We start from the raw sequence: 72,089 nt of genomic DNA, 5'->3' as shown, positions 1-72,089 counted from the left end.
TATGGACCCAATAACTGAAGGAGGAGAGCACTTGTCCTTTGCTAGAATTAGCATTGAAGTGCATCCTAAGAGTGTCCTACCAATGAAAATGGTAGTTGTTGATAGAAAAGGAAAGCACAATATCACGGAGATCTCTTATTAATGGAAACCAAAAAAGGTGTACTTTCTGTAACACTTTTTTGCACAATAAATGTGATGAAGCTAAAGAAGAAGAGTAGAAAAGCCAGGAAATAGAAAAGAAAATGAAAGAAATAGAGGAGACTAAACTCAAAGATCAAACATTTGTAGAGGAAAGCAAGAAGGATTCTGAGAAAATGGAAAAGCAAAAGAAAGAAAGTAAAGGGAATCAAGGTTAAGAGGAAAATAAAATTTTCTGAATGCAAAGGATTAAGCTTAAAATGGAAGATGAATCTCAAGTTGTTGTTGAGGAAATTCAAGATGAAAACACCCAGAATTTCAAAGCTGAAACAGAGAATTCTAATTTGATAAAGAAGATTCCAAAACTGATGTGGAGTCTAAAGCTGAAGCCGAAGATAAGGAAGACAATAATACATAAATTAAAGTTGAAAATAACAAAGGTAAAAGTCCTAAAAATCTCATAAACAATTATTTCTATCAAGTTATAACGGGCTCGTACAAAGAGAGAATTCAAAATGAGAAAATAACAACACTCATCATCCTCTTCAATACAATTTCCTTTTATCGTTAGAGGAAGAAGAATAGGTAGAGGAAGATGAAGGGAATGGGAAGAAGGCCTCTCAATGAAGATAGATGACATGCAAAAATCCCAGGTTGGGGTGATTAAGTTTGAACGTAGTCTTTTCTATTTGTAATCTCTACTTTTTAGAATGTATGAATGCTACTAATCAGTTTTTTTAGGGTCTTTTGATTGTCATCCTTAATCATAACTAAGGTTTGTCTAGCTTTGATTTCTGACCCTCCCACTTTTGAGATTTTAATTAAATGGTTTTAACCGTTCCCTCAAAAAAATATAGAAATGAAATTCATAAAAATAAAAAGGGGTGCATTATGAACGAGTGTTAGGCTAATTCTTCTTAATTAATAAAAATCAAATTCATACAAACTTGTTTTGTTTGAATTTATTAATAATTAAATAATAAAATTATTTGAAAAAAAAATATTTAGAGATATAAAGAAGAAGTACTCACAAACAAAAAGTATGAAAATCTATATAAATCTTTTAACCTCCATGATGCAAAACACAATACAACTCTTGTGAAACTATATAATAAGAGCATGCTTTTATATGTATAAATAAATAAATATTATGTATATTTCAATAATCTAACTTTAATTTAATGGAGTCTCTACTGATAAAGTCATTCTTGTTATTTCTGGGAAAAGAAAAGTAAAATAAATAAATAAAGTCATTCTTGTTATTTCTGGGAAAAGAAAAGTAAAATAAATAAATATATATATAGGGTTGTAAATGAATCAAATACTTTTGATTCGATTCGGTATTCTTATTCGAATTTTGATATTCGTATTTATAATTTTGTGATAATCTATTTTTAAATCAAATAATTATTGAAAACATTTATCATTTAAATATGGTTTCAAAATTATTAAAATATGTTTTATCATTTAAAAAATTCTTAAAAAATGTACACAAAAATATTAGATTTAAATAATATTATTTGGAAAATTCAGAAAAATTTAAAGTATTGATGATGCAAACAATATTTGAATTGAGTATAATAAATGATAAATTTGAAATATAAGACAAATAATACATCATTCTGGAGCAATTATTTATTGCAAAAAAAATAGCCTAAATCTAATTCATGATAATTTAATTCTTAGATCTAGGTACCATCAAGATTAAGTTGGAAAAATTATAACTTCAAATACAAACCAATTTATTTCATATTTTGGCTCAAATTTAAACTAAAACTTATATCACTTTGAGATATATATGAAACAAATAATAAAAAAAAACCAAAAAAAAATATTTTAAAAAATATGTAACAATTATCGGCTTCACTCAAAAAAACATCACGAAGATAGTCTTATATGTATGGTCAAATTTCTTGTATTTCAAAATTGGATTCCAACATTTTTTATGTGTTAATTATAATTATTATTTCCTTTCAACTTGCATGATTTTTTTTTTTAAATTGTCCATAGTCCATTCTAGCTCTTCATTATTAATATAGAGATATTATGCTGTTATTTTGATGATATTTTTATATATTTAATTAATTATTTTGAGTTCATTTCATAAAATTGTCAAATAAAATTATGAACATGCAAATTTTGTATGAAATTTATTAACTTATTAAATCAACCTAATAGTTAGAGTTTCGGTTCTTTTGAAACGAAGTCAAACTCGTATTAAAGTCGAATTTAAATTTATAAAATAGTCGATCTAACTCGATTGATGTTCACCTTGTTTCGTTCATACAAATTAAAATTCCAAGTGATAAGATATAAGATGGTGATTATATATACTTTATACTTTAACAATATTGAAGTTTAATTTTATTATTAAGACGCTGTTAAATAATTACACAGGTCTAATTAACATACCGCATGGCAATCATTGAAGTTGGCATAACATTTGTCCACATATGGATTTGCGAAATCTTTACAAACAAAACATCCATTAGGAAATCTAAGATAATTTGGACATGGAAATTCATCAACGCATTGTGATTCCTTTCGAATCCTTTTCTCTCCACTCAAATCTGAAAAATAAAATCCAACATTTAAACCTTATGATATGGATTTTTAATTATTTAGAACACAATTTGTCTTTTTTATAAGATTAATTAAAAAATATATAAAATAATGATAAAGTTAATTATATATTGTATATATTTAATACCTTTCATGTCATCAGATTGGATTTCAGTAATACATGTAATCACTGCAAATTTAAGAAATTATTTAATAAAATTAAAAAACATAAAATCATCTCTAATCAAATTTTAAATTGGTGCAAATTTAATATTTTAGAACTAAAAATCACTCTCGAAATCCCATACTTCACATTAATGTTGATTGAACCAATCTTGAATTTTTTTATCAATTTATTTTTATAAATTATTTTTCAATCGTATTAGTTATCATTTTATTTATCAAATTATTTAATTTATTAATTAAAATATTTATATTTTATTTTTATTAAATTTTAAATAAAAACTGAAATAACATAATTTTATTTTTATATAAATGAATAATTTTTAGAAAAATATGAAAAGAATCCAAAAGAATCATGATTAAAAAACTCTTAATACTCTATATAATATAGAAATGAAATTCATAAAAATAAAAAGGGTGCATTATGGACGAGTGTTAGGCTAGTTCTTCTTAATTAATAAAAATGAAATTCATACCAACTTGTTTTATTTGAAATTATTTATAATTAAATAAAAAATATTTAGGAATATAGAGAGGAAGTACTCACAAACAAAAAGCAAGAAAATTAATATAAATATTTTAACCTCCATAATTAAAAACACAATACAACTCTTGTGAAACTATAGAATAAGACCATGCTTTTATAGGTATAAATAAATAAATAAATAATTGTGTAGATTTCAATAATCTAACTTTAATTTAATGGAGTCTCTACTGATGAAGTCATTCTAATTATTTCTGGGAAAAGAAAAGTAAAAAAAATATACATATAGATTCATTAAATCTACTTTTAAATTAAACAATTATTTAAAAATAAAATAAAATTTGAATATGGTATTCCCGAGTAAATATATAATGAAATATGTTTTATTAATTTTATTTTTTTTTATAAATGTACACAAAAATAGTAATTATATCATATTATTTTGAAAATTTTAAAAATAATTTAAAGCATTTATAATGCAAACAATACTTGAATTGAGTATAATAAATAGTAAATATATTGATGATATAACCAGAAATACAATACACTGGGAATTTATTGCACAACTATTAAGAATATATACTATTAGATTTCTTTAATTCATTTTATCTGAAAATATTATTAGATTAGGTGGGGATATGATTGTGGGGTCTAATTATATATATATATATATATATATATATATATATATATTTCATTATTATTACATTTATTATGTTAACATTATCCTTAGAATTCATATTCTAAGAATTTGTGATGAACAAAATTTTGTTTACATAAGATGTTAGATTATGATTGTATCATGATAAATAATAAAAATAATATTTAAGTTTAATTATTGAGCTTATTTGATTTTGGAGGTGATAATCAAAATAGTGAAAAGTTACTATTAAATATCTAAACTTTGTTCATTAGATTTGAATAATACGAATTGAACCCAATGATTTAAAATATCAAAAAAAAATCCATAAAATAATATCTATAGGAAAAATTGCATTTTCTTTTTAAAAAGAAAAACTAACCATATTGTGTAAATTAGCCCCTATACCAAATAGGTATTTTTTATCAATTAAAAGGAGAAGGAAAAAAAAAAGATGAAGATGATAAAATGAATATATTTTTAATTTAATTAACAAAATTTAATTGAACTCTATTTTACTCACTAATTAAATCTATTTTTAAATCAAATAATTATTGAAAACATTTATCATTTAAATATGGTTTCAAAATTATTAAAATATGTTTTATCATTTAAAAAATTCTTAGTAAATGTACACAAAAATATTATATTTACATAATATTATTTGGAAAATTCAGAAAAATTTAAAGTATTGATGATGCAAACAATATTTGAATCGGTATAATAAATGATAAATTTGAAATATAAGACAAATAATACATCATTCAAGAGCAATTATTTATTGCAAAGCAAAATAGCCTAAATCTAATTCATGATAATTTAATTCTTAGATCTAGGTACCATCAAAATTAAGTTGGAAAAATTATAACTTCAAATACAAACCAATTTATTTCATATTTTGACTCAAATTTAAACTAAAACTTATATCACTTTGAGATATATTTGAAACAAACAAGAAAAAAAAACAATTTTTTTTTTTTCAAAATTTGTAACAATTATCGGCTTCACTCAAAAGCATCACGAAACTATATGTACGGTCAAATTTCTTGTATTTCAAAATCGGATTCCAACATTTTTTATGTGTTAATTATAATTATTATTTCCTTTCAACTTGCATGATTTTTTTTTTTTGTGATTTAGTTAGTTTATGCTTTTTTTCTCATATTGCAAAAGTGATTTTTTTTAAAATTTGTCCAGTCCATTCTAGCTCTCCATTACTAATATATAGATATTATGTTATTATTTGGATGATATTTTTATATATTTAATTAATTATTTTGAGTTCATTTTACAAAATTGTCAATTAAAATTATGAACGCTCAAATTTTGTATGAAATTTAATAACTTATTAGACCAACCTAATAGTTAGAGTTTTGGTTCTTTTGAAACGGAGTCTAACTCGTAATAAAGTTGAATTTAAATTTATAAAATAATCGATCTAACTCGATTGACGTTGACCTTGTTTCGTTCATACAAATTAAAATTCCAAGTTATAAGATGGTGATTATATATACTTTATACTTTAACAATATTGAAGTTTGATTTTATTATTAAGACGCTGTTAAATAATTAAACAGGTCTAATTAACATCTCGCAATACAATCATTGAAGTTGGCATAACATTCGTCCACATATCGACTTGCCAAATCTTTACAAACAAAACATCCATTTTGAAATCTAGGATAATCTGGACATGGAAATTCATCAACACATTGTGATTGCTTCCAAAACATATTCTCTCCACTCAAATCTGAAAAATAAAATCCAACATTTAAACCTTATGATATGGATTTTTAATTATTTAGAACATAATTTATCTTTTTTATAAGATTAATTAGAATATATATAAAATAATAATAAAGTTAATTATATATATATATATATATATATATATATTACCTTTCATGTCATCCGATTGCATTTTAGTAATACATGTAATCACTGCAAAATTTAAGAAATTATTTAATAAAATTAAAAAATATAATATCATCTCTAATCAAAATTTTAAATTGTGCAAATTTAATATTTTAGAACTAAAGAATCACACTCGAATCCCAAACCTCACATTATTGTTGATTGAACCATTTCTAAATCTTGAATTTTTTAGTTTTTTATCAATTTATTTGTATAAATTATTTTTCTATCATATTAGTTATCATTTTAATTATCAAATTATTTAATTTATTAATTAAAATATCTTTATTTTATTTTAATTAAAATTTAAATAAAAACTCGAACAACATAATTTTTATTTTTATATAAATGAATAATTTTTAGAAAAATATAAAAAGAATCCAAAAGTATCTAATCAAACAAACTCTTAATACTCTATATAATATAGAAATGAAATTCATAAAAATAAAAAGGGTACATTATGGACGAATGTTAGGCTAATTCTTCTTAATTAATAAAAATGAAATTCATACAAACTTATTTATTTGAAGTTATTTATAATTAAATAATAAATTATTTGAATAATAAATATTTAGGGATATAGAGAAGAAGTACTCACAAACAAAAAGCAAGAAAATCGATATAAATCTTTTAACCTCCATGATTAAAAACACAATACAGCTCTTGTGAAACTATGGAATAAGACCAGGCTTTTATAGGTATAAATAAATAAATAAATAATTATGTAGATTTTAATAATCTAACTTTAATTTAATGAATCCATACTGATGAAGTCATTCTTTTTAAAAGTAAAAAAAAATATACATATATATTCATTAAATTTACTTTTAAATCAAATAATTATTTAAAAATAAAATAAAATTTGAATATGGTATTTCCAAGTAAATATATAATGAAATATTTTTATTATTTTATTTTTTTTATAAATTTACACAAAAATAATAATTTTATAATATTATTTAAAAACATTAAAAAAGAATTTAAATCATTCCTAATGCAAACAATACTTGAATTGAGTATAATAAATAATAAATATATTGATGATGACAAGAAATACAATTCACGACGAATATATAATATTAGATTTCTATAATCAACTTTAACGTATAATACTAATATATATATATATATATATATATATATATATATATATATATATATATATATATAATATATAATATATGACTAAAATCGTCACGGGATTTAATTTTATCTCAAAACGTTTTGAGTTTAAGTGGGGTTATGGTGATGGAGTGCAGTTGTTAGCTATCCTTTATTAATATATATATATATATATATATATATAATTTATTATTATTACATTTATTATGTTAACATTAACCTTAGAATTCATGTTCTAAGAATTTGTGATGAACAAAATTTTGTTTACATAAGAACTTAGATTATGATAGATTATGATTGTATCATGATAAATGATAAAAATAATATTTGGGTTTAATTATTGAGCTTATTTAATTTTGGAGGTGATAACCAAAATAGTGAAAAGTTACTATTTAATATCTAAACTTTGTTCATGTGATTTGGATAATACGAATTGAACCCAATGATTTAAAATATAAAAAACAATTCCATAGAGAATATCTATAGGAAAAATTGCATTTTCTTTTTAAAAAGAAAAACTAACCATATTGTGTAAATTAGCCCCTATACCAAATACATATTTTTTTATCATTTAAAATGAGGATGAAAAAATAAAAGATGAAGATGATAAAATGAATATATATTTTTAATTTAATTAACAAAATTTAATTGAACTCTATTTTACTCACTAATTAAATCTATTTTTAAATCAAATAATTATTGAAAACATTTATCATTTAAATATGGTTTCAAAACTATTAAAATATGTTTTATCATTTAAAAAATTAATAGAAAATGTGTACAAAAATAGTATATTTACATAATATTATTTGGAAAATTCAGGAAGAATTTAAAGTATTGATGATGCAAACAATATTTGAATTGAGTATAATAAATGATAAATTTGAAATATAAGACAAATAATAGAGTAATTATTTATTGCACAACAAATAGCCTAAATCTAATTCATGAGAATTTAATTCTTAGATCTAGGTACCATCAAGATTAAGTTGGAAAAATTATAACTTCAAATACAAACCAATTTATTTCATATTTTGGCTCAAATTTAAAATAAAACTTATATCACTTTGAGATATATACGAAATAAATAATAAAAAAACAACCAAAAAAAACATTTTCAAAAATTTGTAATAATTATCGGCTTCACTTAAAAACATCACGAAAATAGTCTTATATGTATGGTCAAGTTTCTTGTATTTCAATAGATTTCATGATCGGATTCCAACATTTTTTTGTGTTAAATATAATTATTATTTCCTTTCAACTTGAATGATTTTTTTTTGTTGTGATTCAGTTAGTTCATATGCTTTTTTCTCATATTGCAAAAGTGGTTTTTTTTTTTTTTAATTTGTCCATAGTCCATTTTAACTCTTCATTATTAATATATAGATATTATGTTATTTGGATGATATTTTTATATATTTAATTAATTATTTTGAGTTCATTTCACAAAATTGTCAAATAAAATTTTGAATGGGCAAATTTTGTATGAATATAAATAACTTATTAAACCAACCTAAACTAAATATAATAAAGTCTAATTTAAACTTATAAAATAATCGATCTAACATGATTGACGTTCACTTCGTTCATACAAATTAAAATTACAAGTTATAAGTTATAAGATGGAGATTATATATGCTTTAACAATATTGAAATTTGATTTTATTATTAAGCCGTTGTTAAATAATTACACAAGTGTAATTAACATCTCGCATTGCAATAATTGAAGTTGTCATAACATTCGTCCACATATGACTTGCAAGATCTTTACAAACAAAACATCCATTTTGAAACCTAGAATAATCTGGACATGGAAATTCATAAACTCATTGTGATTGCTTCAGATACTTCTTTTCTCCACTCAAATCTGAAAAATAAAATCCAACATTTAAACCTTATAATATGGATTTTTAATTATTTAGAACATAATTTATCTTATAATATGGATTTTTAATTATTTAGAACATAATTTATCATTTTTTATAAGATTAATTAGAATATATATAAAATAATAAAGTTAATTATATATTGTATAATTAATTTCATCAGATTGCATTTCAATCACTGCAAAATTTAAGGAATTATTTAATAAAATTAAAAAACATAAAATCATCTCTAATCAAATTTTAAATTGGTGCAAATTTAATATTTTAGAACTAAAGAATCACTCTGAATCCCATACTTCACATTACTATTGATTGAACCATTTCTAAATCTTGAATTTTTTAGTTTTTTATCAATTTATTTTTATAAATTATTTTTTTATCAGATTATTTATCAAATTATTTAATTTATTAATTAAAATATCTTTATTTTATTTTTATTAAATTTTAAATAAAAACTCGAATAACATAATTTTTATTTTTTTATAAATGAATAATTTTTAAAAAAAATATCGAAAGAATCCAAAAGAATAATGATCAAACAAACTCTTAATACTTTATATAATATAGAAATGAATGTAAAATATTGTGAACATCCTAAAATAGATTGAGAAAAATTAGTGTAATTTCAAAAGGCTCAGGAGATTTTCAGCTAGAATTTTCTGTCAAGATTTTTCAGCGACAGATTTTTAAATTTTTCTCAAAAAACATGCACATCATTCTACTCATTAATAATAACCAATCAGAAATTCAATTGATCACAGGAAAAACAAAAGAAATGTCATTCGTTGATTGAAACACGATCGGCACGATCGACACAAGCAGCATGATCGACATGAGAGGCACGACCAACACGATCGCCACGATCGACATAGCCGCGGAATCTCCTATTTCACAAGCGCTACTAGGGTTTCAATCGTACGGATCGCGCCTTGTTGTAATCGCCGCGACACGAGCGACACGGTCAATACCGCGCAATCGAAGTCAAGATCGGCACGATCGCCACGAACGACAACGATCAATAGTGTCGCGGAAACCCCTATTGGATCATTCATAAGTGCCGCTAGGGTTTCAACCGTTCTAATCATGCATCGCGATAAGCGCCGTTGTTTGTCAATTCTCACACTTATAGCCAACTATGGTCGCACTCTCGGTCGACTGACTATCTCGGTCGACATTAGAAAACAATCTCGATTTTCTATTGTGCATGAATTCATTATTCTGAAGAATATTACCTATACCGATTTCTTGTTTGTTGCTTTGCTAATTAGGAATTCGTCTGCTTTTGCCACTTCGAATCAACATCAGGAAACATGAAAGCTTCTACAATATGGAATCTTTTTTCTTTGTCAACTTTTGGCTCATGTCTGACCAATTCTCATAAACAGGCACCTAAGGTATCAAATTTCTTCTCCACTCACCCAAAGAAAGTCCAGGATGCAGATAACCAACATGAAGGAAATAGGGGCACATACTCCATTACCTCTCATAAAAATAAAGACACTCTGGCTAAAGAAGGAAAAGATGGCACCCCTGATTTCGTGAGCAAGAGCATCAATATCAACTCTGGAAAAGCTCCAAGTATGCCTTCTTCCACTATAGCTTTCGATAATTCTAAGATGAATGTCAACGAAGATAAGAGCAAAAATTAAATACATACTAATTACCCAAATAAACAAACTTTTTCAAATGAATTTGTTGCTGATACTTTTGGGAATCAAAATCAATCCGATAAAATTGGTAAGTCATAGAGGAAAAAAGGAAAAAAAATAAAACAGAGGCGACCAACAAGAAGAAGGAAAGCATATGGGAACAAAAGGAAAATAGTGTTGATCTGGAAGAAATCAGGGTTGGAAATAAATGTCAGAATAATGCAGTGAACAAGAAATCAGGGGAAACAAGGGAAACCGAAGAGAAGGCAAGAGGCAAATTGAGGGTTGATTTTAATGAGAGGGCAAACCTCAAAGGGCCGAGAAACCAAATTTTAAGGATGTTGATGCAAGCTAAGAATGGAGAAATTATTCTCAACCAAGAAATGGCTCAGCAAATCATTATTCAGCTAAACTTGCACTACCTCCAAGATTGGAACCTTCTAAAAAAAGAGGAGTATGACATTATTGTTAGCCGGTCCGTCAACACAATGAAAGAGTTGACAAAATATATCAAGACAAATGTTTATACTCTGAAGAAGAATCTAAATTGGCAGGTTGATCAAGTCTGGAAGAAGAATCCATACACAAAGCAGGGTCAAAACTTAGCAAAAGAAAGTGAAAACAAAATCTCAGACAAGGGACAAATTTTCCTGGGTGCGTTCAAAGCAAAGGTGGAAAAAGTCGAAAATCCCTTTGAGTTCAAGATACCATAATACGTGGAAGAAAAATGCATTCGATCATGGGAACAAGTGATAGTGGGTAATTATATTGGGAAAGAACCTACCACTTTTGATGCCACCAAGGAAGAACTCATGAAGCAATGGGGAAAAGAAGGTCACCTCTAATAGTCACGGCATGTATTTCCTGAAATTCAATCAAGAGGCTAATCTTGAGAAAATTTTAGAGTTGGGACATATACACGTGGGGAAAGAATGCATGAAGCTCGAAAAATGGAAGGAGGGTACGAGCTGTGACAATATTCCAAAAGAAACAGTGCAAATCTGGTTCAAGTTGCGAAATATCTCTCCCCACATGTACAAAGTGGAAGCCTTAAGCCATTTCGCTATCCTTCTAGGAAACCCGCTATACATGGACAAAATCACTAAGGAAATCGAAAATCTCACATATGCTAGGATGAGCGTTGAAGTTCAACTCATAAGTGTTCTCCCCGACGAAATTACAGTGGTGGATCGAAAGGGAAATGCTACCAAGATGGGCTTACACTATGAATGACGACCGTACATATGCGTGAACTGCAATACCTTTAAACATTCTATAGCGAGATGCTCTAAATTAATGGTCAACCAGAAAGTAAACCAGGAACAACAAATGCAGAATGGAGAAGCCAAGCAACAAAAGGTTCCTAGTACAAATGAAACAGTGGTGGAAAAACAAGAAGCAAAAGAAAACAATGCCAAAGGGAAAGATGTTCAGAATTCGGGTGAAAGAACAAAAGGAAATCAAACTCAAGAAGAGAGAAGTAAGAAAGGAAAAGAAAATTTTGGAAGGGAAAACCAAAAAACCTAAGGAAACAAAAAATGTTGAGAAGAGTAACACGGAAACAGAGTAGATCCCAACAAAGGCAGGAAATAAAGAACCCGTAGGCGAAGGAACTTCCAACTCCTCTTCTAACGAAACGGTTCAAGCACAAACTTAGATGAGAGGAAGGCAACATCCTAGACCTGTAATTATATACAAACCACAAATATGGAGGAAGATTGTAGGGAAAAGGAAATGAAGGAATAAGCACGTTGTCAACCTTTCTTCATGAATATAATGACTTGGAATATTAGGGGGATCAACGACCCCATCAAAAGGAAGGAAGTCAGATGAATGATTGAAAGACATGAGAGTAAGGCACAATCAAATCGATACTGTTAGTAAAGTCTGTTTTGGTAGCGACTTCTATTATATTCACAATTCAGATGGGTGTAAAAGCAGAATATGGGTTGCCTAGAATAATAGCTTAGTTGAGGTCAAGAAGTTATTCGACAGTAAGCAGGTCATCATGGTGGAGATTGTTAGTAGGATAACAAAGGCAAAATTCTATTTTGTTGCTATCTATGTAAGCAATGTAGTAGGAGAAAAAAAATAGTTATTGAGAGAGCTCAAGAGTAAAGTTAACGATGATGAGTCTTGGATCTTAATGGGTGTAGACACCCCATTTTTACACTCAGATACCTAATAAAAAGACCCGGTCCGAAATAATACTCATGTTTGTTTATTGAACCGGAAAAACAAAAATAGAAACACCTTTTGGAAAACCGACTTTAAAAAGCTTGAAAGTCGATGATTCGAGTGACAAGTTGCAAAAGTACTTAAGTCTAAGGTCCCCTCATACTTTTAGAATAATCGACGCGATAAATCATGAATTTCAAGTATAATATTGTTATTGGAGAAAACGTGTCAAAGAGTTATTTCAAAGCCCTTTTATGAGTTGAATCGCCTTTTTTCCTGATTCAATTCCCGGAACCCTTGAAACGTTCATGTTGTACGTTTTGAAAAATCTAGGATTCTGAGTGTAATATTACTGTTTGTAAATTTGTGCAGAAAATGCTCATAAAGGGGAAAGCGAAAAAACGGGCCAACCCAAGTCAACTCGAGTCAACTTGCCAACCAATAAGTCAACCCGGGTCAACAAGGGACCAAACATGTGATAAGTGGAAATGGGAAAGAGTTGACTAGTCTTCTAGAAGAGGGAAAGTCGGATCATTTGGAAAATGGGTTATTTGAAAAGGATTATTTGAAAAAAAACTCAAGAATCCTTAAGTTTGAAGTCCCCATTGAGCTTCCATTGGAACACTATACTTCAGGAATTTATCCCGGCTTCAATACTAGATGAAATTAGATGATCTTGGATGTTTTGAAAATAGAAATTATTCCTCTTTCATATAGTGTATCCCAATATCCCGTTGGTGCTCTATACCTAGAGGAAATCCGGTCATGAGTGGAAGGTGTTCATGAAAGGTTTAAATCAAAATCCTTTCACTTAAAATATCGTAACTTGAGCTGTGATTGATGGTTTTGGGTAATCAAAATTGGGTTGGAAATCTAACTCATGTATATTTTCAATGTAATCGGCCCCAAAACGTAATTTAACCTTCAAGACCCTCTATCGATCTGTGCAAGGGAAGCAATACTACCGACTCAAATCCTGGGAGCTAATTGAAGTTATGCCACACTTCTAAGCATCATAACTTTTGAACCAATGATTCATATTAAGTGTGTGAACTACCATTTGAAATCTCTTTGAATTATCTTTCCAATGATATTAAGTAGCCCCCCCAGTTCATCTCAAAGCTCAGTCCAAGTCGCCCGCTGTGAAGCTGGTACATGAACCGAAAGGATAAATAGATGAAGACTTTGAAAATTTGTAACTTGGTCTAGGAAGGTCCGTTTAGATTTATTCGAAAAAGATATTCACGGTCATGGTGTCCTGAATCTTCCATAAAAATGTCGCGATTTTTGGAGCAAAAACGAGGCCAGGGTGATTTATTTGGGATGATGGTGCAAATGGATAAAAAGAAGTCGAGAATAAAGGAAAAGTAAAAAGATTTTTTTTATTCCCATGCGTACCCTTGATTTTAGGGTGTATTCCAATTTGACCCCTGAAATTGAAAGAGAAGATATAAAAAGGGAAATGATAGTTGAGAGGGGTTGGAAGATCAGTTCTTAAAAAGAATCAGTTGACGATTGAGAGTGAGCGGTTACCAAATCTTAGAGAGCGATTCCATTGGACGAGGCTTGACAAATCTTGTTCTTGGAGAGCTGACCACTCCGTTCCATTAAGGAAGACGAAAGACAATCAACGAAAGAAAGAGGAAAAGCACAGTCGGCGGACTTTAATTTATTACATGTTCTTTCGATTTTTGCGATTCAGATAACCCCTGCAACAATGTAGACCTTTATTCAATGATTGAGGCATCGGTTATGTACACTGATGTCGTTGATTTGTTTAAGAATCCATTTGATTGTTCAATGCATTTGTTGATTGTTATGGTTGCATGTTCTATTTGTTTGGTTAACTTCTTGGTTGATAGATTGTGTTAGGAACGGTTTAGATATCATTTAACTGTTGAAATTAGATTGCAGGTTTGCGTATGAAATTTGTTTAGTTTGATACTGTGTTACTGTGTTTTGAATTAGATTGTTGACTGAATAATCAATTGATAGGTGTTAGTCTGGATTTAGTGTAGTCATAGGATTTGATTAGAGTAGGTTCTATCAAAAGTCGCAGTTTCGTTTTGAGGAAACTGTGAAGGTCCTCGTCGATCGAAGGGAAGGGAAGGCAAACTGTTTTTTTAGTTGCTCTTTCTGTGGCTTTCTTCAATTGAAATCTCGTTTTCAAGCATCGAAAGATGACTCTGATTCGCAGACGAGTTCCCGATGGCTAGGTGAATGGTCACGGCGAGTGCGATTGCGATCTGGAAGAAGAAGAAGATCCGAACGATGTCGATCCGGTATCGCAGTTTGGGGAAACAATGTCGATCCCTTCTTCTCGAGATCGGGATATGTTCGAATCGACCGAATGAGTCACAGAAGAGCATCGTTTTCATGCAATCTTCGGTTGTAGGTGCAAGGTCGCCGGAAATCTCCTTCGCCGGAGACGGGCGAAGAGCTGACATGTTTTTTTTCTAATTCTGTCATATTCATTTCCTCCGACTTCTGTCGAGGTTGCAAAGAGGTCTCTTGGCCTCTTTTATTTTTAAAATAGCCTAAATACTTTAATTTCGAATTAATTATTTAATTCGAAATTAAAGTAGTCCCTGAACTCTTTCCCTCCTTTTAATTGAGCTCTGAGGCTTTCTTTTCCTTTTATTTTGATTTAGAACTTTAAAAAAACTCTAAAGTCCAGTTTGTTTTCCAAATTTAACAAACAGCTTTAAAATAAGGATTCAAGTATCCAAACCACTTTCAATTTTTCTCAAATCTTCTCAAGAATTCAAAAATAAAATTGTCATGGAATATTTAGGGCCCGTTTGGAAATATTTCTATTTTCAATGTATCATGTCGGGAGTTCTATAACTCCGAAAATTCCAAACTCGATTTCTGTGAGCTTTTAATGATATTTTTGGGAATTTGGGGAATTATTTTTGAAAATGACTCGTTTTAACGAGTTACGCTTGGAGTTTTCCTTAACTCTAAAAATTTTAAAATGGAAACACTTGGGACATTGAGTTAGTTCATTCTCTTCTCTCCTTTGTCCAAGAAGAATAAGACTCCCAATATTCAATCTAAATCTGTCATTGGCGTTTGCACTTGTATGTCCTCTCTCGGGAATCGTGACTCTTGTTTTCCTTAAGAATTTTACTCCATGATTTTCAATGCCTTTTAGTGCTTTTTAATACTTTATCCTCGTCAAGCACCACATGAATAGGACTAGCCCCTTGCAAAATTATTAAGATTTTCGCACACAAGCAAAAGAGTTCTAAACTCAGAACGAAAACGTGATAATCCTTTAAACATCATATGGCCAATTACTTAGGAGTAGAGACTGTTTGTAAAGACAGACGTATAGGACATAGCGCCGTAGGCCCTTTCCTAATACGTAACCAAACACCGAACTCTTAAAACGAATCTCTGATTTTCTTTTCTTTAGTTTCTTTGGGAAGTAAACTAAAGTGGCGACTCTCAAGTCAATTAGATTGATACATTCGCGAGTGTATCGATTTAAAACTTGTACGGGCCAATTCAAAAGGAGCCTATGCCGATTAAAAAGGGAATACGCCAGAAAAGGAAGCGGAATGAGAAAAAACGCGTATAATGGGCGACTTCAATGTCACTAGATTCATCCAAGAAAGAGAGCTAGAAACGGGGATCATGCTAGACATGCTGGACTTCAATGAATGCATCAGAGACATCAACTGTATCGAACCTTCTAGTTTAGGTAATCTATTTTCATGGTCAGCTACTAGAGGGTTAGAGGAAATGAGGAAGAGTCGCATTGATCGTGGGTTTATCAACGAGAAATGGGAAGATCTCTACCCAAGAAGCCAGATACAGGTTCTACAGTCAGGAATCTCTGATCATTGCCCGTTGAAATTATTCTGGGAAAGGGAGAAAAGACTAAAGAGGCCTTTAAAATTCTTTAATTTCTGGATGAAAAACGAAGAATTAAAGGAGTACTAATGGAAACTTGGAATACCAGTATATACGGGACAAAGATGTTTAGAGTTTGCGAAAAGCTCAAGATCCTGAAAGGTAAGCTCAATAAGTTTGATATGAAAAATTATAGCGGTATATCAAAAAGGGTAGAGGAAGCACGAGTAAAATTGGAGAATATTCAAAGCAAAAGTTTGAGGATGCAGAACCTACCTAATAATAATGCTGAGGAGAAAGAAGCACTGACAAGTTTTAGAGATCTCTACTCAAAAGAAGAAAGTTTTTTCAAGCAGAAGTCTAAAGAAAGTTGGCTTTCTTTGGGAGACAAAAATATAGCCTCTTCTACAGGAAATGCATGGATCGAAACATCAGGAACCAAGTCCTCATATTGAAATATTGTAATGGGAAATTCTTTAGGGATAGGAAGTAGTTCAAAAGAAAGCTATCAATTATTATAAGGGTCTGATTGGAACAAAACTGAGTAACGAAGGACTCGATGCAAGACTTGGAGTGTTGCAACAGATTGTTCTAAGAAGAATCGACAGTGAGGATGCTGATAAGCTGGTAGCAAGGGTTAGTCAAGAAGAGATCAAGAATGCTTTGTTTACGATGAAAGGAGGTAAAAGTCCAAGGCCAGATGGATACAATGCGAATTTCTTCAAGGAAAACTGGGATATAGTTAAGAAAGATGTAAGTGAAGGGGTCCTAGAATTCTTTCAAAACAGGAAAATGCTTAACAATGGAACGTTACAGTATTGAATTTGATTCCCAAAATCTCACTTCCGGAAAAAATTAGAACTTTCGTCATATTTCATGTTGTAATGTAATCTATAAAATCATCTCTAAAATCTTTTCGCAAAGATTTAAAACTATTATTTCAAAATTAATTAGTTTATGGCAATCAACTTTTATTCTGAATCGCTCTATCTCCCATAACATACTTCTTATGCAGAGTTTATTAAAAAGTTATGGGAAGAAAGTTATATCTCCGAGAGTGACTTTCAAAATTGACATTCAAAAAGCTTTTGACTCAATAAGATGAAAATTTATTCATGAATTCCTTTATGTTATCGATTTCCCTAACATTTTTATCGAGTGGTTAATGTAATGTGTTCGACCCCTCACTTCATTGTTAGCGTGAATGACATACATAGTGGCTTTTTTAAGGGTGAAAGAGGAGTAAGACAAGGCGATCCTCTCTCACCTTACCTCTTCGTTCTTATTATGGATATCCTGGAATGTATCTTTAAAATGCTCTTAAGGAACCATAAATTCAAATTTCACCCGTACTGCAAGGAACAAGCAATAACACATGTTTATTCATTAATGAAGGCAAAAGATATGTTTTCTATGGAGGAGGAGTAAAAGAGAATTTGAAGCAGAATATATTTAATATCATGAGGATGAAAGAAGGAACGCTTCCAGTCAAATATCTTGGAGTCCCCTTATCTGCAAATCAACTTCAAAGCTCACATTTTCACCCACTTATTAAAAAGGTCAGAAATTCTATCTTAGGTTGGGCTACAAAAAACCTGTCTTACGTAGGAAGAATATAGCTTGTGAAAAGAGTGACAATGGGAATCGTTGGCTACTGGGCACAATAAATAGTCATTCCCAAAAAAGTTATGGTTGAACTAGATAAGCTGATGAGAGACTTCATCTGGGATACTCAAGGAAGAGGAGGAAAAAATGTCAAATGAGAAACGGTGTGTACCTCAAAGAAAGAATAAGGGTTTGGCATTAAAAATTGTGTCATATAAAATCGAGCGCTCATAATCAGACATGTATGGGACCTTAAGATGAAGATAGATTCATTATGGGTCAAATGGGTTCATACGAGATTAATGAAAAGAGAAACTAGCATATGGACATGCCAAATCAAAAATAAAATGGCATGGTACTTGAAGAAAATACTAAGAACTAGAGGAGAGGCATATCAGATGATGAAGTTCAGAATCGGAAATAGAAATGGAATATTATTCTGGCACGATCCATGGTTAGAGAATAATCCCATAATTCTTCGGGAGGAATTCCAAACTATTAGAATCAGAATCAGAAGAAAATGTCTCTTGTACTCAATTAGAGATATTCAAAAAGAAAAATGCAGCTCTATTCTTAGGAGTATTTCAGAAAGAGTCAGAATTCTGAATCTGATCAATAATATACAATTCAATGGAAATATTGATACAAAGAGTTGGAATACTGTTATGAATGGAAAGTTTGTGGCAGAAAAAGCATGGGAGATCATTAGAACAAAGGAGGTAGTGTTTGATTGGCACAAAGTAGTCTGGTCTTCAAAGGTTATACCTCGAAACCAATTCATTCTTTGGCTGACATTCAGGAAAAGATTGGTGACAAGAGACAAAATTAAGAAGTATATGAATATTCCATATGTCAATTGCCCAATCTGCACAGAAAAAGAAGAAAGCATTGATCACTTGTTTAGGAATAGCACATTTGTATCCAAGTTGTGGATCAATTTTGCTCAGAGTCTCAGAACATGAATATCACTAAATTTTCAGGTACATGGAACGAAATCATAGAGCTTGTAAATAAAAAAGTGTGCATTATGGACGGAAATTAGGGTAGTTCTCATAATTAATAAAAATGAAATTCATACAAACTTGTTTTATTTGAAGTTATTTATAATTAAATAATAAAATTATTTGAATAAAAAATATTTAGGGATATAGAGAAGAAGTACTTCAAAACAAAACAAGAAAATCAATATAAATCTTTTAACCTCCATTATGAAAAATACAATACATTTTTTGTGAAACTATATAATAAGACAATGCTTTTATAGATATAAATAAATAATATTGTAGATTTCAATAATCTACATTTAATGGAGTCTCTACTGATGAAAAGTCATTCTAGTTATTTTGGGAAAAGAAAAGTAAAAAAAAAATATACATATATATTCATTAAATCTACTTTTAAATCAAACAATTATTTTAAAATAAAATAAAATTTGAATATGGTATTCTCGAGTAAATATATAATGAAATATGTTTTATTATTTTAATTTTTATAAATGTACACAAAAATAGTAATTATATAATATTATTTGAAAAATTTTAAAAGAATTTAAAACATTCATAATACAAACCATACTTGTATTGAGTATAATAAATAATAAATATATTGATGATAAACTTGAAACATAACAAGAAATACAATTCACAAGGAATTTATTGCACAACTATTAAGAATATATACTATTAGATTTCTATAATCAACTTTAACCTATTATACTATTATACTAACTATAAATACTAATTAATATATATATATATATTATATATAATGACGAATCCAAGAATTTTTTTTTACTCTGGGCGGTAAAGATTATAAGAAAAAAAAAATTATGAACTGTAAAATTATATATATTAAACTATTACAGGTAATAAATCAACATATTAATTGAACCGTTTCACGAATACATTTACTAAAATAAAATAGATATACGAAATTTAGAAAGCGATAAGATTCCCTCGATTTAAAAAATAAATTTATACATTTAAAATTATATAGTTAAACAAATTTATGCATTTAAAATTATATTGAATTTATGCATTTAATAATTAAAGTTTGATTTTATTATTAAGTTGTTATATAATTATACTGGTCTAATTAACATATCGCATTGCAATTATTGAAGTTGGCATAACATTCATTAAAAAGCTTTAGAAAGGAGAGAATTTTATAAAAGAAAGTCATTATCTCCAACCTTTTCTATCTATCTTTAGAATAACAAAGAATTAACCTCTCGCATTGCAATCATTGATGATAAACTTGAAATATAACAGGAAATACATTTCACGAGGAATTTATTGTACAACTATTAAAAATATATACTATTAGATTTTTATAATCAACTTTAACATATAATAATATTATATAGATATAGATATAGATATAGATATAGATATAGATATAGATATAGATATAGATATAGATATAGATATAGATATAGATATAGATATAGATATAGATATAGATATAGATATAGATAGATATAGATATAGATATAGATATAGATATAGATATAGATATAGATATAGATATAGATATAGATATAGATATAGATATAGATATAGATATAGATATAGATATAGATATAGATATAGATATAGATATAGATATAGATATAGATATAGATATAGATATAGATATAGATATAGATATAGATATAGATATAGATATAGATATAGATATAGATATAGATATAGATATAGATATAGATATAGATATAGATATAGATATAGATATAGATATAGATATAGATATAGATATAGATATAGATATAGATATAGATATAGATATAGATATAGATATAGATATAGATATAGATATAGATATAGATATAGATATAGATATAGATATAGATATAGATATATTAATATTATATTTTAAAGTTGATTATAGAAATCTAATATTATTCATTCTTAAAAGTTAAATTATTGAAATCTACATAATTTTTTATTTATTTATACCTATAAAAGCATGGTCTTATTATATAGTTTCACAAGAGTTGTATTGTGTTTTTTATCATGAAGGTTAAAAGATTTTTATTGATTTTCTTGCTTTTTGTTTGTGAGTACTTCTTCTCTATATACCTAAATATTTTTTATTCAAATAAAACAAGTTTGTATATGAAGAAGAACTAGCCTAACACCCGTTCATAATGCACCCTTTTTTATTTTTATGAATTTTATTTCTATATTATATAGAGTATTAAGAGTTTGTTTGATCATGATTCTTTTGGATTCATTCATATAAAAATAAAAATTATTTTATTCGAGTTTTTATTTAAAATTTAATAAAAATAAAATAAAGATATTTTAATTAATAAATTAAATAATTTGATAAATAATATGATAGACAAATAAATTATAAAAATAAATTGATAAAAAACTAAAAAAATTCAAGATTTAGAAATGGTTCAATCAACAATCAACACTAACACTAATGTGAAGTAAGGGATTCGAGAGTGATTCTTTAGTTCAAACATATTAAATTTGCACCAATTTAAAATTTGATTAGAGATGATTTTATGTTTTTTAATTTTATTAAATAATTCCTTAAATTTTGCAGTGATTACATGCATTACTGAAATGCAATCTGATGACATGGAAGGTAATTAATATATACAATATATAATTAACTTTATTATTATTTTATATATATTCTATTTAATCTTATAAAAAAGATAAATTATGTTCTAAATAATTAAACATCCATATAATAAGGTTTACATGTTGTATTTTATTTTTCAGATTTGAGTGGAGAGAATAAGTATTGGAAGCAATTACGATGCGTCAATGAATTTCCATGTCCAGATTATCCTATGTTTCAAAATGGATGTTTTGTTTGTAGGGATCTCGCAAGTCGGTATATGAACGAATGTTATGGCAACTTTAATGATTGCAATGCCAGATGTTAATTAGACCTTTTTAATTATTTAACAGCGGCTTAATAATAAAATCAAATTTCAATATTGTTAAAGTATATATAATGGAGACTTGTAATTTTAATTTATATGGACGAAATAAGGTGAACGTCAATCGAGTTAGATAGATTATTTTATAAATTTAAATTCGACTTTATTACATTAAGTTTAGGTTGGTTTAATAAGTTATTTATTTCATACAAAATTTGCCAATTTTTTGAAATGAACTCAAAATAATTAATTAAATATATAAAAATATATTCCAAATAACAACATAATATCTATATATTAATAAAGGAGTGTTAGCAATTACACCCCCACAGTCATAACCCACTTAAACTCAAAACATTTTTCAAATAAAATCGAATCTGTGACGTTTTAGTCTCATATATATTAATATAATAGTATTATATGTTAAAGTTGATTATAGAAATCTAATAGTATATATTCTTAACAGTTTTGCAATAAATTCTTTCTTGTTATGTTTCAAGTTTATCATTAATATATTTATTATTTATTATATTCAATTCAAGTATTGTTTATGAATGCTTTAAATTCTTTTTAAAATTTTCAAATAATATTTTATAATTACTATTTTGTGTACATTTATAAAAAAAAATTAAAATAATAAAACATATTTCATTATATATTTACTCGGAAATACCATATTCAAATTTTATTTTATTTTTAAATAATTGTTTGATTTAAAAGTAGATATAATGAATATATATATATATATATATATATATATATATATATATATATATATATATATATATATATATATATATATATATATATATATTTACTTTTATTTTTCTTGAAATAACTAGGATGACTCCATTAAATTAAAGTTAGATTATTGAAATCTACATAATTATTTATTTATACCTATAAAAGCATGGTCTTATTATATAGTTTCACAAGAATTGTATGGTGTTTTTCATCATGGAAGTTAAAAGATTTATATTGATTTTCTTGCTTTTTGTTTGTGAATACTTCTTCTCTATATCCCTAAATATTTTTTATTCAAATAATTTTATTATTTAATTATAAATAACTTCAAATAAAACAAGTTTGTATGAATTTCATTTTTATTAATTAGCCTAACACCCATCCAAACACCCCTTTTTATTTATATGAGTTTCATTTCTATATTATATAGAGTATTAAGAGTTTATTTGATTATGATTCTTTTGGATTCTTTTATATTTTTTCTAAAAAATTATTCATTTTTATAAAAATAAAAATTATGTTATTCGAGTTTTTATTTAAAATTTAATAAAAATAAAATAAAGATATTTTAATTAATAAATTAAATAATTTGATAATTAAAATGATAAATAATATGATGAAAAATAATTTATAAAAACAAATTGATAAAAAACTAAAATATTCAAGATTTATAAATGGTTTAATCAACAGTAATGTGAAGTATGGGATTCGAGAGTGAAACTTTAGTTCTAAAATATTAAATTTGCATCAATTTAAAATTTGATTAGAGATGATTTTATGTTTTTTAATTTTATTATTTATTATACTCAATTTAAGTATTATTTGTCGAGATTATTCTAAAGTCAGTCTGTTTATTATAATTTTAGAAGAAAAAATTCAGTCTTGATATTTTAAATTGAGTATCTATAAATTAATAATGAAGAGATTAAATAATAATAATAATAACAACGAAGAAAAAAACATAATATCCATAAATTAATAATGAGTTCTAGAAGTTTTTCTTGATATTTTTTTATTATTTGTTTAATTTGTGCTTGTTGATATAATTTTTTTAACTTCATGCCAAAATATGACAGAACTTTGGTTGAATTTAATGTTATAATTTTTTCACTTAATCTTCGTGGTAAAATAGATCTATGAATTAAAATCACATTTTATAAAACAAAAGTTAAATAATATTAAATATTAATTAAAATCGTCAATAAAAGTAAGTAAACAGAATTCGATACTCGATCTCGTATAGACATATAGAATTATGTGAAAAGTCGTATTCGATGAAAGTCATAGTTTTAAGTTAGTTTATATACTGCAAAATTTATTGGTCTATTCCGACATTAATTTATTTCAAATACAACTAATTTTGAGAACAAACTATCAATGCACCTAGTTTCGAGTCAAAATTACTGATAATTGTTGATCAAATTGCTTCAATTACCACAAAATTCAGAAAATGTAATACGCGACAAATAACTGTAACCCTCCTCTAAATATAATTGCTCGTTCCTTCTAAGGAAAGAGGTAGGTAGATATTCCTAAATTCAACAACATAATGATGATGTATTACAATTACCCTCTATTAGTGGGAAATAAAAGTCTTCCTCGATGAACCTTTACAGCTTCAGCGTACCCTAAAGTGATACACATCATTTACTGATCAAGTCCTTAAACTTTATTACATTTATATAATAATATGTGACAAACGTGAGACAAAATGTTTAAAGAATCTTATATCTATTCAATAAGTAGGCAATATTTTTAGAGTTTTTTCAAACTTTCTGTCATAATTGACGACAAGCAAGCAAGTTTTTCTTTTTTGACTTCCAAGTCCAGATCTTTTAACATGTTCCATAAAACAAAAGCTTTTAGATTTCAATAAGATTCTACAAATTATAGTTCTATTATGTTAGTCATTTAGCCTCTATTGATTTCATCTTTGATTTCGGTTTATGAAATTTGTCGACCTATCTAATATGTTGTAAAGCCTTTAACTTCATTCGAAGTTCTCGAATAGGCAAATCACTCTCATACGAATAATTTAATAGTTGTTATTAGACTTTTAATTCATTCTAATAATTTAATAGTTGTTATTCTCACTATTAAGGCTTTTTGATGCAGTTGTTATTAAGTTTTGTTTAATTTTTTATCTAAAAACCAATTTATTTATCTAATCAATATTTTTATCTATTAAAATTATTCTTCATTTATTTTTTTAAAAAAAATTACCCTTTATTGGGATATGTGCAGAGTTACGCGAGTTCAAATCTGATGTTCTAAATGATATAATGATTATGTACTGTCTTCACAAAAATTAAAATAAAAAGTATTGAAAAAAAGAAAAAATCCAAATATTTTGTGAAGGTAGTACAAAATGAAACATAAATTCTGAAACAAATCTAATGTACGAGTAAAAAAAATTAAAAACTAACTTTCTTTTCATTTAGGTCAAACAAGAATTTTTTGGGTCAAATCCCATGTAAAAAACCAAATAACTCATTCCTTGAAGGAGGCCTTAATCTTCTTTTATACTAGTAAAATGAATTACCAACCATACTTTTGTAACAATTTATTTTGTGTTTCAATTTTAGCAACATAATGTTTCATTGCAAAACTTGTTACAAAATTTAAATAATAAATCAGACAGTTGCAATTTATTTCAATTAAATGTTGTAAGCTTTGCAATTGTTTGTCTCAATTAATAATTGATTTAAGTTGCAATAAATTTGGATGATTTGTTAAGATCTGCATCTTCTTCTTTCGTTGCTAAAGCTCAATTTTTTTTTTTGTGTATGGAGGAAAAGAAAAGTAGATCGAGCAAATCCAGAAATCTGTTTTGGTCAAAAATGGTCCTACTTTAAAAACACTCAAGAACAGCAATCCAATCAATATGATAAATAGAAAAAAAAGGAGTCTAGAAATCATGAAAATGGGATCACTTTGATTCACAGTCAAAAGAACATTGTCATGATCATCATGAGAATTAATTAAACCTATCTCTTCAAAAACTATCATTTCAAGATTTAAAAAATAACCCATGTCCCACACTTAACTTAGACCCCCATTAATTTGTTAGAAGCAAAACTCATAAAGTAATTAAAAACAGAATTACATAAAAAGATAGATATTAATAAAACCATACCATACCATACCCCCACATTCTTCATGATGCATTAGCCCATGCAGCAAACAAAGGTCCATGAGGCAAAGATGTCAATGGAGGAGGCCTCATAAGTGAGAAACAATAAGTGCTTCCATTCTGCAACTCATCTTGTTCTTTCTCCATATTACTAACAACCCCTTCCTCTTCTTCTTCTCCTCTTGAACCCTTTCCATTACCAGAACCAGAGGATTGACAAATAATCATCTTCAAATCTGATTCTTCATTAGCCCTTTGTCTCAAATTCACAGGCGGATCCACCACCACCACCACTTCCTTGTTCCGGCGAGCAAGTTCTCCGGCTAGGAGAGTATTGCTCGCCATAATCCTCTCCACATCGTATTTCGATATGTCAAAGTTAGTCACAGCACTAACTCCCCGGAATTTTATCGCAGCCACATCATAAGCCTCCGCAGCCTCCTCTTGTGTACCTTCATATTAACTCATTCATTAACTAACATTCAACCTTAAATTAAATATTTCATTTAGAACATATACAAAAAAACTCACTGAATGTTCCAAGATAAAGATCTTTGTTACCAGCAACTCTACCAATCCTTGCCTGCCACCTTCCATGTTGATGATGTCTGATCGAAATTATAAACTTTAGTCCTCTACAACATTTAATCAAATTGAGACCTTATAAACTTTAGTATTGATTAATAAAAAACCTTGTTACTCCTCTATATATTGAAGCCCCCCTAGAAAATCCACTGCTCTTCCTACAAACAAATATTTTGATTATTTAATATTGGTTTCAAACAAATGTTAATCCAAACATGTTTCTTTCCATACCTTCTCAAATGAGCAACATATTCTTGGCGTGTCATGTTCTTCATTTCCTCGAGTTCCTTCTCGTAGTTTTCCAACTATAAGAACATCAAACAATATATAATTCAACAAATCAAAAACTCAAATAATCTATTTTCTTATCAAAATTACCGCAAAATTGATATGGGTGGCAGGTCCCCAGTATTTTAGAGCTGCCAAATCATAAGCTCTGGCTGCTTTTTCTTCCATGTCATAACCTCCTACATGTTTTACAAGGATTTATTAGGGTTTGGTTTCTTGTCTAAATTAAGAATGATTATGAATTACTTACCCAAGTAAACTGATTGATGATCATTCCCAGCAATCAACAAGTTAATAAAGACATGGACATGGGAGTTAAATTAATCAGATTTTCAATAATAATTCATTGAAAAACAAAATAAAAAGGTGTGTAGCTATTTGGACTAACCTTGCCTTCCTTTCCTACTTTGCCCTTCCTTCTTGCAGCTATTATCCCATAAATGAGCTTCGTACCTACCTGTCCATCTATGCCTAAAAGTAAAAACCCAAAAAAGTTAATTTATGAACAATGAAGAGTAATTTATTGGGAGGGTCAAAACCCTAATTAATTATTACCTAGTGACACCTCTGTACTGAGATGTTCTCTGACCAAATGTATCCAAAGATTTCCTATGAACAATCTGCTTCTGATTATCAACCTTTTCAGCCCCTCTCTTCTTTGATGGCTCCACAATATCCAGACATTGATGATTCACAGTTGGTGATGTGAACATCTGCGAACCTCCACCGGTTACACAGCTCGACTGTGAGCCAGGGCTCATAGAAAGACTCAATGACTGAAAATCATGACCGTATCCCATCGATTGACCTCCTCCTCCTGCACCTCCAGCATTCTGCAACATCATTTGATCAGAACCACCATTGTTTGTACGGAGGGAAACCCAGTTTTGGAGATGGATATTGTTGCAATCGGTAATGTGGGTTTCATTAATCTTGTCCAGGGAATGATTAAAACAATCTTGGGCGTTGGATTCGTGATCAGTTTGATGGGTTTGATGGTTATGATTGTAGTACATGCTCATGTCTAAGCTTAGAGCAATGGGTTCATGATGATGATGATGATGATGGAGACCCATTGTTGGTGTTGAAGTTGTTCCCATCCCTAAAAAATAAAAATAAAACAGAGTAAAATGTCGGAAAAACCCATAAAGACATAAAAACAGGAGTACTGATTGTTGTTTGAATAGTGTAAAGAACCTTGATGAGATTGGGTAGTTGAGAAATCGTCCATGAGATAAAGAGAGCCATCTGATTTGAGGGGCATAACAGTCAAGGGAGGGCAAAAGGTGTTTCCATCGTTTTCTCCATAGCAGATGGGAGGGAAGTTGAAATGAGGATGAGGATGGGGAGGAGGTGGGGAATGTAGAAAGGCGGTTACAGATGATCTGGAATGAGAAGGTTCTGAAGAAACCTCCATGTTGTTGTTGCTGTTGTTGAAATGGGGAGAGGACAGTGAGAAACCTAACCAGTTGTTAGTGATGTTGTGATGATGATGATGTTGTTGGTGGTCAGTTATGGTCTTGTTGGTTTTCTCCATGGATTTGGTTTAAGTGAAGTTTTGTTTTGGTAGATGAGAAAAGAGAAGAAGAAGAAGAAGAAGAAATGGGCAAACTTTCTCAATCATTGGTAAGAAATTAAGTAATGATGCTCATATATGCTATCACTCACTCACTCACTCACTCTGAATTTCATTTTATTTTTTTTAAATAAAAAAATGAAAAGAAAATGAGGGAGAAAATCGTCTTGTCTTGTGTTTTCCCTCCAATTTTGAAACTTGGGTCATTTTTGTTGTGTAGCTGCAGAACTCAAAGCAAAGAAAATCTACCATACCTCTGACCAAGATCCAAGCTTTACTGCATGCCTGAAACTCTCCCCTCCTTTATTTCTCTTTCTCTCTCTATACCAGTCTACCCTAAATTAAGCCTTGTTTGATTTTGTTTTTTCATCGAAAACTTATTTAGAGATTTAAAATAAATTGTTTTTGGATATTTTAATTTATGTTAGTTGGGTTTTTAAATAGTTGAATAAAAATTTGTACTTTAAATTAAGATCTCATCCATTCCATCTTATTTTTTTTAATAATTTAATTATTAAGTTTATCATTCAAAATATTAAAATAATTTTTTATTTTTATTTTTCAATTCCCTCTAGTACTAACAAAAAATGAGAATAATTATAAAAATCTATTTTTTGTTTTTATTTACTTTTTGCTAATTTGAATTTTTGTTTTAATAAGGAAAAGTTAATTAAATTTCTATAATTTATGATCTATAATTATGATTTTTTAGTTAAAATATGTTAAGAAGAATAAGTTTGAGATATTTTAATCTTATTTAATGATTTTAGTTATAAAAAAATTGTGCAGGTAAGACTTCTACTTTCATAATATTTATTCTATTAAGAACCATTTTTATAATTATTTTAGTGGGTACTTTAGTTAAGGTTAATTTATAGTATTTTTTTTTAATTATTATATTAAAAAATAATAAAAATCATTTAAGAACAATGATAAAACTTCACATAAACAATTATATAAAAAGTTACAAAATATTAAATATGAAACAAATACGTTGTACAATAGGTTATCAAGTTAGTATGTTATCGAACTAGTAAATTATCAAGAAAAATAATTAACTCACGGACCGACTCCACCGACTTTCAGAAAAAAATATCTGAAAATGTTATAATAATGACATTATAAATGATACACATCTAACGACTATTATTATTGAAATTTCGACGATTTCTTTTCAAATCAAATAGTTTAATAAAAATAATCGGGATAATAACTCAAATGTGTAGGTTTGTCATATATCAATTCAAACTTTCTATAACTATTTAGGAATTAGGTTATTACCAATTGAATCTCATCATACTTTACAAAAATCTTTAGATACTAATTAAACAACAATGCAAAAGTAAATAAGTTATTTATTTTATTTTAAAATATATATATAATTGAATTGAGATGGATAATTTGATAAAGTGATACAAGTATTGAAATAGGAATATAAGATATGAAATAATACAAGCAAGTGAAAAAGAATGTATGTATAGTGAGACAAATAATAATGCAAAGGGATAAAGCAAGTTCCTTTAAACAATAAACAAAAAGAATGAGGGGATTCCAGCAAGCAAATGCATATCGACTTTGAATTCCATGGGGATCTGTGTTAGAGAAAAAGACCACTTCTCTCTCTATCTATCTATATGCTTTTGCTCGGCTAGCTACCTTCATCCTTTTCTTTTTTCCTTTGCTCTCGTATATTCCTTGACTTTGTTCAATTTAATAAAAAAAATTATAATAAATAGCAAATGTTACTGTAACCAAAACAGACAGAAGTATTCAACAACGACTGCTCATAATTCATTGCCCCACAAGATCATAAATTTTTTTATATATTTCTTTAAACAGGCATGACGTAATTGAGCTTAAATGATCATATTTAAACAGAGGAAGGCTGGTTCTGACGATGATGATCATAATAATAATTAAACAATGATGTCAATAGCATTGGTTAATCAGTTTCCATTTCAACCCTCCTGCAGTCTAGACATTAGAGAGGAGCTCAGTTACTCTGAAATATCACAATAATAATAATAATATATTAATAAATAAATTAAAAGAGATGTACAGAAAAGACAGAGAGACAGACATACAGAAACAGAGTCTATATCTTGTCACTTCAAAGGGTCGTATATTAGCATTTGTGATGGATGTACATCACTTTCCAACTCATTGAGTCTAAACTTTAAGTTCATCCTTTAACTTGTATCATATTACTAAGATAATCCTCAAATATCTTTTTCATTCTAGTGACATTATAAATTGATTTAGTTTATAACTTTTCATATTATCATTAAATTGTTGGATTAGTTCAGATCAATAAGCTGAATCTAAAGCAGAAAAAATAAAGACTTTAGATGAGTACAATAATCAAGAGTTTATTGGGGGTGTTGTACTACGAGTTTATTCGATTTTGATTATTGAAATAAATATTTGTGATACAATAAAGTGTGTACTTTTTTTTTAATAAAATTTCTTAAAATTATATTAATATATAATAAAAATATATCTATAAGATATTTTAGTTAATTAATAAATTAAATAATTTGATTAACGAAAAAATAAATAAAATAATATTTGATTTATCTTAGAATTTTAGAAAAACAAATCGCCCTCAAAAATTGCAAGTATATTAAACAAGTTTGTACACAAATAATTGTATTTTTTTATCACATTATTTATACATTTAAATCATGTTATATATATTACAATAATTTTAATATTAATTATTGAGACATGACCAAATATTATTTCAAATTTATTACACAACAATAACATTACAAAACTAAATCACAATTAATTTTTAAATCATTTATTATTTCAAAAATTATTTGGCTTTATAACTTAATTAAAAGTTTTTTATTCCAATCTTATAAATTGAAGTATGGTCGGGATAAAAAAAATCAATATAAATAAAATAATTATTAGCTATTCACTATTTATTATATAAATTAATTTTTTTAATGATTAATGTATTATAAATAAATTATAATATTTTATAAAAAAAATGTTAACTTTAATTACAAATGATACAACAAAAGAAAAAACAAAAAAATAAATAAATAAACAACATATGTATTTTAAATATAAAAATAAACCAAAAAATTATAATTTTTTAAACACATTACATAACAAATTAAGTATGATAGGACTATATCAATGGTAATATAAGATTATTAAAACAATATATTTTATTATAATTAATATGTCCATGACTTTAAAATTAAATTTAACATAATTTTCAATAAGAGTTGTACATTATGGTCTATATTTGAAACCATCTAAAAGCAATTACATTTTTCTTTTTAAATCTATAAAATAGTTTTCTTTTAAAATCATGATTTAAATTATAATATTATATATAAAATAATGAAGTAAAAAAATTTGTTCTTATTATTTTTCATATAATTTTGATATTTGAGAGATATAAGAATATGATTGCCCTTTCTTGTCTTTGCAAGAATGAATTGTGTTACAAAGTTAAGAATAAATTTGAATGTTTTGTATAAGTTTGAGGAGCTTTTTTAATTCTCTCCAACCTATCTCTATTTTCTGTAGTGCCTGTTAATCACTTGACAGGAACGCCGACACCGTTTCCCCTATAGTTTGACTTTATTTATTTGTAAATATATTTTTTATAATCTCAATAATAATCAGTATTGTTTGATGTCACAAACTATTTTGAATTTCCACATTGAGTTATTTGGGAATTTTATTTGAAACATAACCGTCACATTTTATTTTTATCCACAATTAAATTATTATATTTATTAAACAAATATCAATTACTTTTTATTTAAATATTTTTATTATTTATAAGGATATTTAAGAAATATATATATATATATATATATATATATATATATATATATATATATATATATATATATATATATATATATATATATATATATATATATATATATAATCCCAAATCATATTAAACTTTTTATACAAAAATAAATAAAATTATTTTTATCCCAAAAAACAACGTCAAACAAAATTTCTTGATGCATAAAATGTTAAATTATAAAATAAATATATATTTTTTACAAAAAAAAAAAATTTTTAAATAGTAAAACTTGTAATTAAAGTCTTTTAAAAAACACTTTTACACTTGAGCTACCTTAATAAAGTACTCATAAATAACATATTAATTATTCAAATAATTTATATTAAAACAAGTATTAAAATGATAACCCAATTTCAATGATCTTAAGCTCATAAAAATTGTGATGAAAACAACTAATCTGAATTATTTATTAAAAGTATTGACCGAGTGTTAATTTGAAGAGTGCATCCATATACATTATAAAAAAAAATGAATGGATCATAACAGAGATGAGTAAGAAACGGATCTTGAATCACCTATGTTTGGTATCCTCATTAATACATTTTTTATTACAATTTATATCACTATGAATTTTATATGTTTCTCTTATAACCTCTGATTTTTTATTTTTCCAATTCTCTCCATCATTTATAGGATTCTGTTAGAGACCAGAAATTTATTCCTAGCTGATGAGTGAACCCTTTGATTTTTATTGAATAATGAACTTTCCAACCACTTGTTACTATATATTGGTCATATCCACTTTTAATACTAGCTTATTTGAAATTAATCATTTATTTTGTTGTCCAAAATAAGCTATACATTTAGTTGGAGTAAGATGATTAAGAATGTTAGTATAAATAAATGATTTTAATTAAATCATTCAATAATTTTGATCGTTTTCGTTTTAACTGTGGTTCTAACAATAAATTTGCCCTATGAGAATTGAACTAACAAAATTACAGTAATTTGAGGTTTTCCAAAATTAACAAAATAATTTTTTTTATAATATATTATTTTTATTTTTCTAATTAATTTGTCTTGTATTTAAACTAAATATATTTGTAGATGTGAACATAGTTTTATTTTATTTAATAATTTTTTTTCGTGATTTTATTGACTAAAAAATGTGTAATAACAATAAAAGACGTGAGGAATTCGAAAAGAGATAGATTTAATATTTATTTTTCACATAATTCAAAATAATGTAATTTTGTATATAATTTATCAATTTGGACTTATTTGTATATAAATCTAAATATTTTTTCCGATATATATATATGTCAAATTTGATTTAAATGACTTATAAAATATGTAATGTTTGAAAATATTTGAAGAATTTTTTTTTTATACTTTTTATATAAATATAATAAATTAATTAAGAAAAGAAAAATAATATATTAAAAATAATGATAAACTTACCCTCATTTATAAGAAAATTTGTGATAGTTGGAACTCATTTGCTCAAATTCTATTTTGAAATAACAATTGACCATAATTAATTTTAATTTTCTATGAAGACGAAGTTAATGTAATATAAAATAGATAAGGAAAAAAAATTGAGAAAGAGCACCATTTGTGCTCATTGTTGTTCCAGTATTAGTACAAGAACTATATATATGGACACAAGAATTTGCCATTTATGGTATTAATTCCTTTTATTCTATCCAATCAAAATCCTAACTCCATTTGCTTGTAATTATTTTGTACTACAAATAACAAATTTCCTGGAGACAAATTTTCAAGATGAATAATTTGTCTAGGAGGACTATAATTTATGAGAGAGGAAGATGTATATATTTATTTATATATATAAGGATAAAGGAAAAATAAGATCTCTCATTGTTCTTTGTCTTTTTTTTTGCTCATGAGAAGTTCTTTGCCTTTTGAGTCACCTTGACTCAATGTTGGATTTATTTTTTAACTATTTAGTATTCCATATTTATTTTTGTTGATTTATATTATTATTTTGTTTCTTCTAAAATGATTTCTCATGATAGCTATATCTTTTAGAATAAATGAGAATCAAACAAAAAATAATGTGCCAATGTTCTCAAATTTTGTATTGAACATTTTGTGCAATTTTTTTGTGTCTTTCTATTTTTTTACAACTCGGAGCTTCATCTGGTCTTTAATTATTAGTCGTGCTTGTTTTTTTTTTTTGACATGTAATATTAGTGTTATTATTAGATATAAAAAGATTGTAGTCTATCTATGTAATGAGATTTCAAATAGAAGGAATGATTGAAAGTTTTTGGTTTATTGTATTTAATGTAAATTTGTATGCCCCCAATTCTTTTCAATGTTTGTAGGTTAAAGCTTAGTTCTCATTCACTTCATCTAAAAAAAAATGTGTCATTGAAATTTAATTACTAATTGATCAACCCAAAAAAATCCACAATAGTTGATTTATAATCTTTCCCTAAATGGAGGATGGTATAGGAAATGTGGGGTCCTTTTTTCCTTTCATAGGACAGTTTGTCTCTCCTTTCATTTTCTCTCTGGGGTTTGGGGACAGATGAGAAAAGAGTTTTGTGGGTGGTGTCTTTTTTCTTCCCTTCTTTTCTTTTGTCATAGCTTTAATTAAATTGACCTCTGTCAAAAATAAATATACAATTAATTCAATCAAAAGTTGTATTCTTATATTCCTTATGTTAATGATGTTATATTCATATATATATGGAATGTTATAATTTTGAATGTTTATAAATATTCATAAGTGATCCATATTCCATAAGTTGCATCACAATAGTAACAACAAACACCAACCACATTGATCTAGCAATTGAATAGAATAAAAGAAAAAATTCCAATGTTTAAATAATGAGAAGTGAAATGGTATATTTGACAGATGAAGAAAAGGTAGAATCCAAACAAAATCTAAAGGGGGGCCTATAGTGAGAGCGACCTTAGCAAACGCTATTTCTGTTTAGCCTGCTCTTTTTTTCTGCTTTTTGCATGCGATGCGATGGCGATACGATGCGATCCGATGCAAGAGAGTAAATATTAAATGATTCCTTCAATACTACGAGTAAAAATCCCTGCCCCTCTGTTTTTTTCTTTTTTTAATTTCTCATATAACCTAGCTATGGGTTAAGTTTTCTTTATAGGTAGCTAGATGAATTTAATTGAGATATTGTACATTTCTAAATAACGGGTACATTGCAGATGGATGATTCAGTGATCAGGACATATGTGATATGTCATGTCCTAGTCCATTTAAGATTCTATACTATAAGTTCTACTTGTTATTACTACATCTCTACTTTAATTAGGCTATTTAAGTTGTTTATATTTTGCTATTTTCACTCAAATTAATATATATATATATATTTTTTTTATTGAGTGTCTTTTGAAATTTAAATTAAAGAGTATTTTAGTATTTTAGTTAATAAATTGAGTGATGTGTTAATTTACAATGAGGTAAAATTGTGTAGTTAAGATTGAGTTATTTAAATAATTCAAATGAAGAAGGTTTATAATAATTATTTTAACTTTTATAAATATAAATATGTTAAACTGAAATACAATCATTTTTAAGCTCAAATGTTATTTGAAACTTTAAAATTCCAATTAGGGATCAAACTTTGATATTTGAATTATCAAAATTTTTGTAATTTGAAACTTTTCTGAAATAGACTGATAGGATCGGTGTAATCAATAGAGACGGGGTCTGACTATTGATGACAACTTCTGAAAAACGGTTTGATAGAAATCCTGTTAAGGATTAATATCACTTTCTATTCTTCACAAACCCTTGCAAATTCTTAAAACGATTCAAGTGAGGAAACGTTTGCTCAGGTTTGAAGTTAAGAACCGGTTCGAAAAGAGAAGACATAATGTAAATAACACAGCAGTTTGTTTATGGATGTTCGAAGCAAACTCTCTTACGCCACCCCCTTCTTCCAACCACCGGAATGATTTACTATACTTCTTTAAATCAAATACATTTTATTGGCTAGCTAACTGTTGAACATAACAGACCTTGTTCAACTTACAATATGTTTAAGAATTTCACTCAGCTAGACAGATTTTGATTCTCTCTTGAACTTGAAGATGTACAGATCAAAAAGTGCAAGAGTATAAGATTGATAGCAAGTAAGGCTTATGAAAATCAGTACACTGGTGAAACTTTTTTCTCTGGTGAAAACTCTAGTAAAAACTAGCTAAGCGACCGTTGTCGTTGAGGATTTATATATAGAAGACAATCATCAACGGTCGAATCTTCTAGATGGACACGTGGCAAACGCCTATTGGAAAGCCTCCATAGTACAAGAGTACAACAGGCTCTGTGCACAAGGATCGTGGCCGTACCGAACTGGTAGTACGCCGGATATTTTTCTAGACCTGTCCTGCAAGGAACAAGTAGTGGAAAAAATATTTAATTAAGTGACATTCATTTATTGGATGCAACTAGCTGTCGTACTGATCTGCACAGATCAGTGGAGTAGGAGTAGCATACAGTTAGTTGATCGTGGGTAAACGGATGCTAATTTTAAGCACTGCTGAAGCGAGGCATTAGACATGCTCCATTAGACTGTCAAGTCTAAAGAAGTTAGACGCCCACGTCTAATAGCGAGATCCATTAGACCACCAAGTCTAATGGAGTTAGACTGCACGTCTAACTGCGTTTCACTTCAGACTTGTCTGGAGGAGTTAGACGCCAACGTCTAACTTTCATCTGTTAGACTGCACGTCAAACTACGTATCTGTTAGACTGCACGTCTAACTACGTATCTTTTAAACTACACGTCTAACTGCGTATCTATTAGACTGCACGTCTAACTGCGTATCTGTTAGACTACACGTTTAACTACGTATCTGTTAGACTGCACGTCTAACTGCGTATCTGTTAGACTGTACGTCCCGTGGGTTACAAAAACTAAAACAAAAAATAGAGGAAAATGAAAGAATATATGAAAGGTTTGGTATAATGAAAGAGCAAATCTATTTGGGCTTAAAAATCAAATTACAAAACTATTGATGCATTAAAAAAATTAGAGATTATACTCAACAAAAAGAAAATACAGCAAATAACTGTTCAATTGAATATGCATTATCTTCAAGATTGGAACCTTGAAGAAGGAAAAATACGAAAAGATAGTAAAGTGGTCAGTGGAAACAATAAGAGAGATGACGAAGTCCCCAAAATTAAAGACCTATATTATCAGGAGCAATTCCAGCTAGAAGGTAAATGAAGTATGGAAAAAGAATACAGAAAAGAAAACAAATGATCATGCATACAAATGTCAAATCTATTTGGGTGTGTTAAAAACAAAATTCAAGATTGTTCTAAAAAAAGTTAAGATTTTCAACTCTCCTTTTGAATTTAAATTGCTCACTAAGTGGAGGAGAAATGCGTCAAAGAATGAAAAATATAGTTATTGGGAACTACATTGGAAAGAATCGTATATCTTTCCTAATCACCAAGGAAGCACTGATGAAATAATGGGAGCATAAAGAATAGAAAAGTTTTTGTAAACATCCATGATCTCTATTATCTGCAATTTAATAATGGAACAAACTTTGATGATATTCTAAAAATTGTACATACTTATATTGGATCCAACTATATGAAGCTGGAGAGATGGTCTGAAGAATTTAGCATTCTAAGCAAGCCAAATGAAACAGCCCAAATATGGTTCAAGTTTAGGAACATCCCAACACACATTTATAATGCAGAAGCTCTAAGTCACTTTACTAGTCTATTGGGGAAATAATTATATATGGACTCAATTACAGATGGAGAATAATACATTATTTTTGCTAGAATGATCATTGAAATGCATCCTCAAAGTTTACTGCCAAAAAACATGACAGTTGTTGACAGGAAGGGAAAGTCCACAATCATGAAAATCTCATATGAATGGAGGCCAAACATGTGTGTTTTCTACAATACTTTCCAACATGCTAGTACTAAATGTGTAAAAACAATTGAGAAAAAGTTAAAAACCTGAAAGCCTAAGAAGCGGAAAAGTAGGAAAATGAAATGGAAAAATCAAGAATGGAAGAGCATATTGCAGAAGTCAAGAATAGTGATAAAGAAGACCAAAATGAGGAAATTGAAAAGGAAGAAAACAAGAAAGAATCAGAGGAGAAAGAAAGCAACAAAATTGAAGTAACAAATGATGATGAAGAAGTTCATTCTGAAGATAAGGAAGAGGAACATTCAAAAGAAGAAAACAATAAAATAACATAAGAGAATAATGAGAAGAAAACTAGGGTTGTTGATTCTCAAACCTACAAAACTGAATTAGAGAAAAATATTGATAAATGCCTTGAAATTCTGAAAAGGAATCATTTTTATCAGATCAGTACATGTTCATACAAAAGTAGACTAAACAATGAGAGCACACATGCATCATCATCTGCTACAATTCAATCACCTTTCATTAAGTATGAGCAAAGAAGGGGATGTGAAAGAGAACAACATGGCCTATAAGGTGAATATGGAAATAACAATAAAGATTGAGAACATTAATTGTAATCTTTGTCTGTATTGTTGTTTGATTGCTACTATTTGGAAACTGTAGAGTCGTTTGTTTGTCATCTTATAATCGAAACTAGGGTTTGTCTAGTTTTAATTCTTGACCTTCTCACTTTTTGAGCTTCTTAATTAAATGATGTTAAACCGTTTCCCCCAAAAAAATTACATTTAATTTGTAATAAATTACCGTTCAATTTTAAAACACATTACAGTTCAGTTTAAAAAAAATTACAAATTAATTTTAAAAATATTAAAATTAAGTTTAAATAACATTACATTTTAGTTTAAATAACATTACAGTTTAATTTATAAGACATTATATTTCGATTTAAATAACATTACATTTCAATTTATTAGTTGAAAACACAGTTTAGTTTACAAGACAATATATTTTAATTTAAAAATAATTATAACTCAGTTTATAAAAATATTATATTACAATTCAGTTTTAAAGTTATTACATGTTAACTTATTCAGTATTTGGAATCACTTTATTCACAGTAATCTCATCTTCTTCCAATTTGTTTAGAGAGAGAAATTTAATACTCAATTATGTTCATAGCTATTATTCAATAAGATAATGCTATGATTTAATCAATGGATTTTTTTTCCACGTCACATTTTTTTTTCACGCTAGCTGCCACATGTGGGAGTCTTGCCCTATCATCTTATTTAAAATCCTAAAAGTTTTAAAATTCCATTTATTGAAAAAATAACAAATAGTTTTCCACTAGTATCTCAAAATATTTCATGAGGATTAAAATAGAGGGCCTATAATCATATAAACTTAATTTTATTTATTTTTTATTAATTTATCTAAAGCAAGTGAATGACAATTTTTATCCCATTTTTGTTTCACAAAAAAAACTGATAATTAGTGATTCATTTCATTTGATGGTAAAAGTCTTATTGTAAATATCATTTTTAATTGGGCTAATTTGATTCAGCTTATTTTTAGTTTATTAAAGTAAACTTATTTAGCTTATTCTGAATTCTGAAGTTGAAGTACGTTATTATTTTTTATATTTATAATATTATTTAATAATTAATATTATATATATATATATATATATAGAGGAGTGATAGAGAGAGAATTTGGTGAGGGAATTTTGTGAAGGAATTACTTGACATCACCCTCATTGGTTGGAAAATGTAAAAGTGGAGGAAAGAGAGAAAAAAGAGAAATTATTTGATTTTTTCAACGAATAAGATTATGCCAAGTCATTCTCTCACCAAATTCCCTTACCAAATTCCCTCACCTAATCATTTCTCATATATATATTTATTAATTTAATTTTAAGTATTAATAAATAATTTAAATTAAAAAATAATATATATTTGAAAATAAATTATATTAATATTTATAATAAAAAATTAATATATAATTTTAAATATTAATAAATAACTTAAATTAAAAATTAATATATTTTAATGTAAATAATATGAATAAAGAAAGTAATTTATTATTATATATATATATTTTTTATCTTTCAATCATTTCTCTTATCCCGTAACATGTATTTTTCGATAATTAATTAAGACAATTAATTATTTTTGAAACTATAATTATAAATAAAAAAATTACAATGTATTTATATTTTATATTTTTGTTTAATTATTTTATATATTAAGATACATATATTATAAATAAAAATATATTAAATATATATTTTTTATTATAATAATTTTATATAAATATATAAAAATATTAGAAATATATGAAATAAATAAGATAAAATAAATAAAATGATTAAAAAAAGATTAAATCAATGCGAGAGAATGAATAAAATAATTAGAAAATAAATAAATATATAAGAGACAATTAATTATAATCTTAAACGTTAAGGAGGTAGGTAGAGAGAAAATTGAGTTTAAACGTGTGTTTGATTATAATTTTTTGTCGTAAACTAATTACGCAAAGTCATTCTAGTAGTTAGACCTTAATTAATCCAAACTTCAATATAATTACAAGTTAATCATTAGAGAAATGATTTTATTTGATTTTTTCAACCAATAAATAAGATTATGTTACGTCATTCCCTCACCTAATCATTTATATATATATATATATTCATAACTAATTTTTTATAAATATATTTTATCACTGACCATATACAATATATTATCTCATATATATAATATATATATATATATAATATTATTACAAAGTTATTTAAAAATATATATATTTTTTTAAAAACCAATTATTAATTAATATATATATATAAAAAAATTATATTATTTAGTAATAAAAATAAAAATTAATCAACAATATTAATAAAATAATAATAATAACATTAATAGAGATAAAATATATATTAAACTTTTAATTTATTTTATTTATAAATAAAAGTAATAGTTTAAAATAAATATATTAAAGAGATTTATTTATTTATTTATTTATATATATATATATAACAAACATAATATTAAATCAGATTAATAGATTAAATAGTTATAAAATTATATAATTATAATAAAAAAAATAATACAGTGTTTAAAATTTTAAATATTATATATTTTATAAAATAATATATAATCATTTTTAAATAATATATAAATTTATAAAATAAATATTTACAAATACTAATATTTATAATATAGTATTCTCAAATTTTAATATATATATATATATATATATATATATTAATTTTAATCTTATTTATAATAATTATTTATACATTAATAAGTTATTTATTTCTTAAATTATAAATTAAAATTAGAATTCCTTAAGTTTTGTTTATTATTAATTATATTCTATTGATTTTATTTTTAAATTTTAGTTTATTTATTTATTTATTTTTATAAAAATAATTTATTATTTATTATTGGATACAAATTATTTATTTATTTATGATATTTATAAATTTTATTATTAACATATATTTAAAATAAAATAAAATGTTATTTGTTTAAATATTATAAATATTAAAACTTATATTATATATTAAAACAATATATATTACTAATTATCCAATTATAAATATTATTTAAATATAGTTATATTATATAAAATGATTATAAAAATATTAATAGTATTTAAAAATTGTTTGTTTTTATTAATTTTAAATAATTAAATTAATATTTATATATATTATAGAATAATTAAATATAGATATATTAACATACTTGAATAAAATTAATTATTAATAATTTGTTTGTTATATTTTTTAATATAATATTTATATTAAATTAATTTTGTTCATTATAAATATTAAACTTTTAATACAAATATTTATTTAATTTAAGTTATACATATGATTATACTATTATTTTATTTTATTATATATATTTATTAAATATTATCTATATAATATATTATTTATTAAAAGTATTAATAAAAATATTAATATTATTGAATAATTATGTTTTTAATGTTATATATATATATATATTTAAATTTATATTAATATTTTAAATAAATTTAAAAGTATATTTCATGTTATTATATTTAATATATAGTAATAATTTAAATTAATATATTTCGTTTCAATATTAATTAATTTAATTTAAAATATTTATTATATATAATATATAAATGTTATCATTATTATAAATTATATCTAATTAATCATATTTTATTCCTACCTTCTTCACTTTTGTCAACACCTTTTTTTCTACTTTCTACTATATATATTATATTAATAATTTATTATTTAAAAAATCATCTGTTTTTAGAAACTTAAAAAACATAATTAAAAAAAAACATTTATCTTTTATCATATATTTATTTATTAAATACTATATGATATTATTAATAAATTTTAAAATATATTTTATGTTAATATATCTAATATATAATAATAATTTAAATTAATATATTTTGATTAAATATTAATTTATTTAATTTAAAATATTTATTATATGTAATATTATTAATTGTAAAAAGGTTTTAATATATATTTTTAAATAAATTATAGTAAAATTATTTATATTTATTTCATTATAATTTAAAATCTAAAAACAAATTCTAAATTTATTTGTATGTCATATATTATATATATATTACTAGTTAAATTTTAAAATTAAAGTAAAATTTTGAAATAATATTTTGAAGTTAAATTTTACTTAAAACATTTTTCACCAATTAAACAAAAAAATTAGAATTTTTAAAAATAATAATATAAAAAAGTTATAATTATAAAATTAAATTATTATATATTATAATAGTAAAAATGTAAAAAATAATATAAATATTAATTAAATATATAAATGTATTAAATTGGTTATAAATAATATATTTTATATAATAAAATTTTAAATTATTTTATTTTCTAAATTTAAATATATTAATTAATTACTTAAATAATAATTTAATTATTAAAAAATATATTATAAAATATATTAATTTATGTAATGATTTAGGAAATATTATATTTTAAATAATTTTTATTTTATAAAATTAATTATTATTTTTATAAAAAAATGATTATTTAGAATTCATGAAAACAACATTATTATAATTATATATGTTTATTGATTTTTAATAGTTTTAATTAATCTTTTTTTGTTATTAATTCCTGATTATATATTTTAAAATTATTCTTTGTTTATTGATAAATTAAATAAAATTTCGTTATTTTATTTTATATTAATTAATTTTTTATAATTATTTTAGTAATTGTTTTTAATAAAATAAAAGATAATGAATTATTAATATATGTATTTGAATAAGTTAATTATTTAATAATACACTCTCCAATCTCTATTTTCTCTTAATTTTTGAAGTATTTTAAATATGAGAAGTTGATATTCAATCACTCTTAAAAAAAAATAAAAAATTATATGATTTATTCTTATTAAATAAATATCATTTAAGGTATGAACTTGATTTGAGTCACATGAGATTCCAACTATAATTCTTTTTCTTTATTTAGTAATTTGATGTTTTTTAGTTTAGTTGGTTAATTTTATTTTACAGCATCCTCATTTTATCTAGTCATCTATTCCAATAGAACCTCTTCATTTATTTTTCATCTTATCCAATTACTAACCGTCTCACCGGTATGTCATGGGTAAGGCAACCAATGCAGTTGCCTAGGGCCTCCCATTTTTATAAGGTCCTATTTTTTTATATTTAATAATATTATATTATTAATATTATTTTTTTCTCTTTTTTCTACTTTAATATTAAATATATATTATAAAAATAATTTTTTTAATCTTTTTTTTAGTCTTATATTATAATATATTAATTATTTATATTTTATTTTATTAATTATTTTTTTTTTTAAAAAAAATTATTATTTTAGGGAACCAAAATTTAAATTTGTATAGCCCCAAATTCAGAGAACTTCTTAGGATCAGCCCTACCTCCCACTTACTACTTTGGTATATGTTTCCATAATATTAATTGAGAATGACAACATGATAATATCATAAACTCTAATCAAATGAAGCTTACCGTCAAGCTTAGTAGAATCTTTGACCAAGAAGATCGCGGAGATTAGAACAGTACTTATACCGAAAATCAAAATGAACATACATTTGAAACTGAACTCCTTAATTTAATATTCTCAAGTTACCAAACATGCATTAGATCTGTACAGAATGATGAATTGTAAGCATTTCCAGGTCTCGTCCCATTAGGGACTGCAAAGGAAGTTCTTGTTCTGATTTCTCCATTCTCTGTCTAATCTTCTTAGTAAACAACCATATAAATTTACAGGAAGTTAATCAGGTTAAGGAAAGTTAATTAGGAAGTTAAGGATGAAAGACAAGTGTTAGATTGAACTAAGAGCCCAAAATATTTTGTATATAACGTCAATAACAACTGAAAATATATATAGTTATTGATTGATTTCCTATCACTAAAGAGATTTAGCGAAGATTTTATTTGTTTAATTGATATTATTATCATTTTAGCTTGGATAGATTTTATGAAAAAATCACATTTCTCTTCATGTTTCCGTTGAACAAAGAAAGGAGATGAAGATAGTAAAACTAGGGACAAATATCTTCACACTATAATATTTATGGTGCTCAATCTTCAAATCAATGAGTCAAAATTTTACCTACAAAAATATATATACACATAATTATAAATTTATTTTAGTAATTCAAAAAGTTTAACCAATTGAATTTAAGAGTGATCATTAAAAATACTAAAATGATAATGATGATAATATATTGAGACATGGTATAATTATGATGGTATATTTAGGGTTTATATATATATATATATATATATATATATTTATATTATAATTTATCTTTTATTTATCTATATTTATTTATTTTATTATATATATATATATATATTTATATTTTCTATATTATCATTAATATTTATATTTATATCTATATAAACAAAAAATATATATTATTTATTTATTTTTTAATTATCTGTTTATATAACAAATAATTATATCTATATATATTAATAATTTCAATATAACATAAATATATAACTAAGTTATATTATTAATTAACAGTCGAATTGTTATGTTTGAAAACATAACTAAAAAATTATATAATAGTCGATCAATTTTTTTTTATATTAAAATATTATAAACAATTATCGACAATAATTGTTTTTTTATGTTTAGTCATATTAACATATTTTAACATTGTAACGGACATTATCATTATAATAACTTATAATATTAATTTTATAATTAAATTAACAAAATCAAAACGATGATATTTCTAATCAATAATTAATTAATTTGTATGCTACTTCAGCTAAATTAACAAAACACAATGATGATCTTCCTAACAATTAATTAATTTGATTTTTACATCTTCTATTTACTATACATTCACAACTAAAGAATTATTTTGTGTAATATAATAAAACTTCATTTTTACCTACACCTAAGCATTTATTAATCACTTAGAACTACTTTTCCCCCTTTAAAATCTATAATTAATTTGAGTACATGTAATCATATATTTATTGTGTTAACCTCTTTATCCAAGTAACATGAAACTTACTTATAAGTAATAACGCTCTAATTTAAAATGGTAATGAGTTACACGAATAATGCTAACCATCCCCATGATAAATCACTACAACAAAACATATCTTTGGCGACCTTTATATGCCAACGCATATTAAGCGTGGCTAAAGATTAAAAGAAAATAAACTTTTGCCAACCTTTGTACATGCACCAACCTTTATTAATTTTTTATGTAAATACTTGTTGAGAACTTAATACTTTAACAATTGTAAATTTTAATATTTTTATGTTTTTCTTTTTAATTTTATAAATATTTTATTTCATTATTTTAATTTTTCAAATTAAATTTGATTTATAATTTTATTAATATTAAAAAATTAATTATTTAATTTTTATAGCATAAAATTGTTAAATTTTATTATTAATTTTTTTATAAACATTTGTGCTTTAATTAATTATTATTTAAATTTAATTAAATATAAATGTAAAAAATAATACAAATTAAATATTATATTAAAATTAGAAACCACTAGCCCAATTCCTCTTCTCTCTTAAAACCTAATCAAATCGACCTCCAGACTTCACCGCCAAACAATGGAGCAGTGGAAGCCTGGGCGAATTCACAGAGAGAGAGATGAAAGACTCTAGGCGTCAGATCGTTGTGCTTCCTGTTGTTTTTCTCCTCGATCAATCTACATTTTCTTTCTGGTTCGTTACCTTTCTTAGATTCCCAATCTTCTCCTCTTTCTATAAACCATTTCAACTCAATAAGGAAAAAAGGATAACAAGAAAGGAAAAAGACGGGAACTCACCTACAAACACCGTACGCCGCAACTTCTGCAAGGTGATCACGGGGAAGAGGGAGAGGACGGAACCCTAATGGAAGGGATCGAACTCCTATAAATAAAGTTGAACCCTAAGACGAACGAATCAATTTCTGAGATCTAGAACACCGATCAAAATAATCTCCAACATCTCTCGATTCTAATTCGGAAGAAGAAGCAGAAACAACAGTAACTCCAGGTGAAAACTAACGCCTACTGTATTTTGTTTTTTACCGATCAATGTAACTCCTTGATTCATATATAGCTAGAGATTGGATCATAATTGTTCTGCAATTTTTGTTTGGGTAGCTGTGAAACAATTTCAATGTATTGACTTTATTTTGAAGTTTATGCAAATTTGCTGAAATATTCTGCAATATTATTGTTCTATTCCTGAAAGTTTCAATTAATTGCAATTACAACACTTTATGAATTTAACTAGTTTAAATTTTTTTTAAGTTAAACTTAACTTGTTGCACTTGCATCCTTAATATAATTCACTTAATAAAACTTTATTGAATATGAAAAATAGTCTCTCCAGGCCCATCAGGGATAATTTCAAATGGGCTACCAAACAAAATGGGCTTCCAAACAAAATGGGCCAGAGCTGTAAGACCCAGTTCTAATTTGATTTCATTTCTGGGAAAACTGGACGGTTCAAGATAAATTAACAAGATCAAAACAATATATATTAAAGCTTAATTTCAAACGGTTACAACACCTTGTGCATATTTATGGTTAATTTAAATATGTATGTAAAAATAATGAATATTTGGACTGAATTATAGATTAATCCGTTCATAAATTTAACATAGTTAAAAATAATATTAAAAATACTTTATGTATATTTTAAACTGGTAACATAACAACTTTTAACAAATAATTTAATAATTTATATATATATATATATATATATTATTATAATAACACATTTCTTTATTTTTATTTTAATAATAAATTTAAATAAATAAAATTCAAAATTTATTTAAAATAATAATAAAAAATCAACATTAATAACTTATTCATATATATATATATATATATATATATATATATATATATATATATATATATATATATAATAAACTTTAATAAAAATATTAATAAATTTTAAAAATAAATATTTAATTTAAATATATTAATATAATAAATATTTAATAAGTATTTTAAAAATACAAATATTATTTATATATAAATATTTTTTAATTGTTAATCATATAAATTATATATGCTAATACGTGAAATAAAAACGTTGGTTTATCGAAGTGAGGAGATGGTTGGATGGTTAAAATTTGCGATGAAATTGGTGGGTGGATAAATGACATTCACAAAATTAGAGGTCGATTGGGATGGATGGTTAAAATATGCGATGAAATTGGTGGTTGAGTAAATGGCATTCACGATGGTTGGGTAAATAACATTCACGATATGGAAGGAGATGGTTTGTTGTTTGTTGATTTGATCGAAGTGAAAGTGTAAGGTCACAAGATTAAAGATCAATTGAGGCGGATAAAAATATGGAATGAGATAGTTGGTTAGTCGAAGTGAGTATGTCACACGATGAGAGCTCGAATAGGTCAATTGAGGTGGATAAAAATATGGAATGAGATAGTTAGTTAGTCGAAGTGAGTATACCACACGATGAGAGGTCGACTAGGTCAATTGAGGTGGATAAAAATATGGAATGAGATTGATGATTAGTCGAAGTTCGTATGCCAAACGATAAGAGGTCGATTGGGGATTGGTGTGTCAAAATGAGATTAAAAGAGACTGACAATGTACCAAAGTGAGATTAAAAGGTCACGGTATGAGATGTCCGATTAAGATGGATAAATGTGAAATTAGATGGGTTGGTCAGTCGAATTGAGGATAAGTAAGTCGAGTTATTTGACCAAAATGAAAGTAAAGTCTCGAGATGAGAGGTCAATTGAGATTAGTGGGATAAAAATGTGGAATAAGATGGTTTTGGTTAATTGAAGTAAGTAAGGTCAAGCTATGAGAGGTTGATTGGGGGATTGATGAGTCAAAGTGAGGGTAAAAGAGATTGGTAACATTCGATTTGAATTGATAGATAAATGTGGAAGATGGTTGGTCAGTCTAAGTGCTTTAAGGTCACGAGATGAAATGTCGATTGAGGATGACTAATTCAGTAATTTGAGGGTAAAAAAGATATTGGTAATATTTGAGATTTTTGATTTGACTTTGAAAGTGTAATGTCACGAAATGATAAGTTTCTTGAGAAAAGAATATGTGATAAGATATATGAGAAAATGAGTTAGTTTATCGAAGTGAATAAAGTGTGAAAGAAGAGTGTTTTATTTTTTATTTTAATATATTATTCGTGATTTATTAATAATTTTAAACATATTATTATAATTTTTTTATTAAATTTATTCGGTTTATATTTTTTATACGTGTGAATTATATGAAAAAAATTTTAGTTAAATTAAATTTCTAGAGTTTAAATATTTGTAAACTTGAAAATTTAAAATCTAATAATTTATTAGTTTATTTTAGTAAAATTTAGTTGTACAAGTTTTATTTTATTATTATTAAATGATTTATATATAAAATCAATCATGTTAACCTATAATTTAAATATTTGAAATATTATAAAGAAAAATATATAAAAAAAAAACTTATAATCAACAGAAAATATTGAAATCCATGTTTACCTTAACTTGTCCTTAAGATTAGTTGGGATTAGGAACGAGGGATGTAGGTGGAGAATGTATTTTAAATAAAGTCCCATTTGGAATGACTTTTACTATCATTTTGAGAACTGAAACACCTTTTATATCATATTTGTTTTGAAAAAATATTTTTTTATATAATTTTTTTTAATAAAATATATATATATAGTGTCGAAAAATTATATTTTTATAAAATAAATAATATTAAAACTCTTATAAAATTTAAAAAATAAATAAATATATTAGTGATTTTATATATTTAATTGTATTTTTATTGTTTAAGACAGATTAATTTTGAGATTAGGGACAGAAACACAAATAATCACCCCTGTCACCGATTAACTATTGATCAAAGAAGAAAAACATTCTTAAATAAATAATTCGGAATAGAAACGTGAGCATAATTATTATAATTATATTACAATATATTGGGATGCACATATATTAATGTCTATTTATAATAACTTTTTCATTTTTTTAATAACTCAATTATTTATTATAATTTTTTAAGAAAATTATTAGTTCTTAATTTTATTTTATTAATTATTATAAAATAAAGTTATCAATAGGACTATATCTTATATATCTGAGTATAAAGTATAAACTGATTGTTTTTTTTAACATGACCACGGTATATTATGAACAACTTTTAAATCATTCTAGGATACTAAAAACATTTCAATTTTTAAGAATATACATACTAAAGTTTACAACGAATTGGAATCACTTCTATCAGTTACAAGAAACAACAATGCTATACAACAATGACTTACTCACGCCTCACAAAAATGAAACAAAGAAAGCTCCAAACAAGCTAAAAAAACGAAAAGGGTGATACTTCGATCAGAGTGAGTTTGGGCGCTTTAATCATCAGTTCTTGTTCCTCTCTACCGACCATAAGATCATATTTATAGCAAATGGGAGTTGTCATTCTTCAATGTCTCGAGGGAGGCAGCCCTAGCTAGATGAAGATCTAGCCTAGGAAATCTGTGTGGCGATCTAGGTGCACTCATCCGACACTCTAGGGTCCTTCAAGATGGACATCCCTGATCGCTTATCTAACAATTTGTGTGCTTCCAAAACGGTTTGCAGATTAACAAACCTGGTGAAAGCTATCCGAGCTCAGGCTCCTCCAAATCAAGGGCTTAGATATTGATCATTGGACGAATGGTGTCCGTGTCTTTAGGCCTGGGTTGAAAAATGAACTGAAAAACATATATGACAACAAGTTTTATAATCTAAAATATAAAGTCTTCTATAGCAATGTCATAAAAGAAAAGAAGTGATAGGTTTTTATTTATGGGATGAAGAACTATAAACAGGGGCGGAGCCAGGATGAAAAATTACCTGGAGCGGACTCCAACTTGCATTTCAGATTTAACTTTCTATGCTTTGTTTTTTTTTTCCAATAAAATTTCCACGATTATTAGAAGATAGAGACTCGTCATGCCCTCTCAATGCACACGCTTGCAAAATGAGTCACCGAGTGCTTTCAATAGTTGTTGTAATCTGTAATCTGTTATTTTGTTTTTCATCTGAAAACTATGCATTCAGTACTTTGTCAATATAACAAGAATATTCATTAGATTATCAAGATATTCAACTGCCCTATTATGTGTTAAAATATTACATCATATATGCATAACAAAAGAGCATTTATCCCCATCATTAACTCGCTTTCAATATTTGAATCCATCTATTATAAATGTAGGTTTTGGGGTTGCTTATGTTCAAACAAGAAACATGGGAAACAAAAAAACAGCATCTTTCAAAAGAGAGTATTCTAACTAAGTAAATTTCTTAAACCAATGACTTTGGAACCATCGATTTTGATTTCCAAATTTGTTCGGCGGGTACTCATCCTTAATAGGTTGATATATCTCCATCTTGATATAAGCTCGTCTAATTTCATCCCTTTGATTAAAAAGATATTTCCATATCAGAATACGTAATGCTGGATTAATTTTAAGAGAACTTACATCAACATCAATTCTAGGAGATTTGTTAGGTTCTTGAGCAGGGATATTAAATTCTTTATTTAAATACAGAATCAAACTAATGTAACTATTTTAACTTGTTTATTAATATTAATTTATATTTTCTTATAAAATTTTGAAATAATTTAAAATTAAGAAATATATAACACTATTATTATTTTAATTTTTATATTTTACTCTTATAAATAATTTGTATTATTAATTATATTAAAATAAATAAAAATAATGTATAATTATTATATAAATATAATTTTAAAATAAATAATATTATTATATGATTTACATTATTTTATATATAATTTTTTATACTTTATTTATATAAATAAATCTTATTTATATATTAATTAAAATTGATGTATTATTATAAATATTTGTATATTAGAAAATATTGTTAGTATAAAATAAAATATTAATAATAATTATTTTAATAAAATTATATTTAAAATTAAAATAATTATGAATTAATTTATAGATAAATTATATTTTTAAATTAAAGTGTTAAAATAAAGGTTATTAAATTTTTAATATAATAATTTAATTTATTTATTTATTAAATAATATATAATATTTTAAATAAATTTTAAATAAAATTTATGTTATTATATTTAATATATAATAATACAATTAATATATTTGTTTAAATATTAATATATTTAATTTAAAATATTTATTATATATAATATATAAATGTTAAAAATCAATAAACATATATTTTTATTTTTATTATTAAATATTATTTTATAATAAATATTAATAGATTAAAATAAATTTTAAATATTTTATTATATAAAAAATATTAAAATTATTTATTTATTATTAGAATTAGGATAGGTTTATATTCTAATAAAACAAAAACATTTATTAATAAATTTAATATAACTAATAAAAAAATATAATCAATTATTTACAATTAAACACTATTATAACAGATTTATTATAATTAATTTTATTAAATAAATAAATATTTTGAATAAATATTAATTTTGAAAATAATAACATTATTCAAAATATTTAATTAATATTATTTTATTATTTATATTTTTATCATTTAAATCTAATATTAATTATATTTATATTTTTAATAAATAAAACAATATTTTAATACTAGTTTATTAATATTTTCATATATATATATATATATTAATATATATATATATATATTAATAATCTATTATAACAAATGTTTTTTATTTTATTATGTTATATTTTTATCTATTAATTTAATTTTAACTATTGTTATAAATCTAATTAAATTTATATATATATATATATATAATAAATGAATAAATTGTAAAAAATAAAAACAAAAGACTTGTATTTTTTATAATATTTTTAATTAAATAAAAAAACTTATATAATTACCAAGGTTAAATATATTAAAATAAAAGTTATTGAAAATTTATTATATAATAATTTTATTAATTAAATTTAGTTATTTATTAAATAATATATATTGTTATTAATAAATTTTAGGTTATTATATATAGTTTGTCCAGATATAAATTTATTTAATTTATTATATGTACTATATTATTAATTATAAAAAGGTTTTAATATATATTTTATTATAAAATTTATATATATATATATATATATATATATAAATTTATTTGTATGTCATATATTACAATAACTTCTAAAAAAAATAAAGTTAAATTTTCAAATTATATTATTATAAATTTTTGAAATCAATATTTTACTTAAAAACAATTTTCAGCAATTAAACAAAAAAATTAATTTTAATTAAAAAATAAAATAAAATAAACTTGTTAATAAACTATTTATAATTATAAAATCAAATTATTATATGTTATAAGATTAAAAATATAAAAATGATATAAAAATGATATATATATATATATAAATTTAATAATTTTGTTGTAAATAATATATCTTTAATAATAAAATTTTAAATTATTCATTTTATAAATTAAAATATAATAAATATTTATTTAAAATAAAAATTTATTTTATTTAAAATATAATAATTTATACACTTGATTTAAGAAATATTCTATTTTAAATAATTATTATTCTTATAAAATATTATTATTTAAAATTATAAGCAATAAAATTTTAATTACCCAATTTATAAACGGTAAAATAGTTATTTTAAATAAATAAAAGGTAAAATTATGATTAAATAATTAATTAGAATAATTATTTTATTAATTAAATCTCAATTAATTAATTAGAATAAAGATAAAATAAAACAATTTGAAATAAATGTTATAATCATTTTATTTCAAATTAAATGTTTATAAAGCCCCGTATATAAATAAAATAAAATAAATAAAATAAATAATATAAATATTAAACATATTTTTGTGTGTTTTTTAAATTAAAAACATAGTCAAAAGAAGTGAAGAAAAAATCAATTTTAAACAAACTTTAATGCTGGAAAAAGGATGGTGATCTAATGCAGCCAAAAATAAAATAAACGAATGCATCAGACCACACAGCTATCGGATGAACACCCAAGCTTCATCCCACACATGATAACAATTTGCGTCGCCCGCTGTAACGGAAGAAAGGTGAGCTCGCGTAGTAGCGGATCAACTAACGAGCGCCTCATCGTCGTTAGCCCAAACACACACGGAATGCCCAACACTGACGAAACGTGGACGGTATGCCCAAGCGTCCGTGCTTTGGCCAAAATGATGTAGTTTCAAGACTCCCTTGGCGCTCGAACGCGGAAAAAACAAACAATGCCGTTTTCGTCCCTAGTTTGTCTTCATCCTCCCGACAAATTAGATCAACATCAGCCGAAATCTTTGATTTTCAAAGATGGAACTCGACCGATACTCCACCAAATGACCTAATTCAAAAGCTGAAATGATCATTCTAACCTGGTGATCATTTAACCTACGATCATAGGTTAAATCATCACTTGAAGGATCGAGTGAAATGAAGAACAGACAAAAGTCAGACTTTTGTCTGAAATTCGATTCACTTGATCATTCAACCGACTTAAGGAGGCTATAAATAGCCCTCCTTAGTCAAGACGAAGCAAAGGAATAAAATCATAAACCTCCAATCCACTTCTCACGAAATCCGACATTAAAATTTTGAAGATTTTTTAAAATTTTAAATCCCGTGTAAAGTCTTAGAGCTCCGTTATGGATTAACACAAAAATTTCTAAATAGTTTAGGAGTGTTCTTCAATTCACATTAAACTTCGATTCATGTTGTAATTCAACTTATGAATTAAAATTGAAATTTTTACAATCTAATTCAGCTAGTCTTTAATATTGTTTGATTGTTCAATTTCTTGATTGAAAAACAATCCTTATATTATTTCTAAGCTTTCTGTTGAATCCAGTTCCAACAAACCAATCTAAATAAAAATACTCTAATTTGATTTCAAAATCAATTTTTTGTTCTTGAGTTCTAGCTCTCGAATTACGGTTTAAAAACCTTCCTAACACATTCTAAATGATGTTAAGAATGATTTTAGATCAATTCGAATCAGTTTAAACATGTTTGTTTAAAAACCAAAATTTTAATAATTTTAAATTTTTAAAAAAATCTAGTTCTTGAAATTGATCAAAACTCACAAACAATGTTCACGTTTTTTATCCCATTTAATTCTCTTAAGTATAATCTCCCTAAACCTAATTAGACCATAAAAATTAAAATCTCAATTTTTGCTCAAGAACTATTGATATCGAATGGAACATCATCCCTTATAAATGATCATTGAGGTTAGACGAAGCTCTCAATCCCTTCAAATTGAAGAATGAAGGTTCCAATAGAAATCTCAAAATCTGCCCTTGTTGTTCTTGGCATCCGACTGAGGATTTTTTTAAACGAGTACAGAGGATATAACGTAATTCCCTTTATTGAGTATAACTAAACATCGAACATAACCGAATCTCTAATAAAATTACGTTTGTATATGTATGTAGATCTTTTATTGATTTAAAATTTAAAATTATTTGTCTACTCTTTTCATCAAATAAATAATCCTTTTAATTAATTAATTTAAAATACATATGTCTTTTCTTTTTTGGAAACAACTTAGTGTCATTTTATTAAAAACTCCCCAAAAGGAAAAAAAAGGACATATTTCGTCTTATCATTTTAACAAACCAAGAATGATAAAACAAAGTTCGGAATAAAAATGGAAAACATTCAAAAATTACAAGTTTTGTGACTTATTACAATGAATTAAGCAAATCTATCTATCTCGTTTTAAACATACTAACTTGTTAGATAAATTCATACCGGTTCAAATAAACCTAACTTAAACAAACTTCCTACGCAGGAACAAGGAACCGGACCGGATGAACAAAAGAAAACCAACTGAAGAAACCGAACCGGTCAAAGCTACCAAACCGATCAAGAGTATTCGGTACGTGACCGCACAGAGAAAGGATCGGCCAAAGCTCAAAACCAGAACCATCAAACAACCGATCATCCACAACACAAGAATAACCGGAAGAAGTCCGGTTACTTCACTACCAAAAGATATTCGGCCAAGTCAAGAGGCCGACTAGTACAAGAAGACACTTTGGGTATCTGTTGAGAATGATACCAAAGGAACAGACTGAATACTTCCATATCCATGCAAGTCTGAGGAAAGACTGTAGGCTGCAGAAAACAGTACTACCGGATCCTTCTACTTCGGGATAAGCCAGAAAGGAAATCTTCAAAGTACAGACAACTGTCCAAGCAGACAGTGCCTACATTGAGTAAAAGACAAACCCGGCAGGTCTGAAACAGGATGCCAGGTCTGAGATTGACCGCCAGGTCTGAGATTGACCGTCAGGTCTGAGGAGAAGACCGCAGGTCTGAGACACTGAATCACTGCATCTCTGATCAGCCAATCAGATTCAAGGCTTCGAAATATGATCGTTGGCATATTTCACCTATAAAAGGAGGCAAGTGCAGAAGAGTAAATGCGGGATTTTGAGCAGTCACTAAGAGTTATTAAGTGGGACATTAAGTAAGACAAGTGAAGCGTTGAGAGCATTTACTACAAGTGATAACAGTGTGGTATTCTAAGAAAGCCTAAGTGCTAAATTCTAAGTGTGTGTTACAATTTCGGTGTAAATTGTAAGAGTGTTATCGAGCAGGAAATAAGTCTCGATCGAATTGTATTTGTATTCCTTAGTGAATATCCTTCTCGCGGTTTCGAGAGGAAGGGGTGACGTAGGAGTTTTATCTCCGAACATCCATAAAATCTGTTGTGTTATTTACTTTCTGTTGGCGTCATTACATAACCGACTAATTTATCCATACCGCTCCAAACCGACTCCATACTGACCATACCGAATATCCAGATAACCGAAACCGACCCACCATTCTTCAAATCTCCATCATCCGAAACCGACTCCGCCTATCATACACGTGTACCGCTTCAACTTGAAAGCAAACCTCTTCCGCGCTTGAACCTAGTTCAAGGGTTTGTGACAGGTTGTGTAGTATTGAAACCCCGGTGTTAATCTCTAACCGGATTAACCACCACCCTACGAGTGAGAACCGCCAACCGGTCCAACCCCCGGTCCACCAGCGGCGACCTAGATCCTAACAATTGGTATCAGAGCAGTTAGTTTCAATACTCAAGCAAACATGTATCAGGATAGGCCTCCAATTCTAGAAGGTGATGATTTTGCCAACTGGAAGGCACGCATGCATCTACATCTAGTCACCTTGGATGATGAAATGGAATCCATTCTGACCGAAGGACCGATATTCATTGATAAAGATAGAAAAGAATGGACGGCTGAAGATAGGAGAAGGAACAATCTGGACAACCATGCAAGAAACCGGATCTCCAACAGCGTGGATAGAAATACATACTGCAAGATCAGAGATTGCAAAACCGCGAAGGAGACTTGGAACACGGTCATCCAGATCTTTGAGGGAAATGAAAGAACAAAGGAGAACAAAATAATGGTGGCCACACAGAGGTTTGAAAGCATCAAAATGAAACCAGGGGAAACTATGAAAGAATACAGTGACAGGTTCACTGGTGTATTAGATGAGTTAGCAAATCTGGGCAAGAAGTACGACAACAAAGAGGTCATTATGAAGGTCTTGAGATCTCTTCCGAGTGCTTGGGATATAAAGACGATGGTCATGAGAGAATCAAAGAGCCTACGTAAGATGAAATTATACGATGTATTCGAAGATCTTAAGGCATATGAGTTCGAGATGAATTCCAGAACTGAAGAGGAAGTCTCGGCCTCAACGTCAACCAGAGCACTGTTCACATCTACGGAACCGGCTGCACCTGTTCCTGCTCCTATATCTACATCTGCACCGGTACCGACTCCTGCACCTGCACCGATCAGAACCGCCGAACAGTTTACTGAGGACGCCATGGCAATGCTTGCACAGAAGTTTGGGAGGTTCATGAAAAGGAGCCAACCGACAAACAACTACTATGGTGACAAATCCAATGTAAGATGCTATAACTGTAACTGTATGGGACATTTTAAGTGGGAATGCAGGAAACCAAGGAGAGATACACAGAAACCAGACTACCAAAATAACCGGAACAACTATCAACAAACCGGTGAAGGAAGTGAAGTACCGAAAGCACTGATAGCCGATGATGGAGGAAGCCTATGGGCTCACAGTGACAGTGACGATGACCTCACATGTCTCATGGCAAATGAGGAACAGGTATTTGACTCCCCCTGTGAAGAATTTACTAAAGATGAGTTATATAATGCATTGAATGACATGGTAGAAGAATATAAGAACCTATTGACCATGTTACCTAAGCACCTCAACATCAAAACCGATCCCATAGTACCTATCCCAGTAGAACCAGAGGTACTCATCACAACCGAACCGGAGGTCATGCAATCTGATGATACTCATACCCTAGAAACCGAATTAGACCCTAAGATCGAACAACCTAGTGAGTCGACTAGAGAACTAACCGAGAAAGAGAATGCCAGATTTCAGTATACGATGGCCGCTTATAGGAGATCTAGCGATATAGTAAAGAACCTGAATAAAGAATACAGGCATCCACGTTGTAAGAATGACCTAGGATACACAGAGAACAGATCAAAAAACCGAAAACCCATATGGAAAGCAAAGCTTATAAAAGGAAACCTCCCCTTTATAAAATTCCTTAAGAGCACCTGTACAGCTGAAGAAGAGGAGACCGCGTATTATAGGGAAGAAAAGACAAAGTATGACTATGTTGGCCCAACCGATTCATGGCTTGACCTTGAGAAAAGGAAAGCAGAAATCCTCAAATATAAGAAAGACTTCCCTGAACCACGTAGATCAAACTATAGATCATCAAACCAAAGACCACCATCATTTAGGTCATCTGTAGGGAAACCGAAATACACCAGACCAAGTGTAAGGAGAACAGTTGAAACTTTAGCAAAGAAGACCGTTCGATTTATCAAGGTTTGGGTACCTAAGGGACTAATCGCATGTGGACCCAAGTAAACGTGGGTACCAAATAGTTGTAAATATGTAATTTTTGCAGGATCCAAAGAAACGGCTAGGAAACTCCGAATGGTTCTTGGACAGCGGTTGCTCCAGACACATGACCGGAAATAGCAATCTGCTAACCGACATTAGATCAGTAACCGGTGCTCCTATCACTTTCGGTGACAACTCTAAAGGTAAAACCGTGGGCAAGGGTAAGATTGTCCATGGTAACCTAACTATTGACAATGTACTTCTAGTTGAAAACCTACGTTTTAATCTACTTAGCATTAGTCAGATGTGTGATGCTGGATACACGGTAGAATTCCTTAAACATGCATGCTTAGTTAAGAACTCTCAAGGGATAGTACTACTAACCGGAAATAGGATAGGTAACATCTACAAGGTAGACTGGAAAACTAGAGTAGAACATCCTATATGCATGATAGCTAAGACTGATCAAACCTGGCTATGGCACAAAAGATTAAACCATCTAAACATGAAAACCTTAAACTACATTCGTGGTAAGAAACTAGTTGAAGGCATCCCGGACATAGTATTTAACCAGGATAAGGTTTGTTCAGCATGCCAAATGGGTAAACAAACTAGGTCATCATTTAAGAGCAAAGGAAATCTCCAATCTAGTCGATGTCTAGATCTTCTTCACATGGATTTATTTGGACCAATTCAGGTCATAAGCCTAGGAGGTATGCTTTACACCATGGTAGTTATTGATGATTACTCTAGATATACATGGGTAATATTTTTACCATCTAAACGTGAAACGGTATCAAACCTAATCAACCTCCTTAAGCGTTTGCAAAATGAAAAATCAACTCGTATTAATTGCATTCGAAGCGATAGAGGTACCGAATTTACTAATAGCACATTAACTGCATATCTTGATGAATCCGGCATTAGACACGAGTTGTCTAGTGCTAGGACTCCTCAACAAAACGGCCTGGCCGAGAGAAGAAACCGGACTCTCAAGGAAGCCGCACGGTCCATGATAGCCGACTCCGGCATTGCTCAGAAATATTGGGCTGAAGCTATCAACACTGCATGCCATACACAAAACCGGTCCTTGATTAACAGATTTCACAACAAAACACCATATGAGGTTTATTTTAACAGAGTTCCTAAACTTAAATACCTCAGGATTTTCGGCTGTAAATGTTATATTCATAATAATGGTAAAACCCAACTCACTGCTTTTGATGCAAAGACCGACACCGGCATTATGCTAGGATACTCGTCAGTAAGTAAAGCATATAGAGTATATAACAATAGAACTGCGACCATGGAGGAAACAATTCACGTTGTTTTCGATGAATCGGTTGAAAGCAATACTGCCTCATGCTTTGATCTACACAACAGACTGGAAAATAACGATATTCATTCTGATAGCGAAGATGAGACCCCGGTCTTCAGGGGATTTGTCCATGACCTAATGGGTAATATTGATACCCAGCCGGATCAAGCTGTTCCACAACAGGAAGCTGACACTTCGGTCCAACCCGAGGAAGCCGGTCGGTCTGACAATCTCGGTCAGCCTACCGACATGTCTAGCCTTGATCAAATAAACGGTAACGTGGTAGACACCCCTGAGCTGAATCTCAGAAGAAACAGTAAACATCCTCCTGAGCAAATTATAGGTGACCCTTCAGAACCTGTTCGAACTAGGAGTCAACTTCTGGAAGGATATTTTAACTCTGCTTTTATATCCCAGATTGAACCGAAAAGAATAGATGAAGCATTGTCAGATCCGGATTGGATCTTGGGAATGCAAGAAGAGCTAAACCAGTTCGAGAGTAGTAAAGTCTGGTACTTAGTTCCCAGACCGAAAGATAAATCGGTCATAGGAACAAGATGGGTATTCAGAAACAAACTCAATGAGGACGGTTTGGTCACGAGGAACAAAGCCAGATTAGTGGCTCAAGGCTACAAACAGGAAGAAGGCATTGACTTTGAAGAGTCATTTGCTCCTGTAGCCAGGATTGAAGCCATTAGGATTTTTCTTGCATTTGCTGCTTTCAAAAATTTCAAAGTTTTTCAAATGGATGTTAAAAGTGCATTTCTGAACGGTGATATACGTGAAGAAGTGTACGTTGAACAGCCACCCGGTTTCAAAAATGCTGCATTTCCAAACCATGTATACCGGCTGAACAAAGCTTTATACGGTCTAAAGCAAGCACCAAGAGCCTGGTATGATACGCTAACCGCATTTCTATTAGAGCATGATTTCACCATCGGTTCAGTGGATAAGACCTTGTTCAAATTTGAAAAGAAGGAACATATCCTACTTGTTCAAATCTATGTAGATGATATTATTTTTGGTTCCACCGATCCAAAGCTCTGTGATAAATTTTCAAAAATGATGACTGACAAATTTGAAATGAGTATGATGGGAGAATTAAGTTTCTTCCTAGGTCTTCAGGTTAAGCAACTCAAGGAAGGAACATTCATCAGTCAACCTAAATATACCAAGGAGCTCCTGAAGAAATTCGGTATGGATACCTGCTCCTCGGCGGCCACTCCAATGAGTTCATCCATTAAATTGGACAGAGATGATGAAGGGCAATCAGTAGATCAGATTGCATACCGGGGCATGATCGGTTCCCTGCTGTACCTGACAGCGAGTAGACCGCACATCCTGTTTGCAGTTGGTGTATGTGGGAGATTTCAAGCAAATCCAAAGCAATCCCATTACACAGCCGCAAAGAGGATACTGAAGTATCTAAAAGGCACTCCTGATGTCGGTCTGTGGTATCCAAAGGACTCATCCTTTAATCTAACAAGCTACTCAGACGCAGACTATGCAGGCTGCAAGATTAACAGGAAGAGCACCAGCGGAACATGTCAGTTCCTTGGTGACCGACTGGTATCATGGCATAACAAGAAGCAGACATCGGTGGCTACATCAACCGCAGAGGCTGAATACTTGGCAGCCGGAAGTTGCTGTTCTCAACTTCTCTGGATCCAACAGCAGCTGAAGGATTTCGGTATTACAGCCGAAGAGTCCCCAATTTTCTGTGACAACACAAGTGCCATTGCGATTACATACAACCCGGTTCTCCATTCCAGAACCAAGCACATCGACATAAGGCATCATTTCATTCGAGAGCATGTCACGCTGAAGCATATCCGGCTGGAATACGTACCGACCGACCAACAAGTAGCCGATATCTTCACAAAGCCTCTACAGGAAGCTAAGTTCTCTCAATTTAGACTTACTCTCGGTTTAACCGACATCAGTCAGATCCTTCCTAAGGATACTTAAAAGGAAAACTGGCTTCGACAGATAAAACAGGCAGTTCTTCTTAAGCTGTTGACTTTTGAATTCTCAAGATGCCTATGGAAGAACCGCCCAGTTCATCAGAAAGAGTAAACCGACCGGCTACTTGGTGGAAACGCCAACTAACCGCATCGGGATGAACAACTGATGACTGACCGGTTCGGAAGCAGGTCATCCTAGATTATTTGAATTTCACAGATGTGGAACAACTACCAATGTTTATAGATATCTGTTCTGAAATGTTGCCTTTTTAAAGAAAACTGGTCGCGCCTAAAAAGACGTGAAGATCTTTTGATATCTTTCATGGCTCAGGCCTATGACCGACACCTAGACTGCAAACATACCCATTTTGGTGAAAAGCCTTTTATCCTGCAGATAATACATGTCATTCCATTTAATGCCTGGACAATAGGTTAGCCCCTAAACTAGTATTTAAGAGAGGGTAACACTCACCACAAAACTCACAAGTCACAAGAATACTCTCTCACTAAGGCAAACTAACCATGTCTCAATTCCCAAACATCCTCCAAGTAGATTTTGAATCCTGTACCGGTACCGAACACTATGAGGTGTATCGGATGATTAAGAAATTAGAAGACACCGGTCTCCAGTATTTTCTGGATGATAAGCAAATCATCTACCCTGCATCCGTCATGGAATTCTACTACAATGCCAGGGTATTCCGGGGCACACCCCATTTCGAGACCCACATCCAATCCAAGGTTGGGGGTGTAATTTTCGATTTCACCGAGCAGGACTTTGCTCGGTGTTTCAGTCTGCCTAAGCAAGGGATCACAGATCTCAATCCTCCTACAGACATTAAGGCTGAGGTATCCTTAGCCTTTGCCCGGTCGGATGAACCTGTCAATGATCATGGTTCTAAATCTCTTTTGAGGGCTGAGTACCAGCTCCTCAATGATGTGTTAGGAAGGGGCATCTTTGGAAGAGATGTCACCAATACCTATTGCGTGGCAAGTTTCAATATGATGGCCGCCATCATTACTGGCACACCGGTAAACTGGTCCCGGGTGCTGTTCGACACCTTAGTTTGGATGATTAACGTTCAGTCAGTCGGTCTCATTCCCCAAATGAGCACCCTTTTGGTGGAACTCGGCGTTCCAACTTGTCCTGGCGAAGGCCTGAACCAGGCTCAGGTGCTAACTCGGGAAATGACCGACTCTTTCTACAGTCGGTTTGAAAGAGAATGGAGGAGGAGGAACTTCAACCCCCCTCGTTAAGTCACTTCGTCTGGCATCCGGTCGTTTTGCTGCATGTACCGGATGTATCATTAACCTATTCAACTTTGACCACATCGGCCTCATCCATGACCACTTCGGTTTTATTTGTGCTTTTCTTACCTTTATCATTTCTGTATGTCATTTTCGGTATTGTCTCTACCATTCTCGGTCTCCATCTAATCAATATCGCTTAAATGCATTTAATGTGATAATCCCGATTAATGCAATTAACAAAGATAACTCCCAACCACCCGCATATTTAATTTCCAACTAATCTGGTTGCTTTCCAACGAACACTTACCTCGGGCTTTGCAAACCGCCGCTTCCCCATGCACCTTGAAAAGGAAAAGATTCCTTTCCTTAATAAAACAAAACTGGGAAGAGGCCGGTGAGCGAGAAAATTGTGCTCATCATATTATAGCTCTGGAGGGTCTCACTTCGGAATTAAAGAAGGATTTCGAACGGATTGACCCGACAATTGAACGAGTCTCGGTACTGGAAAAGAAAAACGAAGATCTCGTGGCCGAAGTAAAAGCACTTACTGCACAGATGGCCGAAATCCTGAAAGCTAAGGAAAACGCGGATGCCGCGGCTATAGAGGCCGATGCTCTGGTTGCTAAGAGAGTCCAGGAAAGGCTGGACGCCGAAGTTAGCAAAGACAAAGAGGCGCCGCAAGCGACTCAGCTGACCGAAGAAGAAGTAGAGGCCGAAAGAATAAGAAGGGCCGAGCTTTTATATCCAGGATATGCTGAGCAAATGGCAAGACAAGCTGCGGATGATGCCGCGCGGCTGGAGAGACAAAAACGTGGGCTGGAAGAGTTTTCCGAAGCAAACAAGAAGAAAAAGAAAGTGGCCGCCTCCGCTTCAGCACCGGCCGCCTCGGCCTCAGAACCGAAGAAGAGAAAGAAGCCGGCTCCTAAGAAAGTTCGGATTGTGGAGATGCTCAATACAATTTCTGACCCGGTCGAGACCGGTACTTCGCAGCAAGACGACCAAGTCGAGGATGAATTCGAAGAGCAGCTGCGGTCCCGATCTAAACGACCACGACACTCCACGCAACAGCAACCGCAACAGCAACCGCAACCGCAACCGCCACCGCAACCAAAGAGAAAGAAGAGTGCCTACGAATTCACGGACTCGGAATAGGGACTATCCTTCTTTTTCTTACTTGCCTTAGTATTTTTGCTTAGTCCTTTCCGGTTATCTATAAATATATAAAGTTATTTTTGAATGCCGGCCTTATTTTGCATTTCTACATAATTTTGATAATTTTAAATAAAATAATCAAAAAGGGAGAAATTGTTAGATAAAAGATAAAGACTCTTCCAAAACTTCTCTCCCAAAATTTTTCGAAAATTCTCTCAAGTCAAAATCCGGCCAAACAAAACAACCGGCCTACGGTTGCAAACTTACATAATTTTGATAATTTTAAATAAAATAATCAAAAAGGGAGAAATTGTTAGATAAATTCATACCGGTTCAAATAAACCTAACTTAAACAAACTTCCTACGCAGGAACAAGGAACCGGACCGGATGAACAAAAGAAAACCAACTGAAGAAACCGAACCGGTCAAAGCTACCAAACCGATCAAGAGTATTCGGTACGTGACCGCACAGAGAAAGGATCGGCCAAAGCTCAAAACCAGAACCATCAAACAACCGATCATCCACAACACAAGAATAACCGGAAGAAGTCCGGTTACTTCACTACCAAAAGATATTCGGCCAAGTCAAGAGGCCGACTAGTACAAGAAGACACTTTGGGTATCTGTTGAGAATGATACCAAAGGAACAGACTGAATACTTCCATATCCATGCAAGTCTGAGGAAAGACTGTAGGCTGCAGAAAACAGTACTACCGGATCCTTCTACTTCGGGATAAGCCAGAAAGGAAATCTTCAAAGTACAGACAACTGTCCAAGCAGACAGTGCCTACATTGAGTAAAAGACAAACTCGGCAGGTCTGAAACAGGATGCCAGGTCTGAGATTGACCGCCAGGTCTGAGATTGACCGTCAGGTCTGAGGAGAAGACCGCAGGTCTGAGACACTGAATCACTGCATCTCTGATCAGCCAATCAGATTCAAGGCTTCGAAATATGACCGTTGGCATATTTCACCTATAAAAGGAGGCAGGTGCAGAAGAGTAAATGCGGGATTTTGAGCAGTCACTAAGAGTTATTAAGTGGGACATTAAGTAAGACAAGTGAAGCGTTGAGAGCATTTACTACAAGTGATAACAGTGTGGTATTCTAAGAAAGCCTAAGTGCTAAATTCTAAGTGTGTGTTACAATTTCGGTGTAAATTGTAAGAGTGTTATCGAGCAGGAAATAAGTCTCGATCGAATTGTATTTGTATTCCTTAGTGAATATCCTTCTCGCAGTTTCGAGAGGAAGGGGTGACGTAGGAGTTTTATCTCCGAACATCCATAAAATCTGTTGTGTTATTTACTTTCTGTTGGCGTCATTACATAACCGACTAATTTATCCATACCGCTCCAAACCGACTCCATACTGACCATACCGAATATCCAGATAACCGAAACCGACCCACCATTCTTCAAATCTCCATCATCCGAAACCGACTCCGCCTATCATACACGTGTACCGCTTCAACTTGAAAGCAAACCTCTTCCGCGCTTGAACCTAGTTCAAGGGTTTGTGACAGGTTGTGTAGTATTGAAACCCCGGTGTTAATCTCTAACCGGATTAACCACCACCCTACGAGTGAGAACCGCCAACCGGTCCAATCCCCGGTCCACCAGCGGCGACCTAGATCCTAACATAACTTTTGTGACTTCTGAGTATTTGATACCCCATCTTTTGCATAACTCGTAATTTCTTTCGTCAATCGATCATAGCGTCCTTCCACATTCCATCCGCACTTCTACGAACTCTCTCATAGACTCTTGTGTTCCTTTCACCCAAAATATGGTAGACAACCGATCCAAATCCGCATTTATAAACACTTACTAGAATTTTTTACCTATGACTTTAGTTAGGGCAGTCACCTTGACTTCCTCCCACTCCCCCGGAAAGCTCAATAAACTCATAGCCGATGCAAATTTGTTCCAAACCAATCTAGTAAACGAGCAGCCACCTAATAGATGATCAATAAATTCCTCATTCCCTTCGCATAACATGCAATTATCATACGGAATCTCCATGTACTTCTTTACTCGATCCCTCATGTTCAACCTTCCCCAAAACGCAAGTCAAAGTATGAATTGCTGCATCGGGATAATCTTGGACGACCAAACCAAAGGATCCCACTCTACAACCGCCCCCCTTTCCTAAATAACATTCCATACCTTGTTAGAAATTAATTTCCCATTCTCCTCGGCTTCCCATGAGTGTGAATCGTTCCAAACATGAAATTGAATGGCATTAAGCCGATCAAGAACCCGTTGCCCTTCTAGTATGCGTCGTAGGAGTGAATCCCATTACCCATCCTTAAAATCTCTTATTGTGGCAGCCAAGAAATCCATTCTTATACGCACATTTCAGAACTTTTCTTTAAGAACTATGGGTTGTTTTTCAAACCAGGGGTCGTGCCAAAATAACGTACATCGGCCATCTCCCAAACGTAGGTCAAAAAATGGTGTGACTTTGTCTTTAAGCTTCAATATCTTTTTGAGTGACCATGTCATTTCATCTTTGATTTTACTCGTCCATACACTCGCCTCCCATTTCATAAAACGTGAGTGGACCATTTTCACCCAAAGAGAGTTTTGTTTTGTTGAATCGCCCACAAATGCTTGAAAGTGAGCGCTTTATTCCACTTAACGCTGCTCTTTAGCCTGATACCACCCTCGCTTTTTGACTTGCAAAGATCAATCCACTTAACTTTTTTTCTCCCTCTACCTTGGCTGCCCCAAATGAAATCACGCATAAAAAATCCAGCTCCCTCATCACCTTCTTCAGAAGCACCAACTATTGAGACCAATACCCGATTATTCTCATGTCGATGCTCTTAACTAACTCGATTCTACCCGCATATGATATCTTCTTCATTGCCCATTCGGTGATAGTATTTCTTACCTTCTCGATGAGCGGGCGATAGTGCACAATCTGGATTTGTCTTGCCGTCAAAGGGATCCCCAAGTATCGTACCAGAAAGAAACCCTCATCGATTCCCATAACCTCGTATATCCTCGCCTTCATTTCCTCATCGACTCCACCGTAGATAGCTAGACTTATCACCTCGTTTATCGAAAGACATGTAATACTATAAAAGAAAGTAAGTGCATCTTTAACGATTTTAATAGAATCAACATCCTCATGTGCAAGAATAAATAGGTCGTTGGCAAAGCAAATGTGTGTAATCTCCTCCTTCTCACAGAACGGATGGTGGATGTATGGTCGGTTCTTTCAGAATGTCGTAAAAACGCTCTCAAAGATCTCCATGATTACTATGAAAACGTATGAAGAGATGGGATCCCTTGCCTCACACCGCTTTCACCTTTGAAGTAGTCGCTGTGAATCTCATTGACACTAACTACAAAATGAGTGGTAAAAACACATTGCATGATCTAATCGATATATGTACAAGGAAAATTAGAAACTACCATGAAATCTCGAATAGTCTCCCATCTGACTGTGTCAAAATCCTTACAGATATCAATCTTGATAGCGACTCTCGGGGTAATATTTTCCGACCATAGCCCTTTAAGATATTCTATACGAGGAGAATGTTATGGGAAATAGATATATCGGGTATAAAAGTTGATTGACTTAGACTAACGATCTTAGAAATCATAGTTTTAAAATATTTTGAGAGAATTTTCGAAATTATCTTGTAAGTAACGTTACAACACGATATTGGCCTAAAATCCTAAATCCTTTCAGGCATTGATTTTTTTGAGATTAGATTCAAAACTATTACGTTTCATTGTTTTAATATTTTTCCATTCTGGAAGTAACACTCCTCGGTTACATCATGACCAACGGACCAATTCTCCTTGAAAAATTGGGCGTTGAAGCCATCTGGACTTGGGCTCTTGTTGCCATTATGCTGAACAATGTTTCTTTAACGTCCTCCCTTTTGACTACCCCAATTAGACCTTGGCTATCTTTTGCTAAATTTTTCTTATCAATGATTTGATACAACGTATTGAGGTGACTAGGTTGTTGTTGATTTTTCATTCCCATTAAAAGCTTATAGAACTAGACATCCATCTCATGCACTTGATCTTGCCCTTGTGCGAATTTCCCGTCATCGTTTTTAAGTTTGTGCACACTATTCCGAAGGTTTATAGTCAAACACTTTCGATAGAAGAAAACTGTAATTTTATCACCAAGGGATATTCAATTTTGTCTCAATTTCTGCCTTACAAAGCTTTCCTCCAAAGAAATCAACTCTCTAAACATAGTTAGGGCATCATTCTCCTCTTTTTGGAGTTAGTTCTTAAGAAGCCTTAGCTTTTATGAGACTCGAAACATATTATAACCGCTAACATGTTTATCTCACACCTCATTCAAAATCTCCTTGAAGTTATAGTCCTCCATCCAGAAGTTAAAAAACTTGAAAGGGCGCTTCATTCTCTTCTCTTTTTCCCAAAATAGTTTGATTAGACAATGGTCTAAGATCCCTGGGTTCAAAAAGTGCACACGACTTATCGAAAACCGAGCAACCTATTCTCCATTAATAAGTCCTTTATCAATTCTGCTCTTTCTTATTCTCTCGTCAACGACCATGTGTAGAAATTCCCGGAGTTCGTAGGCTTGATACAATCAATATCCCTAATACAATTGTTGAAGTCTATCATGTCTTGCGTTATTTCAGATTCCGGGTTTCACTCACGACCCTTGTAACATTGAAATCACCTAAGACCGCCCAAGGCTCACCGCTGCTTATTCGAGCCTTTAAACAATCTGCTAGAGTCTAAAATCAAGGCCTCGGTCCTAGAATAATTCCAGCAACCTTTCTCAGCACCCGTTCTCGGTCCTATTGTGCATATGGGCCATATTTCTGTTTTGTTGTATTAATATTTTGTTTTGCTTTCCTTTTCTATTTTACAAACCGAATTATGTTATTTTCTAGTAGTTGTTGTAACCGAATATTCTAGGGCAAAACATCACCTATATAAGGATGATCTTTCTTCCCCAAGGACCCATGAATGGAATAATGAAGATATGAACTCCGACCTTATTCGTCTATTATTATTTATTATGGATTGTTTGGCATAGACAAGCAATATTTCTCTTCGCACTCTTGGTTCTTCTATCCCCTCCCTCAAGTTCTCTATCAAAACCTTTCGCTGCCCTTTGATTATATAATTTTCACCTGTCCTAAAGATCAAGAACTTGATTCTTGTACCCATAAACACATCTTACGAAACAAGTTGTAACACAATCCCGTAACATACATACTTTTAATAGAACTATTTTTTATTATTGTAAATATAAAAGATTATTTAGAATTATCATAAAAATTAAATATTTTAATAAGAAATTTTAAATATTAAAATACATTTTATTATAATCTTTAAATAATATTTTATTGAAGATTTTCAAATGAAATTTTATCAAAGGAGCTTTTACGGAGAAAACGGGTTCCTATAATTCATAAAACAAAAACTGTATTATTATATTAATTAAATAATTTTTTTATTTCTTATTAATGCTTTCGTATATATTTTTAAATTATTATTAGTTTACTGATCAATAAAATAAAAGTTTGTGATTTTATTTTATATTAATTAATCATATATTATTATTTTATTAATTGTTTTTTAATAAAATAAATTAAATAATGAATTATTAATTTATATATATCTGAATAAGTTAATTATTTAATAATACACTCTCCAACCTCTCTTTTCTCCCCTCAAATCCCACAAACGTCAATTTTAAAATATAAATTTTAGTAATTTTTTTTTTTTTTTATGTATTTTAAATATGAGAAGTTGATATTCAATCACTCTTAAAAACATTGTTTCATAAATTAATGGAATAAATCTCTCTTCAAACTAATCCAAGTAAAAAAAGTTATAGAGTAAAATAAAGACGGATTTACAAATTATTTGAAGTGTCTAATTGTTACGACTTTCATATTGACTCTATATTATTCAAAATAAATTTAATATTCAAAAAATGATAATATTATTTAAAAAAAAAACATCTAAGAAAACCTATATCCGATCAAATATCCAAGTTATTCAATACTTTTTATTTTCTAAAAACTGTCTCTTCGCTTTCATTCAAAAAAGGATCATTCTAACAAACGTTAATAATTTCAATTTCGGATAAAAAAAACTTTAATTTTTCTTTAAAATAATAACTTACTTTGTATTTTATAAACATAAATATATACATGTAAAATTGAAATACAACACTTTATGAATTTAACTAGAGTCAATTTTTTTAATTAAATTTAAGTTGTTACACTTACATCCTTAATATAACACTTAAAAATAATTAAAATAACAAAAGTTTATTGAAATCTAAAAATACCCTTTTCAGGCCCATCAGAGGTAATTTCTACAGGCTTCCAAACAAAATGGGCCGTTGTAAGTCCGAGTTATAGATAAATTAGCACGAAAATTTAAAATATAATAATTTATTAATTTAATTTAGTAAAATATTAGTTATAAAAGTTTAATATTACTAATATTAAATTATTTGTATGGGTAAATTATTTGGGCAGCCTTTTAAAAGTTACTCGTTTTTTTTTTTGTTTTTAGTTAAACATAAGCAAGATGTTATTTTATATATATTATTTTTAATTATTATTTTATATATTTATATATAATTATTAAATAGTTTATATATATAATATTTATTAATATATACATATATATTTATCTTTTATCATAAATTTTTATATTTATACAATTATTAAATCTCTTATATATATAAATAATATATATATATTATTTATTTTTATTTATACCTATCTATATCAATATATATAATATAAAGTATTTTTTTTATAATATATATAATTTATATATATTATTTTAAATTATTTATTTATATATTTATATATAATTATTAAATCTATATATATAATATATATTTTAAAAATAATTGATAATTAAAAATAAAATAAATAAGTGATTAAAATGTCACCCAAATAATTTATTTTTTATTTATATAAATATATATATGGATAAGAGAACTCTATAAAAGAGAAAATAGAGTAACCAAAATTCTTTAACCAAAATTTCTTTAACCTACAAAAGAAAAACTTTAGTGCATAGATAAAATAAATAATAAATAAAAAAATATTTAATTATTATATAAGAATATATATAAAAATTAAAATATATAATAATATATAATAATATATATAAATATAAGAATTAAATATTAAAGATATTATATATAATATATATATATATATAATATTTAGTTAGAATGGTTAAAAATAAAAATTAACAGAAAACTAATTGTGACTTTTTAAAAGTTTAAGAAGTAAATTGTTTTAAAAAATAATTTAAGAGATAAAAATATAAATATGATAAATACGATAATATATATATATATATATATATATATATATATATATATAAAAGAAATAATAAAATAATTAATGAAATTAGACCTACTTTGGTTCCTCATAACCCCGCCCCCACATACTCCAATTTCTTCTCTCTGCGTGGAAGTGTAGGTTTTGAAATTTCTGTTCAGGCGACGGAGACGGCGGCGGCGGAGGAAGACTCTACCTTCTTAGATAGATTCAAATAGGGTTCCCCACAGTCCAAAAATCTACGAGCTTTTCAGCGTTTTCCCTCATCAATGGCTACTTCACCCGATAAATTACTGAATGAAGTAGACGAAGAAGATAAGAATTTCGAAGAGCTTGGAATTGAGCCTCGCTTAGTTCGGGCACTCACTAAAAAGGGTATTGAGAAACCTACTCCTATTCAACAAGTTGCCATCCCGCTTATACTAGTAAGTCGTCTTCTCTTTTGGTATTTGTTTATTGTAATATTTTACTCTGTTTCTATGGATATGGTTTAAGAACTT

The 72,089-nt window shown here is 28.6% G+C and overlaps 3 protein-coding genes across 3 annotated transcripts in view; 2 read left to right on the top strand and 1 right to left on the bottom strand.

Moving 5' to 3' along the window:
- The first annotated feature begins 18,572 nt into the window (after positions 1 to 18,572).
- Positions 18,573 to 19,187, top strand: LOC124916055. The gene has a single exon (XM_047456790.1). It carries the CDS (start codon positions 18,573 to 18,575, stop codon positions 19,185 to 19,187), a length of 615 nt encoding a protein of 204 aa, XP_047312746.1.
- Positions 19,188 to 25,788: 6,601 nt separating this feature from the next.
- On the bottom strand, positions 25,789 to 28,529 carry LOC124915088 (AP2-like ethylene-responsive transcription factor ANT). Its single transcript, XM_047455741.1, has 9 exons — positions 28,077 to 28,529; positions 27,435 to 27,981; positions 27,268 to 27,350; positions 27,130 to 27,138; positions 26,970 to 27,058; positions 26,823 to 26,896; positions 26,699 to 26,749; positions 26,538 to 26,614; positions 25,789 to 26,458 (listed from the first exon to the last, which is right to left on the bottom strand). Exons 1-9 carry the CDS (start codon positions 28,414 to 28,416, stop codon positions 26,031 to 26,033), a joined length of 1,698 nt encoding a protein of 565 aa, XP_047311697.1. The 5' UTR covers positions 28,417 to 28,529; the 3' UTR covers positions 25,789 to 26,030.
- Positions 28,530 to 71,681: 43,152 nt separating this feature from the next.
- Positions 71,682 to 72,089, top strand: part of LOC124915358 (DEAD-box ATP-dependent RNA helicase 16) — a 5,876-nt gene continuing 5,468 nt past the window's right edge. The window contains exon 1 of the mRNA XM_047456058.1: positions 71,682 to 72,014. Coding sequence (XP_047312014.1) covers positions 71,859 to 72,014 — 156 coding nt within the window. The 5' untranslated portion in view covers positions 71,682 to 71,858. The remainder of the gene's footprint in view (positions 72,015 to 72,089) is intronic.

The sequence above is a fragment of the Impatiens glandulifera genome, chromosome 9 (assembly GCF_907164915.1).
Source record: "Impatiens glandulifera chromosome 9, dImpGla2.1, whole genome shotgun sequence".
Lineage (NCBI taxonomy): Eukaryota > Viridiplantae > Streptophyta > Magnoliopsida > Ericales > Balsaminaceae > Impatiens > Impatiens glandulifera.
The sequence above is the reverse complement of the archived record's forward strand: the minus strand, read 5'-3'. Positions and strand labels throughout refer to the sequence as shown.

What these genes read in the sequence shown, in the direction of transcription:
- LOC124916055 (XM_047456790.1), top strand. Translation starts at nt 18,573, where the DNA reads ATGGCATGGTACTTGAAGAAAATACTAAGAACTAGAGGAGAGGCATAT.
- LOC124915088 (XM_047455741.1), bottom strand. Translation starts at nt 28,416, where the DNA reads ATGGAGAAAACCAACAAGACCATAACTGACCACCAACAACATCATCAT. An exon ending in CCACCCATATCAATTTTGCG is followed by an intron (nt 26,897 to 26,969) that starts GTAATTTTGATA and finishes ATGTTCTTATAG; the next exon opens with TTGGAAAACTACGAGAAGGA. An exon ending in ATATATAGAGGAGTAACAAG is followed by an intron (nt 26,615 to 26,698) that starts GTTTTTTATTAA and finishes AATTTCGATCAG; the next exon opens with ACATCATCAACATGGAAGGT.